Below are 72,089 nucleotides of genomic sequence, written 5' to 3'. Positions count from 1 at the left end.
AATCCCTATCAAACTACCAATGGCATTTTTCACAGAACTAGAACAAAAAATTTCACAATTTGTATGGAAACACAAAAGACCCTGAATATCCAAAGCAATCTTTGAGAAGAAAAATAAATGGAGCTGGAGGAATAAGACTCCTTGACTTCAGACTATACTACATAGCTACAGTAATCAAGACAGTATTGGGTTTCCCTGGTGGTGCAGTGGTTAAGAATCTGCCTGCCAATGCAGGGGATACGGGTTCGAGCCCTGGTCTGGGAAGATCCCACATGCCATGGAGCAACTAAGCCCATGTGCCACAACTACTGAGCCTGCACTCTAGAGCCATGAGCCACAATGACAGAGCCCGCGTGCCACAACTACTGAGCCCATGTGCCACAACTACTGAGACCACATGCCACAACTACTGAAGCCTGCGTGCCTAGAGCCCATGCTCCACAACAAGAGAAGCTGCCGCAATGAGAAGCCCACACACCGCAATGAAGAGTACCCCACGCTCGCCACAACTAGAGAAAGCCCGTGCAGCAACAAAGACCCAACATAGCCAAAAATAAATAAATAAAATAAATAAATTTATATATATAAAAACGACAGTATGGTACTGGCACAAAAACAGAAATAGATCAATGGAACAGGATAGAAAGCCCAGAGATAAGCCCACACACATATGGTCACCTTATCTTTGATAAAGGAGGCAAGAGTATACAATGGAGAAAAGACAGCCTCTTCAATAAGTGGTGCTGGGAAAACTGGACAGCTACATGTAAAAGAATGAAATTAGAACACTCCATAACACCATACACAAAAATAAGCTCAAAATGGATTAAAGACCTAACTGTAAGTCCAGACACTATAAAACTCTTAGAGGAAACATTAGGCAGAACACTCTATGACATAAATCACAGCAAGATCCTTTTTGACCCACCTCCTAAAGAAATGGAAATAAAAACAAAAATAAACAAATGGGACCTAATGCAACTTAAAAGCTTTTGCACAGCAATGGAAACCATAAACAAGATGAAAAGACAACCCTCAGAATGGAAGAAAGTATTTGCAAATGAAGCAACTGACAAAGGATTAATCTCCAAAATTTACAAGCAGCTCGTGCAGCTCAATATCAAAAAAACAAGCAACCCAATCCAAAAATGGGCAGAAGACCTAAACAGACATTCCTCCAAAGAAGATATACAGATTGCCAACAAACACATGAAAGAATGCTCAACATCATTTATCATTAGAGAAATGCAAATCAAAACTACAATGAGGTATCACCTCACACCGGTCAGAATGACCATCATCAAAAACTCTAGAAACAATAAATGCTGGAGAGGGTGTGGAGAAGAGGGAATCCTCTTGCACTGTTGATGGGAATTTAAATTGATACAGCCACTATGGAGAACAGTATGGAGGTTCCTTAAAAAACTACAAATAGAGCTACCATACAACCCAGCAATCCCACTACTGGCCATATACCCTGAGAAAACCGTATTTCAAAAAGAGTCATGTACCAAAATGTTCATTGCAGCTCTATTTCTAATAGACAGGACATGGAAGCAACCTAAGTGTCCATCAACAGATGAATGGATAAAGAAGATGTGGCACATATATACAATGGAATATTACTCAGCCATGAAAAGAAATGCAATTGAGTTATTTGTATTGAGGTGGATGGACCTAGAGTCTGTCATACAGAGTGAAGTAAGGCAGAAAGAGAAAAGTAAATACCATATGCTAACACATATATATGGAATGTTAAAAAAAAAAAGTCATGAAGAACCTAGGGGCAGGATGGGAATAAAGATGCAGACCTACTAGAGAATGGACTTGAGGACACAGGGAGGGGGAAGTGTAAGCTGGGACAAAGTGAGAGAGTGGCATAGACATATATACACTACCAAACGTAAAATAGCCAGCTAGTGCAAAGCAACCGCATAGCATAGGGAGATCAGCTCGGTGCTTTGTGACCAGCTAGAGGGGTGGGGTAGGGAGGGTGGGAGGGAGGGAGACGCAAGAGGGAAGAGATATGGGGATATGTGTATATGTATAGCTGATTCACTTTGTTATACAGCAGAAACTAACACACCATTGTAAAGCAATTATACTCCAATAAAGATGTTAAAAAAAATACTTAAGTGACTAATTCCTTGCTAAAGGAGAACTAACTCAAAATTAAGCATAATGTTGTACTGATTTATTTTCAAAAAGCAAAAAGCTACAGAGGTATAATTTTTAGCAAAATTACATTATAAGTATATATTCAGCACAAAATATTGTTTCAGGATCTAATAGGTTGAATTTATAAAATACAATTTATTTCATCTTAAATTTCAAATTAATGCTATGAAAGTAGAAACTTAAGGAACTTTTGTATGGTAGCATAACAGCTGTACAAAACTGATTTTAAATATTGATACTATGTAAGAAAGCAGACAAGTCTATTTGAGCTGGAGGAATTAGGTGGGTGGGTACAAAGAGTACCAGTATTAAATAATACTACTGTTTGCTCAATTTGAAAATTGGAAATTTTTGTAAAACTGCTTGTCACTGACATCTCTGCTTATAAGAATTAGTCATTTATGCTTCAGCTCCTTCCTGATGCAACTTTACACTCCATCTAAGGGATATCATGTCTCAGCAACTTTTGGTCCAAGACAATGAGTCCAAAAATACTGACTAAACTAAAAGCATATTTGCATATTAAGTTTCTCTGTATTCATGGAGCCAAGTAAAGTTAACTAGAATGTACTTTTTCAGACACAAATATGATGGTGACACACTGCTTAAAAATCTTTCAGGAAAGTCCATCATCTGGCCCCAGCCCACACTCTATTCTTACTCCTTATATCCTCCTATGTGTATCTTATTTAGCTTCTCCTTTTATCCCAGCATACCATGTTTAATCATGCCACTTTGCCATAATTCTACTACTCTTTTTGCCCCGAATACTTTTCCCTTTCTCAACACAATAAGCTAGTTTTCATTCTTCAATACATGGCTCAAATGTTAACGCCTATAAGGAGTCTTCTTGACCCCCCAGTTAATCAACTTCATCTTTTTCTTCCCAAAGCAGTGTTTACATATGTCTCTCCCACTGGACCATGGGTCTTTCCCAGCAGACTGTGAGCTTCCTGAAAGTAATGGCAATGTCTTATTCATGTTTATATTCCTGTCCCTTTCACTGTTCACACATACTACTGCCTAGCACAAGATCTGGCGTGACATATCTCTAATGGACGAGTGAATGCTAAATCAATATGATCTCTGTTGCTCCAAAGTGCAACTAAAGAAGATGATGTTTGTGTAATTAGGCAAGAAGCAAAAACAGAAAAAAAACCTGTACAATTTAAACAATAAAAACTATACATAATTTATACAATTTAAGCCAAAAATTTTACTCAGACAATAAAAATTGGAAAACTAAGTATTTATGGTAAATACAGAAATGAAATGTAAATCATTGTGAATTCGTATAGGACACAGTGCTTAGAGGTAGATACAACATCTAAGTCCTGTTTTATATGTGCTGAGTCTACGAAGAGAGTGAACTAAATGACCAAAATAGCTCATTTTGACATTCATATGGCTTTGTTTCACCAGTGGCTTTTCTATGTGTATGGATTGTTTCAGTGGCCCAATTTTTTACATATATAATCACAATACTTTGTTTAAAAAAGTCTTTTTTTTTTTTTTGCCACACTGCACTGCTTGTGGGATCTTAGTTCTCTTGAACTCAGGTCCACAGCAGTGAAAGCCCCAAGTCCTAACCACTGGACCGCCAGGGAATTCCCTGTTTAAAGAAAATCTTCATCCCAACAGGGGTTGATCCAGATTTTGGGGGTCCTGAAGCTTATACAATATGGTGGAGAAATCCTTTTTAAGAAAAATACAAAATCACAAATCTAAAATTATATATGAAAGCAACTATTTATTTAAAACAAGATAAATCATAAGAAATTACAATTTTTAAAAGGTGACAAATACCACAAATATCACAAAACTCAAAAAAACAGCAACATTATTTTTATTAATTACCTCTATAACTTTTTCCCTACATTTTTGGCTGTATGCCCATTGATTGTTTCTTTATCTGACAATAGTTTTGTTCTATCACTTTGTGTAGAAAAAAGTAGAAAAATAATAATTCAGTCTTATTTTGGCATGTTTTTCCTAATTTACCCACATCCTTCCGGTGCTGGTCACTTAGGGACATGTTCTTATTGTGAGAGACCTCTGGCTTTGTGCCTTTTTATGGTGCTGATAAGTCAGGATAATGGGCAATTAGAGTACTTCTGGAAGCCATTTCTACACCAGAAATGCTAGCCATGGTTTCCCTATACACGGAAGTGATGAGAATTACAAAAACATGTCCCAAACTCCATGTATTACTACCTGTACTTTCCTTACTACCTGTACTTTCCTTATCGTAGTAACCTGCAGTCACTACGATAAACCGATTAGACATGAGGGAAAGTGACAAGAGGAGAAGTTGGAACGGAAAGAGAAAATGGTCTTAGCCAATTTGGTGAAAATATCTTTTACAAATTTTGTAAAGTCCATTTGACCATGTGAATACATCAGAAGGGTCCCTCCCAGTGCCTTGGAAGGGGATATTCAGGAGATGGGCCCCAAGACTAAAACCTGCCTCTTACCTAATGCAAGTGAAAGAGAAAAATCACTTATTCTCCAATCCTCCAATGGAAATGAGAATAACAAAGGCTGCTGGTAAAGAATGTAGTTAAAACTCCAAGGTCTATCTTGTATTATTAAGAAAATAGCCCTGTCTAATTGCCAGTAGATGTGAAGAGGAAGGGAGTGAGTAATGGAAAGAACATTGCTTTGCACAAAAATGTGACTTCCAAAACTTACGGATTCTGGAGAAAAAGGTGACTTGTAAATTAGGAAATGGTTGGAAAAATATTTTCTCCTTCCTACAGGTTTATATGACTTTAATCTAGGAGTCATAAACTGGTAAAATATAGGTCATATTTAACCTGAAAGCAGGTTTTATTTGCTCCACAAAGTGTCTTTGAGCCAACACAAACAAATCTGACTTCAAGATACAGCATTCTGGCCACACTGACTTTCATCTCTGTCTGTGGCAACATTCAGCCAGGCTGGACAAGGATTTTGCCCCTTTTAGCTATAATGCCTGATCCCCAGCTTGCATAGTTCTCACTACTTACACAAGCACACAAAGGCTTTTATTTCAGCCCACTTTAGTTCTTGCTTAGGCCTGACTGTTCTGTCTTTATCCTTCAGGATGTTTGTGTTTGATCCTACACTTCACACTTGTAGGAGATCAGGAAGGGCCCAATTTTATTTGGAGTGACTGGGCATGTCAGAGATGGTATCACAAGACTAGGAGAGACCCTTCCGTGGGAGGGGGACCCCAGTAGACCACACTGTGCTGGTAATGGGCTACCTCCCAGGACACTGTCCCAGACTGCATGAGTCAGACTCAGGAAAACTGATGGCTGACAAGAGAGTGGGGAGATCCTGTTGAGGATGGGCACGTGCAGTGCCAATAACTGGAGTATGGAGTATTTTAAAGGCAGGGGGAGATTCGTACAGGGAAACCTAGAAAGAGGAAAAGCTTTGGGAGAAAGATGAAAATTTGAAGACAAAAGAAGCAATTTAGAACAGTGGGGAAATCCAAACAGGATCAGGGGAACTTCTTTTTTTCATTTTGATTTTGTTTTTTATTTTTTAAATTAATTTTTATTGGCGTATAGTTGCATTATAATGTTGTGTTAGTTTCTACTGTACAGTAAAATGAATCAGCTATACATACATATATTCCCTCTCTTTTTGGATTTCCTTCCCATTTAGGTCACCAAAGAGCATTGAGTAGAGTTCCCTGTGATACACAGTATGTTCTCATTAGCTATATACAGGTGAACATTTTAAATGATCAGATCAGAATGATAAAATTTCACATGATTTTAATTCTTAATTTATCTATATTTTCTAATTTTTTGAAATGCACATGTATCATTTAATTTTTATAAATACAGGAAAATTTTAAAAGATGAAGATTTTTTAATTGAGAAGATGACTATTTAAAAAAATAAATGAAGAGACTTCCCTGGTGGTCCAGTGGCTAAGACTCCACGCTCCCAATGCAGGGGTCCCAGGTTCGATCCCTGGTCAGGGAACTAGATCCCACATGCTGCAACAAAGAGTTCGCATGCTGCAACTAAAAATCCTCACATGCTGCAACTAAAGAGCCTGTGTGCTGCAACTAAGACCTGGCACAGGTAAATATATAAATAAATACACTAATATTTTTTTAAATAAATAAATAAAAATAAATAAATAAATGAAGATCCAAATTGGCTATCACAATGGTACTGGAAAAATGTACGGGAGTAAAAAGTTTTCTTACTCTTGGAAAAACAAATTAAAGAATGAAAGACCTCAGACTAAAAAAATTGATAAAGAAAAAATATTACAAAGGACAATTAGATACAGTTTAATAATATCATCAAGTGAAAAGTCATGTAAAGAATCTGTTTATGATAATAATCACATTGTTTAAAATTATTTACACTTATAAAAATTTCTTTTTAAATTTTTACAACTTACAAGGAAATTGTCACAGATGATAAATTAATGAATAAACACACAAACTCATAAATTAAAAATAGAAGTTATTATGGACTCTGGATCCGTATATTTTGCAAAGAAATATATCCCGACTTTTCAACATCAGCCTGTCTTTCAATCATTGTAGTTTCGTTAAAGAGAGAAAAAGGAAATTATTACTCAGAGATGAATAATTGTTCAGGGAAATGAATCCCTCTGAAGGAATGTTTAGAAGGTATTTGAATCGTATCAGAATTTTAAGTTGCTAAAAGTCCGCCATGCTGGGAGGAAAAGGCGGCCACTGGCCAGGCATTGTTTCATCTCTTCATGCAGTCACCTTAAATCCATGATACAACAAATCTTGTAATAAGCATCCACTCGAAGATGCAGAGTGCAGCATTAATAAACAAATGAGTAGAATTGAAATCACCTTATTATGTCTTTAAACAAGTTTTGAGCATCTGCTGCTGCACTATGCTGATCACTAAGAAAGAAAAAAAAAATGTGAGGCCCAAGAGGAGCTCTCAGATCCAGGGGGAGATGGGGCAGGCAGGTGAAAACAATAGTTAACAATATCTGTGGTATCATCTGAGGGACAAAGGAATGGGCCAGGTAATTAAGACTCAGGACAGAAGGATCTGGAAGCTGGTTTTATGGTGATATGGACTTACTTGGGCCTTGAAGGAAGAGTTGTCAACAGAGTCACAGACTAAGAGAGAAAAATTGTTGAAGCCATACCCAGCATGAGTAAAAGTGAGAGTAGACAGCACTGGGAAGGCTCAGGTGTAAGTGCAAGAGCACTTTGTAATAGCAAATCCAGTCACACAAGTTAAGTAACTTTATGATCACATTTATGTCCACCCAAAAACATTAGACTGCAATTCAAAAGACTGTAATCTGACCTAGCCTGGGGTTTTGGATAAATTTCTTTTTCCTTTCTATATTTTGTAAAAACTCTTTGCACTATTTTTGTTTATACAAACAATATATGCTCAACATGAAAGACAAAACCAAAAAAAAGCAAAAATAAGAAAATAAAAATTAGAGAAAATTTCAACTCTGAAGTTATCACTACTAATATTTTCATAGATGGTATTGCTAGATTGCTCTCCAAAAAAGTTATATCAGTGTACACTCTCACCATGGATATTATTTTTATGGAAAAATATATACAATTAAAATTTTTTATTTTAATTTTTTAAAAAAATAAAATGATTTGTCACAGTCATTTGGTTAATTCCAAGTTAGGTGTGGTTAAAATCATAGTCTTCTGAATTGCCATATAGTGTTATTATGCAAATATAGTAGAAGCAGTGAGCTCTAGACTAGATAGAGGAGGAAATATAACTCATGGTGATATATTCTTATTCCTTCCTAGGGTCATGATGGGGAGAAATGCCCTTTACAAACAAAATGCTGATGGATATGGCTACTACAAAAGTTAACTTTGCCAAAATCTTTACTTTAAAATTATGACCAGGGAGGGGAGTAGAAAACAGAAAAATAATGTAACTGATTCAAGCAATTTTATATTTTGGAATCAGTGTTAAATGTAAATTAGTCCATGATGCATAGACCTTGAAGCATCTTCAGGAGATGTTTGAGGGGCTGGGATTTCCAGGAACTTAACAACAACAACAAAATTTATCTTAACAAAAAGAAAATTGGGGGATGAGAAAGACGGGAAGGCTGTCGATGAAAGGAGAACTGCATCTGGATAGGTTAGGTTTCTTTTGGAGAAAAAGGGGCATCTATTTGTCTATTCGTTTTTAGCTGAGGGACCAGGAGGACAATGAAAAGAGATGGCATAACAATTGTCCTTGTTTGTGTTTGAGTCTCTGGGTTGAAAGAAAAGAAAACCAAAACCTGATGAAAGTGATTCCTTGATACTCAGAGAGATTATGGGCAAGAACTGAGGGCCTAGAACTGGTGGAACTAATGCTTCTCAACACTCTGAGGCTCTGGCCTAAAAGGAACTGCTTTCATTCCTGATGGCAGTGTAGCATGAAGTTAGAGAGGAGACCACTCAAACTGATGGAAACCAGAGAGTTTGGTTGGAATTTCCGGATAGAAATCAGCACTCCTCGATGCCTGGATGACCAGTGGAGACCACACCAGACCCTGACCTTGGTGTTCTCACCACTAACACTGTCAGAAGGGCCAGTGGTGAGGCTTCTCTGAGTGGTATCGGGGGGAGGTGGAGAAGAAGAAAGGGCAGGTGCTGTGCTGTGACCACAACTGACTGATCCCTTTGGAGATTCCCAGAAATATCTGGGGGATACTTTGAGAGGGAGCTGATTTCCTTCTGGGTAAGGTGGACAGGGGTATAGGCAGGGAGGGCAGGTGGTTGAATAAGGGCTCAGGCTGCTGAATCAGCAAAAAAGGCAAGTGTGACCAAATTTTGTCGTCAGGCCAGTGAGGTCTGCTTGTCTGAGCTGCATGTAAATATGCCTGAATTCCCTTGCTTTGTCCTCAGTGACTTTGGGGGAGTTTCTTCCTATAAAATACTGTTTTCCCTCCCATTTAAAACCACTAATCTTGTTTCCTTCAACACAATCATTTTCAATGACTGTGTACTTTTGTAACAGATGGTTCTAGCACATTTGATTCTATGATCTGCATTATTGTTGGACACTTAAGCCATTTTGTTTTCTGCTGTAATAATTGATGATGCAGTGAGCACTCTTCTTGATACAGTTTTGAGTACGGCTCTTATTATTTCCTTAGAATAAAATCTCAGAAGGGAGATTTCTGGGTCAAAGAATACAGATTTTTAGGTTTTTAATAACACTACAAATTATCCTCCAGAGAGTTGTGCGCATTTATGCGCTCACTGGGAGGGCATAGGTGTTTGCCCACATCCATTTTAACAATTGGGTATGAATATGTTAAAAACTTTTTACACAGTGAAAGAATATTGATGAATGAATATTTCATATTGGTGAATATTGATGTCTTGATTTTTAGCATATGTTTGATTATTATTAGTGAGGTTGGATATGCTTTGCCTTATTGGCCATTTGTATTGCTTTCTAAAAAACATTTTTTAAAAATTTCATAGACTTTTTGTTTTGTTTTGTTTTGTTTTTTTGTGGTATGCGGGCCTCTCACTGTTGTGGCCTCTCCCGTTGCGGGGCACAGGCTCCGGATGCGCAGGCTCAGCGGCCATGGCTCACGGGCCCAGCCGCTCCGCGGCATGTGGGATCTTCCCGGACCGGGGCACGAACCCGTATCCCCTGCATCGGCAGGCGGATTCTCAACCACTGCACCACCAGGGAAGCCCCAAAAATTTCATAGACTTTTAATGTGTGAAGGACAAAAAGAGGTAATAAGCCTTAAATTAGAAGAGAATATTCAACATAAATTTTGGTGTGCCTTTTTTAGGTAGAAAAAAAGAAAGGAAGGAAGGAAGTAAAGGAGGAAGGGAGGAAAACTTATGGCCCAAGAACTGTCCTTCCATTGCAAAAATTATATTTCTTTAAGGATTTCTGCTTTCTCCTGAAACCATACCCTGGCGTATGTGTGTGTGTGTGTGTACACATGTGTATACACACACACACACACACATACACACACACACATATATATCCTTTTGCCCTGGGTTTTGGTTAGTAATGCCCAGAACTGGCCTTCAGACCAGTCACCCTGTGACACAGTGCCCCAAAATATACTCTTTGGTAACAAGAAAGTACTGTATTGATACTTAAATTCTCTGCCTGTCATGTTTGCAAATGTAATATGTTGGGCTACAAATATAGCCTCTGTTGGTGTGTATACAAAAGTATCTAGTGATTTGAATAATCCCTGCCTACAGTTTGTTGTCTTGAGGCTAGGCAGTGGTGTTGCCTGAGGAGAGAGTGTTTGTCTGCCTTTCTCATATATCAGTAAGGGAAGGAAAGGGGCTAACCATTAACTGAGCACCTATTATTTATTCCTTACAATTGCCTTGAGAGGTTTGTGTTTCTCATCCAAACATTTTGTAGTTGAGGATCATGAGGTTCAGAGAAAATAAGTAAAAATCACTGAAGGTTCCCTGGGGCAGTACTGGAGTACTGGAGTGACTTTGAAACCAGTGCTCTTTTCCAAGCAAATAGCTCCTAAATGTCAGCCATTCAGGCATCAATTTCAGAAACTGCTATAGCTGAACACTGTAGTAATAAGCATTTTAACTTAAATCAATTCACTTTAAAGATTTTAATGTTTATTTAAAAGGAAAATAATATTACTACTGTAAATGGAATCTAGTATCAATGGTCATAAACAGAGAAGGCATAAAAATCTCCATGGGCAAAAACGCTTGGTTTTCAGCTCATCCTGAACCTATTTCCACCTCATTGTGGTTTTAAAATTTCTTTCTGTCTTGTGGCCCTGTGAGGTCTTGGTCAACGCCTATTTACCACCCTGCCCCAGTCCTTCTCTCCAAGAACTGAAGGCTGCATAGCAAATAAATGTGAAGGCCGTCTGTCTCCGAGCTTGGCCCCAGAGGCCCTCCCTGTCCCACCTCCAGGACGATAATGCTCATCCTCTTATGTACAGTCAATAAGCATACATACTTTGGGAAACTCTGAAACAAACAGCTTCCTATCCTTCCCTTCTAAGAAAAAATACTAAATGCAAATACTGCTGAAGGATCAAAATACAAATAAAGACCGCAGTTCTGGGCATATGAATTGCCCTAGTCATTCAGTAATGACTTTGGAAAAACACAAAGGACTAATGTATCCTTTTTAGTAGATAACATTTCTCTTCTAAAGCTCTCTCCTTGGTGATATTTATTTATTTTGAGTCTTGTGGGTAGCAAACTAGACTGGAGTACGACTGATCTATTCATTTATGCTGTCTTTAATGTTGAAGGCAATTGTTACCATTTAATCAATTCTGTCATGAACCAAGCTAGTAGTTATGGCCACCAACACAAATGGCCCAGTGGTGCCTTGGGCTTCTATTTTGTAGGCAGTCATCATCTCTCTCTGATTCATTCAGAATCTGAAAGGAAACATTCTTTGTAGCAGCAATGAATTTTCTTTGGAACATAAATGGTTAAATGTTGATTTTCTGAAAGCTTCTTCAGGTGATGACATTTTGGTTGCTAGGTATAGCCTATTCTGTTTGGATATGCAGGTCCCTAATTCCTGTTCTATGTGCACACATGTGCCCTTATTAAGGAGTTACTAGATTGTATCCCAGTGGAATCTACCCTTCAGGACAGCCAAGATTCCAAGTTTCTTGTGCTTTGCATATCATCTTTTCTCTGTTTTCCTTAGGTGGAATCTTGTTAGGTTAAATAAAAAGATCCTTTGCAATTAAAAACAAAAAACAGGAAGCAACGAGAACAAGACTCTAAGTAAAAAAAGCCCCCTATGTATAAGGAGCCCCCAACCTACATATGTAATCCATTCCCAAAGTATAGACATTGATCGTTTGGAAAACTGTAGGGGAGGGGAAAAAAAATCTCTTTCCCTCTACCCTCCTAGGTTCTCTGGTTAGAGCCCTGTAAATTAGACTGACAAAAAAAAAAAAAAACAGATTAACAAGAGGAAAGCTGGGACTTCCCTTGTGGTCCAGTGGTTAAGAATCTAACTTGCAATACAGGGAACGAGGGTTTGATCCCTGGTCAGGGAACTAAGATCTCACATGTCTCAGGATACCTGCACGCCACAACTAGAGAGAACAACGCACCACAACAAAAGATCCCACGTGCTGCAACTAAGACCCAACACAGCCAATAAATAAGTAAAGTAAATATTTTTAAAAAAGAGGTAAGCTTACAAATTTATTTAATATAAGTTTTGCATGACATAGTAGCCTTCATAAGGAAATGAAGACCTGGGAAACAGTTAAGTCTGAGTGTTTTTAAACTAGGTTTGATGAAGAGTGGAAAGTCATGGAAAAATGTGATAGAACAAAAGGGTATGAGCTAAGGGTAGTAAACTGGGGAAATTTATCAAGACCTGTTCACCAGATTCCTCTGTCCATCTTAGAGACAGGGATGCTCCTTTCTTCTGGCTGTAGGAAGGCATCTCTCACAGGAGGGTCTTATGACCTGCTTCAGAGGAAGGTCAGAGAGTCCTTCCTGTACCTGATGTTTCTCAGATTCCTTTAGCGTACAATATTCAAATTGCCAAGGTGCCATATTGTGGGGTAGCGTGTTCTGAACCTCATCACTACTAAACACTTTTTTGCTTAAACAAAGGTTCATTGAGAGCCTACTGTCCTCTCAACACCTTTTCCATTGAAACAATAGAATGAATACTGCTTGGGTTCCAGGGCTGGCTCACTAAAGCCTTTTTACCTACTTGGAATGAAACTGTACCAGGAGCTGTGCAAGTCATATCTCTGAGCCCTGGGAACAGCAGGCCATGTGAAAAGACGGGAGGAAGGGAGGAGGAGAGAGAATGGCACTTTCTGTTGTGGGAAGTGACTAGCCCTAGGACCAATGATTAGTAAATACTTATTATTTTCATATCATTTGGGGCTAGCACTATTCTAAATGCTTTGTGTAAAATAACTCATTTAAGCAGATATGTTTTGGTTTGTGCTGTCACCCACTTTCCTCCTGTACCCCTTCTCCACTCCGAGAGCACCTCTTTCCACATGACCAGGGCACACGTTGCTGTCCTGTGCTCTCTGCTCTGGCTCTTGCCCTGGCCAGATGGACACTCCACGGTGCTCCATGCTCTAAAATCCTCTCTCCTTCAACCCCTACTCATCAAAATTACCATTATTTCAGTGCAGCTGATCTTAGGTGCTAAGAAGAATCTTTCCAGAGGTGCTTTTATTTGCAAAGAGGATACCTCAGAAGTCAAAGGCATTTCTGGTGGTGCTTCAGGCAAGTGGGTCTGGCAGTGAGGAGGAGACACGTATGGGTTCCAGGTTACTGAGTGGAAGGGTTTGTGCTTCTGAAGAGACAGTTGGTGGAGACCACACCTCAGAGCTGTTTCTGTTTTTACAGTATCTTCCTTCCTCCACTTCTGAACACGAGAAAAGCACAGGGGTAAAGTACCAGCGGAGATAAACTGGCACACTCAGCTTCTCTTAAATTCTACAGAACATACCAAGGCAGGGGAAGCAAAGGCAGTGCTGTGAAAAGAATAGGAGTCTTCTTTGGCTTCAGCTTTTCTATCATTGCTGTTAACGTGCTAACACCTGTTACCTAGGGATCATTGGCTGACCTATGTGAAAATTAATTCACACCCCTTTTCAGCCAAGCTCTGAGTGGAAAAGAAAGTCTTAAAATTAACTTCGAGAACTCTTAGCCCATGATGCTATTTTGTTTGTTTGTTCGTTTTTAAATATTTATTTATTTGGTTGTGCAGGGGTCTTAGTTGTGGCACGCGAGATCTTCGTTGCTGCATGCAGGATCTTTAGTTGTGGCATGTGGGATCTAGTTCCCTGACCAGGGATTGAACCTGGGCCCCCTGCATTGGGAATGCAGAGTCTTAGCCCCTGGACCACCAGGGAAGTCCCCCGTGATGGTGTTTTTTTATCTCCATTCTTCTTCTTTTTTTTTTTTTTTTTGCGGTACGTGGGCCTCTCACTGTTGTGGCCTCTCCCGTCGCAGAGCACAGGCCCAGCGGCCATGGCTCACGGGCCCAGCCGCTCCGCGGCATGTGGGATCTTCCCAGACCGGGGCATGAACCCGTGTCCCCTGCATTGGCAGGTGGACTCTCAACCACTGCGCCACCAGGGAAGCCCTATCTCCATTCTTAATGATGATGGTGGACTAAAGCCTTCAAAGGCAGGAGATGCTGGTTTTCCTTAGTCATCTTTTGGGTATAACTTTCTGAAGTAAGAATTAACTATTTCACAAAGAATTAATTATTTCATGATCTTTGCTTGTTTCTAAGGCATGATCTTTGCTTCTAAACAGAAGTTTAGGAGTCTATTAGTCTCTGTCTTCTCCAAATTAATAATGCAGAGGTTAAAAGCAATGACATCATTTCAACTCAATTTCCATTTTTATTATAGTAAAATTGTTTTATATACTTTCCAAAAGAATTTTAAAAACTGGAGTTCTACTGAAAGAAAAATAAATGTGAGAATAATTATAAGGTACTTCCTGATAAGTAAAAGGGACATTTATGCCTCTTACTTATTTTTTCTAATGAATTGATGATCAAATTATGTACAATGAAATATCAGTGTATAATAGAATTGCTGACTAATGATCACAAAGTTTAATGGCAGGGACTTTTCTTATTAACTGGCCCATGAAGCCAGGACTATTGCCTTGCCAGGTTATGCCATCATTTATTTACATTTGTGGCTCTAGTCACAATTATTAATTAATTATCTGTGTTATTCTTTACATAATCTCTTTTTTCCCTATTCAACTGTGGGCTGCCTGAGGAAATTTCTGTCATGTTCACCACCATATTTTGCATCCCAGCTGTGAACATAGCCCCCAGTACATAATAGGCCTCATAAATACTTTATATTTATATAAATATAAATAATCATATGTTGAGTAAACAAATAATAACACTAAGCACGTGAGGTAGATTCATTTTGACAGTTCAGCAATGAGTTTGGCCAAGTTTCTTGGCAGTTAAGACCCAAGTCAAAACATATTGGGCTTTTGTTCTAACGGAAAATAACATGTACATGAAGAGACACTTTTCTTTGAACTGAACTCAGAGGCACCAAGTAACAGAAATGACCACATCTGCGGTTTTGCAGAACAATCAAATGCTATTCTAATGTATTATCTTACTGATGCTCCCTAAACATTTACATTTTACTAATAAGAATATTTTTGTAGATAACAGATTATGTGGCCCAGGTACATTGATACCAGTTAATCAAGGCAGAATATAGTTTGGTGTTTAATTGCTCAAACTTTGGAGTCAGAAGGATCTGGGTATGCACTCTGGCTGTACCCCATATAAGCTGTGTGATCTGGGCAATATATTCCCTCTGAGCCTTGGTTTCCATATTGTATTAAAATGTAACACTAATCCCTACTCATAAATCTGTTGTGTGAATTAAATGAGATAACTTATGTAATCCTTCTGATAAAAGAGTAAATGCTCAATAAACAAGAGCAAGTATTATTAGCTAACAGTACTGAAGCAAAACTAGGGGAATCTAAAAAAATTTATAGCAATCATAACGATAAAAGTTTCTTCCAATCTCAGGGGCTTAAGTAAGTATTATGAATTGCATATTGCAATCAATTATTGAGTGAATTTTTCTAGTAAGTGTAGGAAATGAAGGTATTTTATATGGACGGTTAAAGGGAGTCATCTTTTAGATACCAGGTTGTAGAGAGCAAATTTGTTCTGCTGAGAATGAAAAGATCCCAAGCCTGGTATTCTGAGTCAGACAGAATTTCCACTCAGTTGATCAGAAGTGCAGATGGGGGCTTCCCTGGTGGCGCAGTGGTTGAGAGTCCGCCTGCCGATGCAGGAGACACGGGTTCGTGCCCTGGTCCGGGAAGATCCCACATGCCGCGGAGCAACTGAGCCCGTGAGCCATGGCCGCTGGGCCTGCGCGTCCGGAGCCTGTGCTCCGCAACGGGAGAGGCCGCAACAGTGAGAGGCCCGCATACCGCAAAAAAAAAAAAAAAAAAAAAAAAAAAAGAAGTGCAGATGGGAAGGGTGCTTGTAAATATAATCAAACTCTTTTATCAAAAATTTAATTAAGCACTTGATTGAGGTTCCCAAGTTCTATACCACATAAAAAGAAAGGGCAGCAGAACACTATGTGATCCTGGACTGCAGGGTGAGTCAGGTAAAAGTGGCACCTCCCATGCAGCTGAATGAATTGATGTACCTTTGGTGTCTGCCTACGGGTTCTGTTAAAATGTTGCAAACTGCCACATTTTTATAGGTATACCTCTGAGTTTGGGGGTAAAAGCCACCAAGACCTTTAACACCAGCTACCCAATCAGTCTGATCGAGTCTTAGCACAAATTTTTCTGCATGAAACATAGGAATGTGAACAACACAGAGGAGTCCTCACCCTCCTGTTTTCTATAGCAGGAAAGCATTTATTCCAATCACCTATTAATCATCAGAATGAAATGGGTCTATGACATAGTTTTTATTCCTAGCTGTATTCCCAATATGGTAGAATAAAGCATTATAGTGATACTACAAGAATAAATGTTTCTGAAATTTGTAAACAGATTGTGCAAGAAAGCTGACAGAGTTCAAAACACTAACTGATCCACGATTTAGGGATGAGAACAGATTGCACCGTCATTCCATCTAGACTGTTCCTGTATGGCTCATTAGAGTAAATAGTTAAGCAATTTTATTTCCTATCCGGCATTTAGGACAGGAAATTTAAAAATTATAATGCCTAGAGATTTTTTCTGGGGTGTTTTCTTCAGATGTAAGTAATTGATTAGATCATCTAGAGCAGCGGTCTCCAACCTTTTTGGCACCAGGGACCGGTTTCATGGAAGACAGTTTTTCCTCGGCAAGGGCGCGTGTGGCTGGGTGTGAGGGAGAATGGTTCAGGCAATAATGCGATTGATGGCAAGTGGCAGATGAAACTTCACTCGCTCCCCGCCGCTCACCTCCTGTTGTGCGGCCCGGTTCCTAACAGGCCCAGGGCCGGTGGGGGACCTCAGAGCTCTAGAGCTCTGCTGTCTAATTCGGTAGTCACCAGCCACATGTGGCTATCTAAATTAAAATTAATTAAAATTTAATACAATTAAAATATCAGTTCCTCAATCACAGCAGCCACATTTCAGGTGTTCAAGAGCCGTAATGTGGCTAGTGGCTACCCTATTAAACAGTGCAGATACTGAATGCTTCAATCATTGCAGAAAGTTTTATTGGACAGTTCTGTTCTAGAATGACTAAAACCACTGGCTGCCAATTTGGGATGGTTCCTAGGACCTTACAAAATACCAAGAGCATTCTAAGCTGAATTGAGGGAAGGAATTTGTCCAACTATCAATGGAAATCTATACTTTTGTAATTCCTCTTGTAAATGTCATGCCCTATGTAATTCTGTCCTGACAGCTGAGAACAGTTTCTCATTCCAACAATAATGCTGTGTTACCAGGTCTCTACTAAGCACAGGTTTTTTCATTAAATCTACACAATATTTCTATGAGGAAGGTATCGTTATTTTCAAAATGCAGATGAGGAAAGTAAAGTTCAGAGTGATAAATTTACTTGTCCCAAATCATTCAGCTGGTAAAGGGACAATAGGAATTTAAACCCTATACTGTCTTAAGTCCAGAGCCCTATGTACTATTCACCACACTCTCCAGTCTCTCTATCAGAGAAAATTGTAATAGTGCTGCCTGCATATGAGCCCCTTTAGATCTTTAGATTCTTGAGTCAGATTCTCACACTTAATAGTTGTGTTACCTTGAGCAAACAATTTAACTACTCCGTGCCTCAGTTTCCTCATCTGGAAAATGGGAATGATAACAGTAGCTACTTCAGAGGGTTGTGAAAGTTAGGTAGGCATATGTGAAGCATTTGGAACAGTGCCTGGCACTGGGAAGAGCTCAATAAGTGCTATTATTATCTCATTCAGTGTTTTCTTTCTTTTTTTTTTAACATAAATATCTTTATTAAAAGTAACTATTTTTCAAAACAAAAAATTAGAAGAGTGGCACTGTTTTACATTTTTGCAAATCTCTTTTATATCCGACTTAGTAGAAGACAGCCGGATCCTCACCTCTGCTTCTTCATTCAATAGGTTGCTTTGGTTGAAGGATATAAAGAAAAGCTGGCCTCGTACAGTCATGCAGTTGGAAAAGGAATTTTGTGAACCTCCTGAAAGGGTTTCTGGTACCCTCGGAAGTCCTCAGCCCATACTTTGAGAACCACTGCAGTAAACTAACCTGCCTCTCAGTTAAAGACTATATAGCCATTGAATTAGTATTAGACCTGGCAGTTGTTTCCATGGCCAAGGCATTTTAAACAAATTGCAAAGGGTGGTGGTGGGGAAGGAAACTTGAATTCTCCTGTTAACTCAATTTTAAATAACATCGATTTCCAACTTGAGTTCATAGATTACTCCTTTGGCAGCCAAGATTACTTATCAGATTTCTTCAAGTTTACTTTTCTAAACTAAGAAGAGAAAGCAACATGTCATACACAAAGTTAACATTTGTATAGTGTTCTTAACAGTTCACAAAGCCTCTTTCTGTGCCCACATGACGCCATTTAGTCCTCAGCAGCCACTTTACAGAAGAAGAGCTCGGAGCAGAGAGGCGACTTGCCCAAGACTGCCATCGGTAGCTGGGCTGTGGACCAGGCTTGCTCATGACCAAGAGACGTTCTCTCAGGACAGCTCTGCTCTGGCTCTAACGAGCAAACATCTCACTTTCAAAAGCTGGCTTTCCAACCTAGAAAGAGGGGTCCCTTTGTGTTCACTTTTTTCACATACACAAGAGGCGGCATCTCTTCTAGAATCCAACTGGATTTTATTTGACACAGAATACAATATAGGTACAGGAATAGCAAACTGAAAAGACAAAGCAGAAAAAAAACACAGTTCTATATAATTTATAATTAAGTAACAGGAGGGCAAGTCATTAAATGGCTAATGAAACAGTTGAGCTTGATGGAAGAATTCTCTTTTTCTAGTGCCCATACTTTTGAAATTCCCACTCTCTGTTGTCCAACGGACACACCTGCCGTGTTTTGAGCCAGCGGGAGATGCAGTGGAAGTGAAAAGCATGGTTACAGACTCCCCACGGAACGGTGCACTCTTCAGAAGTAGCAGACGCCTGGTTGGCTTGACACTCTATGCAAAGATCCATAATGTGGTTCCGGCAGATGGCACAGTTATCAACCACAATATCCCAGGCCCAGAGAGCTACCGCATTCCACTTTTTCACTTCAAAGCGCTTCTTGCCCGCGCTGCTGTTCGTGCTGCTCGGGGTATCCACATCCATCGCTGCCGCCATTTTGGAAACACACGCCCAGTGTTTTCTTTTTAAAAGGAGATTGAGAAAGAGCTTTTGATACTTTCAAGTGCTAATTATTTATAGGTCTGAAAAACTCTTTTCAAGCAGTATGTTTTTCAAGATATCAAACAAAGAGATTGGAAGACACACCTTTCCTCATCTCCACCCCCAAAAGTTGGCTGATTTCGGCCAATCTACTAAGGTATCAAGAAAAAGAAACTTCTCCAAAAAGCCTGAGCGCTACAGCAGAAAATCCTCAGAGTGCAGAAGTTTTAACCAAAGCCTAAACAGAGTCTATTTTCACTCAACTTTTTTTTTTTTTTTTTGAGAATGTAAGAAAGGGACATAGGATTTGGAACTTTGGGTGGAAAGAATATTATCAGAAAGGAGCCATGTAAGGATTGCCATCAAATGCAGACCTTACTTAGGACCTTTCATTTTGCAGTTCTGCATCTAGAAGACTCTAGGAGAGCCTTTCTTACTGGCACCTGGGAGGTAGGATTCATAGTTCATAAACATAGAAAACCTGATGGGTTTCTGGGGCAATATTTTTCATGAACCGGGGCAGAAAAACAGAATGTCAAAGCTGAGCAGCCCTTTACTATCCGGGGCAGAAGACTCTGCATTTTATGCCTAGAAAGAAGGTTGGAAGAAACTATGCCTGCTAGCGTAAGGTTAGAATAGCGATGGCCATCCACTCCACATACACAGGCAATAGCAATAGCCCCAGCCTCAGGGAAGAGGGTTCTGAACCATTTCACTAGAAATAGGAAAGAAATCAAGTTCCCATAGCAGGAAAGCAAACACCAAAAAACCCCAAAATACACACAACAAAATAAATATCCAGGTCTCTTCCTTTCCTTCTCCTTAGAAGTTGTGTGGTCGTAACTTTCTGGAGTCAATTACATTCTCCAACTCTTAGGATAATTCTAGGGAAAAGGGGTGGTGGTGGATTTCAGGCCCCTGTAGAAATGAAATAGCCCCTCACAGTAGGCCAGAGAAGGAGAAGGAGAATTTCAGAAAGGGGGAATCTTTTGGCAAATCTAAAGCAGCATTTCATTTTCAAGTAGGGTTAGTTCTCATCATGTCATCCTTTCTGCAGACTTAGGCATTGCAGGCAGGAGGACAGGAAGACGAATCAAAAGCACCAGCCAAAGGAACCAAAACCACAGCCTCATTTAACAGATTGTCAGACACAATTTAGAAACAAAAAAATTAGAATACATTTCCTCCTTATTGCTTTTCCAGTTTTCTCCAAAACGCCCATTATTTTACACTTTTTTTTTTTTTTCTTTGCGTTACGCGGGCCTCTCACTGTTGTGGCCTCTCCCCGTTGCGGGAGAGGCTCCGGACGCGCAGGCTCAGCGGCCATGGCTCACGGGCCCAGCCGCTCCGCGGCATGTGGGATCTTCCCGGACCGGGGCACGAACCCGCGTCCCCTGCATCGGCAGGCGGACTCTCAACCACTGCGCCACCAGGGAAGCCCACGCCCATTATTTTAAAAAATTAAGATCATTTCTACTTCTTTCTCCCTAAAACAGTCAGTATTTTATAAAAGAAAACAATAATAAGCTTCTAAATGCCTGATATGTGTCAGGCACTGTGCAAGCCACTGAAGCATGATTTCATCTCATCATCACAAACCTTGAGCAGGATTGCTAGAAAGTGGCAGAACAAGGATCACGAACCCACACCTCTGCACCCTTTAACCAGGACACTGTTCTGTCCTATGTAGAATGTAGGACACCTCACAAATATATTGGCGAAGAGTGCATCTGCCACCCCGCCTTCTTCATCCCATTACCAGCCACGTGATGCCCTCGATTCTAAAGAATAGAAAGTTTGCTTTTGAAGGTTTTCCTTTTGAACTGTTTGTCAGCGTGGGGTCCCTCCCTATCATTTTCAGTTCAAAGGGGACTCACGCCACTGTCTCACACACACACACACTTTGATGTTGGTCTCCATCTAAAATTCCTTGAAAGGGTACAGCTGCTCCTACATAAATGCCAGCAGAAAGATGAATGGGGGTGTGGGTGGGGCTGGTCTCACATTCTCTATTTTCCTCACTTTGTTTTCCCCTACATCCCACTGAAGCCTATATAGTTGTTTCAGGCTTTCCCTAAAGCTGGGGTTACTAAAAGAAATGATAGGGTTCACAGGAAAATAATTTTAAACTGAATGCTAAATATCACTTCTCCCATAGTCTAGACCAGAGGTTAGCAAACTTTTGCGGTAAATGGTCATACAGTAAATAGTTCAGGCTTTGAATAGTTTGCCTCTTTTGCAACAGGCTTTGAATAGTTTGTCTCTTTTGCAACAGTTCAACTCTGCCGTTATAGGGAAAACAGCCATAGACAATATGCAAACAAATACACTTGGCCGTGTTCCAATAAAATTTTGTTTACAAAAATAGGCATTGGGCTGGGTATGGCCCGTGGGTTAAAGTTTTCTGACCCCTGGTCTAGTCCAGTGATGTCAAAAGATATGTAGTGCAATCCACAAATGTGATTTAAAAATTTTTTATAGCCACATTTTAAAGAAGTAAAAAGGAATGGGTGAAGTTGATTTTAGTGATATATTTTATTTAACCCAATATATCCAAAATATTATCATTTCAACATGTAATTAATATTAAAAATCATTAATGGGACTTCCCTGGTGGTCCAGTGGTTAAGAATCCGCCTTCCAATGCAAGGGACACGGGTTTGATCCCTGGTTGGGGAACTAAGATCCCACATGCCGCGGGGCAACTAAGACCGCGTGCTGCAACTAAAGAGCCTGCGTGCCTCAACGAAAGATCCCACACGCGGCAATGAAGATCCTGCATGCTGCAACTAAGACCAGACACAGCCAAATAAATAAATAAATATTTTTAAAAAATCATTAATGAAATATCTTAAATTCTTTCTTTGTTCTGTCTTTGGAATCTGATGTGTATTTTACGCTTAGAGCACGTCTTAATTCAGACCAGCCACATTTCAGCACTCAATAGCTACACATGGGTAGTGGCTATTGCATTGGGTGGGACCACTCTAGACTTTTGCAGGTATCTCTAGTTCCTCATCTGGTTCCCCTCTTCTTAGGTGTATCTGTCTGCTTACTCATTCTCTACACACAGAGCCTGTACCAGGATCCTCATTCTTCCCCCTGAGTTTGAGTTGTTCAGCATAGAATAGCATTCTGGGATGCTGCCAATAGTCACTCCAAGTCCCATAGAACAGTGTGTATGTCTGCAGAGTGGGGTTGGTGATATCTTAGTTCATTCAGGCTGATCTAACAAAAATACTATATACTGTGTGGATTAAACAGCAAACATTTATTTCTGACAGTTCTGGAGACTAAGGAGCCCAAGATAAGGGGTCAGAAGATTCAGTGTCTGGTGAGAACCGGCTTCCTGATTCATGGATGGCCATCTTCTTGCTGTGTCCTCACATGGCACAAGGGTTGAAGGAGCTCTCCAGGGTCTCCTTCATAAGGGCACTAATCCCATTCATGAGGGATCCACCCTCATGACCTAATCACCTCACAAAGGCCCCACCTCCAAATACCATCACACTGGGGTTAGGTTTCAGCATATGAATTTTGGGGGGACATAAACATTCAGTCTATGGTGGTGTCCCAGGAGAATCACCCAGCAATCCAAGTTCTGCAGGGCAGCCAAAATATGTGTGCATACCCCTGTGTGATACGTTTTGAGGTTTCTCCACCAGAATGAGTTTTAGACCCTCCTTTTATTTTTTTGTCCCATTATCCAGAGAGTAACTATTGGATCTGGAATCTCGCTGACTCTCCTGTCCCTCTCTCTCTCTCTATTTCTCTCTCTCTATCCTGGTCTCACAGTATCTCTGCCTCTGTGTCTCTTTCTCTCTCTGTCTCACACACACATAAATACTGCTAGCTTCCACCTCACCCTACACACACACATGTGAAGGGAAAATATTAGTTTTTGAAGAATATACCATGTAGTAAATTTGCAAGGCAGAAGAGAAACACATTTTTTTCCCCTACTTGTCCCATAATTAGCAATGCTGCCTCACTTAGTTTGGACTCAATGCTTCACCACAGCTTAAAAGAATAGTATTCATTCTTCTCCTTCATCTTTTTACCTCCCGGTTTCCAGTTTTATCTGTTTAGGGCTGCCAGAAATAAGAAGCCAACTCATCACTGAGCCACTTACTTCTTATGGCCATACTCCTAGTTACACTAAGACACATCTGAAAGATTTAAGCCCAGCTGAATCCTTCGACCACAGCTGTATTGGGTTGGATGAGACCAAACCACTATAATAGAGGCACAACACTACAGAAGCTTAAAGAGTATAGAGTTTATTTCTCTGTCATGTAATTATTATGAAGAGGGTGATCCAGATCAGAGGTAGGTGTTAGGCTTCTCCATCACCTCCTGGGGCATGTCCTCATCTGCATTGCTGAAGACACTTAGCCACCAAGCCAGGCTCTATAGCTAGAAAGTCAATGAGAATATGGAGAAGGCAAATCAAATGTCTTAAAATCCAAGCCTAGAAGCAGCACATGCCATGTCTGCTCATGTTCTATTGGCAAGAACTTGGTAACACAGTCATAACTCAATGTGCAGGCGGCTGAGGAACTTAGTCTAGGACAGTAGCCATGTTCCCTGGAAGGAAACAAGACTGGATTTTCTTGGGTAAGGAAAAGTCTGCACTAAGGGGTATTCTCCTCCCCAGGCTTACTGGGCTGTGAGTGTGGAAATCATTCTTCTAATTTCAACTTCATTATTTTATATAATGATTATTACAGTCCTATGGGATCAAAATTATCTCCATTTTACAGATAAGGAAATTGAGACATTGGGCTATGTAATTTTCGTAGAATTTTATTCCTTATTATAGTACATTTTCCTTTTATTATGTTTATTTGGGATATGTCTGCAACTAGATCATAAAGTCGTATCCCCAGTGTTACAAAATTCAACGTCTAAACATAGCAATTGCTTGGTAGAACTTTGTTAATTGAATGACTGAATTAATGATTAACATATATTTATGTGCTGATGCTTGAAACTGAGAGAAGCAGACTTCTTACTATATAGGTAAATTATTTTGACATTTAAAAAAAAAATTATTTTTTTGGTGGAGCCACACAGCATGTGGGATCTTATTTCCCTGACCAGGAATCAAACCCTCACCCCAATCCCCAGTCAGGGAAATAAGGTTGCACAAGCTGTGCGGCACAGTCCAAAGAAAAAACAGACAAACAAAAAAACAAATGACAGATTAACAAGAACAAAAAAGACAGAATTTTTATTATATTTGCATGCACAGGAGTTTACAGAAAATAAGTGAAACTCAAAGAAGCAATTATACTCCGGACCTTTTATACTCTTCTTAACTAAGGAAAGAGAACTTGAGATTAAAGGGATGATAAATTGTGGGGAAGTGACTAAGTAATATATGGGGGAAACTAATAGAAGATAAGGGCTATTTTAGTAAATTCTGTCTATGCAAACTCATCTTGGTGCTGACTCTCCATCTTTGATGACAGGAGTCACTCTTCTCTCCCTGGATGCATAGGGGAGGCACCTTCCTCAAAGGGAAATTTATATCCTGCTTTCAGGCAGTGAGGGGAGGGCAGAGAGCTCTGCCTGCGTCTGTTGGCTTTCAGTTGCCTCAGCTCAAAATAATCCTTTTGCCAAACCGGCATATTTTGGGTGGCATAGTGTTCCGATCCTCTTCAATGTTCAGAGAGATTAAATTACTTGTCCAGGTTTACTCTGGTAGTGAGTGGAGGATTCTGGCATTTAAATCCACCTCTGTCAGCCTCGATAGCATCTGCTTTTATAATGTAAACATTCAGAAAAAGTCTGCTTTTCCAATTTTATTTAAGATTATTTAAATAATAGTTTCGTTGCAAATAATTTGTCTCTTTTACTGTAGCATGATGCTGGTTCAAAGTGCTTTTATGAAATATCTCATTTGATGGTCTAGACGGTAGGATGGCAGAACTTGATAAACTAGTCTCACAGATCAGAAAACTAAGTAACAAAGAATTTAGTGACTTGACCATGGCCAAGCAACCGTTTGGGAACATTGTTGCAACCATGATCTAGGTCTTCTGAGTCTCATTACAGTGCCTTTTTTGGGCTGTGTCATTACTGCCTCTTCCCTAACTGCCCACTCAATGAATTTAAATGGGATTATTCCATTTAACCACAGACCTCTGGGGCATAGCCTTCAGGGTAGTATGAAGGTCAGTGTTCTAAAATCACACAACCTGGGACTGAGTCCAGGTTTAGTCATTTACTGTTCTGTGGGGATAATGGAACCCTCCTTGTGGGATGAGCTTGAAGGAGATAAGGCAGTAGGGAGTATTACAAAGGGGGTCCATTTCCCTGGCCTCAGGTTTCCTTGTAGAAGAACCTCCACCGGAGAAACCTGCTTTATTCTTTCTGACTGGATCATTTATCCCCAGGGCAGAAGGCGTGATGTACCCGGCTGGGGAGTTTGGCAGAAGGAACTGGGCAAACAAAGCCCAGTCCCTTCTTGGGTTCCCTTTAATTCAGAATTCATCGTCCAGGTCTGTCTTCTGCCTTGCTGGGGGTACAGGAGGGCCTGTGCCTGCAGGGAGGCGGGGGGCCTGTGTTAGAGGTGAGGTCTGAGGAAATCCACTGCAAGTACAAAGCCATGTTCTCCAATTTACCCTAACCGTGCTTTTTTTTTTTTTTTTTTTTTTTTTTTTTTGTGGTACGCGGGCCTCTCACTGTTGTGGCCTCTCCCGTCGCGGAGCACAGGCTCCGGACGCGCAGGCTCAGTGGCCACGGCTCACGGGCCCAGCCGCTCCGTGGCATGTGGGATCTTCCCGGAGAGGGGCACGAACCTGCACCCCCTGCATCGGCAGGCGGACCCTCAACCACTGTGCCACCAGGGAAGCCCCTACCCGTGCTATTTTGATCTCCCTTTGCTTGCCTCTTGCATCTGTCTTTCAGTTGGTTCTAAACTCAGGCAGGGAAAATGGGTTTTATTTACTGGCTCCCTGGAACTCAACTTGATTTCCTTGTTATATGAGCAGGTGTCCTAAATTCATTGGGAAAAAATGTGTCTGAGCAAAGTTATACATAATTTTTGATGTGTGGACCAACTTTTAACTTGTAGGTGTGAAATGTTTTTATGTAATTATAAATCTAAATGGGTATTGCTTTTCCACTAAAATCACAGTTTTTATTATTGGTGGTTCTGGTGCTAAGTATTTCAGAACTTTCAATAGGTCATAAGAGCAAACTGGTTACTAGAAAAGAACACCTGAAGAAATGAAATAATAATTATAATACTAATAAAATATCACTAAAGTTGGAGAAATGGAAGTGAAATCCTTCTACCTTTTAAGTTAGAGCCATCAAAGTGATTATTAGTAGGAATGTTCTGGGATCCTCTTCTGGTGCGAATTTTGACACCAGAAAATCATAGCCCACTTGGGCTTTAAATAATGATTCTTTGAACTTGTCATATTTCTTACTGAGGTCTGGGATCTCTTTCACCGAAGGGAGTCAGTAGTACATCAACTCTGAACAAGATTACGCTGGTAGATACTGCCTGATTCACCTTCCTCCTTTGACATCTCAGGTTCTGCTCTCCTCCCCCTTTCCTCCTGCTCTAGGTCTTCCTTGCTGGCTCTTCCTCTTCTGCCAACTCTTCAAATGATGGGGTTCCTGGTCCTCTTATTTTCTTCTTACCTTGTCTATGGGCATCCTCATCTACACTCCTTGCGTTGAGGGTTTCTAAATCTGCACTTCCCACTCAGGAGTTATTCTCCTGAGTTATTCTCCTGAACTGCGTGCACATTTTCAGATTTCTAACTTCTGGAGGCATCACAGCTGTCTGAAACACTGCATGTCCAGAACTGAACTCATTTTGTGCACTTGTTCTCCTAATATTGGACAATTTCATATAAAAGTCAGCTTCTCTTGAAAAATTGGAAAATCTTATAATACTGAGTCCATGTGACTACAGCTGGCTGGAGCTGAGGAGTTGTTCACAATCCCTACCTCCCCCTTTGTCCGATACCTGGCTGACTTCACACAATATGTTCTTGGCCTGGTGACTGTAGATGTTTGAGTTTGTGACCATGGTCTAGGCCATACTATACCATGTGCTGAATTAAGAAAAAAATAGAAGAACCAAATAGCGTCACTCTTTTCTATTCAGGCTGGAATTACCCGATTTTATTAAATCCTGGTTCCCCCAGGTACTAAATTAATTGCATCTTTGCATAAGTTACTCAATCAACCTCTCTGTACCTTGGTGACCTCATCTATAAAATAGTGATATTTATAGTAGCTACCTCACAGGGTTGCTGTGCGGGTTAAATGAGATAAAATATGTAGGTAACTTAGAACAACGCCCAACACATAGTAAGCCACAATGTTTGCTTCTCAGCCCCTGTTCTTTGTTACCTTTTCTGGATTTCTGTGACATATTTTTCAAAACTATTTGTAAAATTGATGGTTTCATAAGATTTCAGAAAATAGATTTAATTTGGTTCATGACCTGTAAAGACTCCAACCTTAACTGTGTGGAAATATGTAAATGCATTTTCTATTACTAAGATATCACGTTTCTGGAGTTAAGTAGAGATTCAGTCTGACAACTGAAAGTTGGCCCAAATGGAACTGACAAATACCCGAAACAAACATATTTCATGACTACGTGAGTTTTTCTGTTTGCGAAATCCATGCCTGGCCAAAGGCAGAAGTTCTTGTTTGAGCAGTTTTGTATCCATGCCATATTTCCTGTATGACCTTGAACAACTAGACCCAAACTTCTTCCATATGGCTGTTCTCTTGCCAGGAGTGATGTCCTGCTTTCATCACACAGCAAGTACTTCGCCTTCAAGATTGTTTTCAGTGTCACTTCTGATACTCTTTTCTCTTTTCTCTTACACTGAGTTGCAACTACTTGTTTACGTGTCTATTTCTCTTAGAGTGAATTGCTTGAATTCTGAGACATCTTACGGGCTTCACTAGAAAGGACATGATGACTGGCTCAGGTTTTGGTGCCAGGCTGCCTGGATTCAAATCCTGGCTCTGCCACTTATGGGCTTTGTAGCCCAGGGACAGGTCCTGGATCCCTATGAACCTCAATTTCCTCATCTACAGTAACTCACAGGGTTGTTGTGAGGATTAAATGAGCTAACATTTGTAAAACTCTGTAGAACAGTATCTGGCACATGGAAGACATTTAATAAATGTTAGTGATTATTATTGTTGTTGCCGTCAACTTGATTTTTCTTTATTTCCATCTTTTGTCTCTATTTTCCTCCAATTGCTCAAATTTACTCTGCTACAACTGATACAAATCTAATTTTACTGCTCTTTGCTTCTTCTAGTTTAAGAAATAAGCTTTCAAAATATGAATCACAATTTGATCCTGCAGAGACAGAATATTGAGAAATGAAAAATAGTGAATGTCTAGTTTTGGCAAAAGGTGCATAGCCACATTCCACTCCTTTAAAAAACGAAAAAACTTATCCTGTAACTCGTCCCTGCTCCCTGGTAAGACCTTTCTAGATTAATAAATTGATTCCTTTTTATTTCTGTACTACACTCTCCTTCCCTTCTACCCCCTTTGTAATGTGTTTAATATATATCTGTTTGCATTTAATTAGTACAGTGTACTAATTAAATGGATGTACTAATTCCTGCCCCATCACATCAGGGAGTACTTGACAGTAACATGACTTATAACTGATGGTGTTAACCTTGATCCGAAACCTGGTGCTGTTTGCCAGTTTTCTCCACTATAAAGTTAACTTTTTTCCCTTTCCATACTCTTTGGAAGTGAGTCATTAAGTCCAGTCCACAACCAAGGGGTGGTGTGGGGACAGAATTAATCTTTACCTCCTGGAAGGAGGAGTATCTACATCTATTCTTTGGAATTCTTCTATAAAGAAAAGTTGTCACTTCTCCAGTATTTATTATTATTATTTGTTTATTTATTATTATCATTTATTATTAAATAATTTTTGTATCATTACGGGCTCATGATATTTATTTTATTCTTTGGGTTATAATCCAATACCATAATTATTTTCTTGCTGAAATTTTTTCAGCTTTGGCCATTGGGAACTCTTTCAGATTGGCTCCTGTGTCCTTTTGACATGCTTCCATCACTTTTATTTTATCTTTTTTCAAACTTTCTTCCTTTTTGGCATTATAAGATATTCCAGACTCATATTTTCCCTCCCCAGTCCTAGAGTCAGCCGTTTCTCCTTTTCTAGGAAAATGGTCTTTAGAAATCAAAATCAGGTTTCTGGGCATGCTTATTGCTGCTGGAATGTCACTGCTTCTAGGACCTCTCAATGGACACAGCTAGGAAATATATGTATGTATAGTAACCTATGAATACACCTATCTATCTATTCTCTATCTTCTATTTATCTATCTATCTATAAACATGAATTTCTACTGATGTCTCTGGCCTTAATCCAGCACCCCAGGGCTCATTTTAGCCTTCTTTTCTTGCTTATTTATGACATTTTCTCTAATAATGAGAGAACTGGCTCCCATTATCTACAATTATTTACGTATTTGTTTGAGCCTACTATTATGAGTTAAGCTGTGTTCTCCCAAAGTTTATATGTTGAAGTCCTAGCCCCCAGTACCTCATCATGTGACCTTATTTGGAGAGAGTCTTCACAGAGGTAAGAGGTAAGCAAGTTAAAATGAGATCATTAGGGTGGCCTCTAATCCAATATGACTACTGTCCTTAAAAATAGGGGAAATTTGGACACAGACACATGCATAGAGGGAGGAAGATGTGAAGACAGGGAGAAGATGAACATCTACAAGCCAAAGAGAAAGGCCTGGACCAGATCCTTTCCTCACAGCCCTCAGCAGGGACCAACTCTGTCAACACCTAGATTTCAAACTGTGAGACAATACATTTCTGTTGCTTAAGCCACCCAATTTGGTACTTTGTTATGGTAGCCTTATCAAACTAATATAGATTTTCTGGTGTACAGGTAAATTAGTTTTGAAATTCCTAATACTTAGCTCTATGAGAAACAGAATTACCAAACAGAGTACAAAGTTTTTGCCTTTAGCCTTATAATATCTAGTCAAAACACTGTTTTCCAAAGTCAGTTCCTTTTCTACCTACCCCTTCAATGAGGTTATATTATATATTTATAATGTAGTTAGATTAATTTGTCACAGCCTGCATTCCATCCCAGGATTCCTCATCATCTTGGTTGATTTTTTTAAAATTTGAATACAGCGAATGGATTTTGACAAATGCATCAAGTCTATAGGTATCCACTACCTGTAGAGTACAGAAGAGTTCCTACCCTAAAACATCCCCTCCCTCTGCGATGCCTTTGGAGTCAACCCTTCACTCCTCCTGAATCCCTGGCAACCACTGATATGTTTTCCATACCTATAATTTTACCTTTTCCGTATGTCATATACATGGAATTACATAATATATAGCCTTTTGAATCTGGCTCCTTTCACTTTAGCAAAAATGCATTTGAAATTCATACATGTTGTTGAGAATTAGTAACTGCTTCCTTTTTATTTCTTAGCAGTATTCAATTGTACCACTATTTATCTGTTCACTTGTGGAAAAATATCTTTGTTGCTTCTGGTTTTTGGCAATTACAAATAAAGTTTCTATAAATATTCCCCTCTAGGTTTGTGTGTGTTTCAATTCACTTGGGTAAATACCCAGATGTGAGATAGCTGGTTCTTTATGGTAAGTGTATATTTAACTTTATAAGAAACTGCTAAACTGACTTAATCACTGTACCATCATGAATTCATACCAGCAATGAATGAAGGTTCCTATTGTTCCACATATACACCAGCATTTTGTACCATCAGTTATTTTTTTAAAAAATTTGAGCAGTTGTAATAGGTGTGTAATGATATCTAATTGTGGTTTTATTTATTTAATCTTATTTTATTTTATTTTTGGCCACGAAGTGCAGCTTGTGGGATTTTAGTTCCCCAACCAGGGATTGAACCCAGGCCCTCGGCAGTGAGGGCGTGGAGTCCTAACCACTGGACTGCCAGGGAATTCCCTGATTGTGGTTTTATTTTGCAAGCACTACATTTTACAGATTCATCCTTGTTGCCATATTACATCCCATGTTCTGCTGCATAATTCTCTATGATGTGCATCTACCACATTTCACTATCAATTCTCCCAATAACAGACACTCCCACTGTCTCCAAATAATACCATGACATTTATTTTCTTTATTCATTATGATCTCAGAGATTTCAGTATTCTTTAGTTTCTTTTCATCGTCAAGTTATTTCATACAAGAGGGAAAATAATATCCAAACAAACAAACAATATCCAAACCATATCTAAAAAACTTCTTGCATAGACTAGATTCTCAAATTTTCTCACAAAGACTTTATGACAAATATAGAATTGATGCAATTATCTTCAAAAAAGGATTATTTAATAAAGCAGTATGACTTCTGGTTTGTTTTCAATAACATTTCTTTCCTTTCTCCCTCCCTCTCTTGCTTTCCTCCTTGCTTCTTTCCTTTCATTTCATCCCTCAAAAAAAATATTATTGAAGGTCTTTGCCTGTAGTAGTCATTGTTCAAGCCAGGGATATACACAAACAAGGACCCGACCCTGTAGTAGCTGACAATCTGATGTAGTGTGTGTTGGGGAAGAAGGAAACATGGGAACATACATACAGACATACAGGAAAGAGTTGTTTAAAAACAGGCAAGAGAGTGCAGCCAGCTCTGCCCTGGTGAGATAGGGAAGGTTCCCCAGAGGAGATAAAGATTTGAACTAGTTGTTGAAGGATTAATAGAAGGGGAGAGGGGCTTCCCTGGTGGCGCAGTGGTTAAGAATCTGCCTGCCAATGCAGGGGACACAGGTTCGAGCCCTGGTCCGGGAAGATCCCACATGCCGCAGAGCAGCTGAGCCCGTGCGCCACAACTGCTGAGCCTGCACTCTAGAGCCTGCAAGCCACAACCACTGAGCCCGCATGCCACAACTAGTGAAGCCCGAGCACCCTAGAGCCCACACTCTGCAACAAGAGAAGCCACCACAATGAGAAGCCCACACACCACAATGAAGGGTAGCCCCCGCTCACTGCAACTAGAGAAAGCCCACGCCCAGCAACAAAGACCCAATGCAGCCTAAATAAATAAATAAATAATTTAAAAAACAAAACAAAACGAAAAACAAACAAACAGAAAAACCCAGCCATCAAAGAGCAACATAAGGGATCCTTGCAGTGAAGGAACTGTTCTGTATCCTGCCTGACATGATACAGAAACTTACACGTGATAACATTGTAGAAAACTAAACACACAAACACACACAAGAGGATTGAAGTAAAGGGGAAATCTGAATAAGATTGTGGATTGTTGTTATCATTGTGGTAAACTGGGTAAAGTTTATGCGGATCTCTGCATTACTTTATACAATTGTGTGTGAATCTACAATCATTTTAATAAAAATTTCAACTCAAAATGATAGCAAAATTAAGATATTTTCAAACCAAATATATATATATATATATTAATCTCCTTTTGGATGTAGAGGAAGAGATTTAAGGCAACTTTTCCACAATTCCTCAATGGAATTTTGATTGATTTTATGGTACAGTTATATAATAATTTGGAAAAAAGATGGAAAAAAAGAAAACCAACCAGATTCAAAACTAAGATAAGGTATTTAAATGTATAGTTTTTTAGATGATAATTATGATTGGTGTCATATTTTACATATTGATTAATTGTGAGGGGAGAAAATAAACATTTATTGGGTACTTAAATGCAATCACTGCTCTGGGGGCTTACATTTATTTTTCTATTTCATGCTGCTGAAGAGGCAAATTTTATTAGAATTATTAATTCACTTTTCAGATGGGGAAGCCTAAGTATCAGAATGTGTAAGTACTTTTGCAAGGTCACAGTGTTAGGACTAAGCTAAGCCTGTCTGACTTTCAAGCCTATGTACTTTCCTACCACTTAGGGACAGTTACAGACACAAGCATATTTAAGACAGCAACTCTGTCCCTGACTTCTCTGGTTGAGCTCTACAGTGTCTGTACCCAATACTGAGAAATGTGGACTATAGTACTTTTGTGGTTATCAGTGTGGATTATTTCAGCTCTGGAAAATATGTTTTCAAATTTGTGACAAGATAGCTTTGATAAAATATTTCACAAAAAATAGAGTCAGATATGATTAGACTTCAGGGCAGTCCCTTCAACCTTTAAACAAAACAAAAACAAAAACAAAACCTCAGTAAGAGGGTTATAACGTTTAACTATTATGGAGTGTTTACTATCTGTCAGGTGCCAGGTTAAGCAACTTACCTGCTATTTAACATTGCACAATGAAATAGGGATGAAACTTGGGCTATTTGACTTCAGAGCCACACTGCTAAACCACTGCGCTATAATGCTGTAAGCATCTACCAAGTGAAATTAATGGGGAATGAAGAAAAACGGAACTCTAATGAAAAGTTTAGCATGATCCACGATCAGTGACCAGAGCCACCATTTACTGTAAATTAATTACATGAGTTAACTACATTGTGTGATTTGGGGGCCTAAGGGGGTCTAAGCCATGAGAAAATCTCAAGGGTATGCTCAGATCGGTCACCTTCTACCCCTTTATGTGATTTTATTTTCTCCACAGCTCTCTCACTTACTAATACCTAAGATTATTTCATTACTTGTCTATCACTTGCCCCACATCACCAGAACACAAGTTCAATAAAATTAAGAACCATGTCTTTCTTGTTCAATGCTGTATTTCCAGTGTGTCAAGCTGTTCCTGACATATAAATATTTGTTGAATTAATGCATAAATGATTGCCCTTCCTGGGTCTTAAATGGTAGAGGTTTAGATTTACAAACTGTGGTTCAAAAGATCACACTAAAAGGCATGCCTTATTAGCAATTTGTTCGTGTTTCATTCCTTAGATTGGCTAGGATAATTGAAAGAAAGGGAGGAGGAAGCCGGAGGAAGGAGCTGGAGTAAAGGAAAGGGAGAATATAAACTAGTAATGATAAAGCCTTTAAATATGGCAGTGGGGGTTGAAGAAATTTGGAGCTTCGGATCAGTGCCTGAAATTGGTGGGGCACCCTGGAGTGGGATGGAAACCATCATGAAGGATAACTTCTCAATTTGGTCTCAGATGTTCAAACCACCAAAATGTATGGAAAGGAGGCGAAAGTTATTTATCTTTGATTAGACTGCGGTGCTCTTGAGGACTCCATTGAAATTAGTGCCAAGTGTACTGACATTTTGGGCACTGGTCTACCTAGTTTGTGTATTGTAGATTCTTCAGGAGGAGTCATTATTGATGTGCTTATAATCCTTATTAGCCTTACATCATTGTCAAGTAGGATGTATATGAAGACAGAAGGTTGAGAAAAACAAAATAATCACATAAGAAAACCCAAAATGAATGGATAAACTCAGTCATCTGTAGCACAGAGTGGGAAATGCAACTAATTTCAATGAGGTTGGGGAGTGCCGAGGAAAAAAACCATATCCTCTAAAGTGGAATACGGGTTGTTGCTAAACATGAGAATTACAATAGATGACTCTAAGCAGTTAGAAGTTTCAAGGAATACAAGAGAGAATAGTTCTCAAACTTTTTAATCTCAGAACCCCTTTACATTCTTAAAAACTGAGGGCTCCGGGCTTCCCTGGTGGCGCAGTGGTTGAGAATCCGCCTGCCGATGCAGGGGACGCGGGTTCGTGCCCCTCTCCGGGAAGATCCCACATGCCGCGGAGCGGCTGGGACCGTGAGCCATGGCCGCTGAGCCTGCGCGTCCGGAGCCTGTGCTCCGCAACGGGAGAGGCCACAACAGTGAGAGGCCCGCGTACCAAAAAAAAAAAAAAAAAAAAACACTAAGGACTCCAAGAACTTTTATGTGTATTAGATATACCTTTATCATATTTGAAATTAAAATTAAGAAATTTTAAGAGTAGTTATTCGTTATTTCATTTTAAACATTCGTTATTTCATTTCTTTTTTTTTCCTTTTTTTTGCAATACCCGGGCCTCTCACTGTTGTGGCCTCTCCCGTTGCGGAGCACAGGCTCCGGACGCACAGGCTCAGCGGCCATGGCTCACGGGCCCAGCCGCTCTGCGGCATGTGGGATCTTCCCAGACCTGGGCACGAACCCGTATCCCGTGCATCGGCAGGTGGACTCTCAACCACTGGGCCACCAGGGAAGCCCTCATTTCATTTTAACAGAAAATAATCTGTTATATGAAAAGTAACTACTTTTCAAAACCAAAAAAAATGAGTGGCATCGTTTCATGTTTTTGCAAATCTCTTTAACGTCTGCGTCTGGTTGAACAGCAGGTGACTGGATTCTAATATTTGCTTCTGTTTTCACTCCACACTTATGAGAGAATGAGAGTGCCAAGGCAAATAACATTTTAGTATTATTATGGAAATACTTTTGACTTTCCCCTTTAAAGAGTCTGGGGACCCTCGGACCACACTTCGAGAACCACCGTTTTAAGAGATAATATTGGTCAATCCAGCTTCAACTGAAAAATAGCCGTAAGGTTTCACAGGCCCTGAGGCTTTACACGGGATTTACTTTTTCAAAAAGATGAAACAACACTGTCCTCATTATAAAGCATCCAAACAATACACAAACATGCTATTTTCATCCATCGAGAAAGTCCTAAAGGATCGCAAGTCTGGTAGAAGGATGGAGAGGTAGCAATGAAGAGCATCTCCGGAAGCCACGGATACCCACTGAGTTAGGAGAAGCAAAACCAGCAGAAGACGCCGTCGAGGTGGTCAGAAGGAAAGAACTGTTGTTCTGAGGGGGAAAAATGGGCGGGGAGAGAAAATGGTTACCCGGGACGCGAGAGTTGCAGGAATTAGGCCGTGACAGCGTCGGGAACTAAGGAGCGCTCGCCGTCAGGATGCGGCAAGCCGGGACCCGGTGGCTGGCCCCCTGCCCTCACCCTTCCCAGCACCACGCAAGGAGGACGACGTGAGCGGGGGGCGAGGCTGGCGGATCTGGGCCCTTCCCGGGAACAGAAGGAGTTGCGAGTTCCTTTCCAGCGAAGCGGGTAGAAAAGAGAAGGCTGGAGGCGTAGTAAGGGGCGGAGGCGGGAACCCGAGGAACCCAAGCTTGGCGCGGGAGGTTTGGAGGTCGCCGGGGAAAGAAGGACGGTTTCTGTTGCTAGGCAACCCGTCCTGGACCCGCCTCCCGCCCGCGTTGCTAGGAGACGGCGAGGCCAGGGGGAGGGCGGCGGAGGGGCCCTACGTGCTGACGCTAATTGTATATGAGCGCGAGCGGCGGGCTCTTGGGTCTTTTTTAGCGCCATCTGCTCGCCGCGCCGCCTTCTGCTCCTCCCGCCGCCGCCCTGAGTCACTGCCTGCGCAGCTCCGGCCGCCTGGCTCCCTGTGCTAGCCACCGGTAACGGACGGGAACTCGAAGGGGAAGGGGGGACGTAGAGGCGGCCTGCGCGGAGGGAAGGGGTGAAGGGACGGGGAACCGCGAGCGGAGGCCGCTGGCCGCCCGGGCCTCCGGGGCCGTCCTGTGAGGCCAGAGCCCGAGCCGTTTGCGGAGTCTCGACCCCGAAGCTGGAGAGGGCCCGCGGGATCGGCCGGCGCTTCTCTGGGGAACCGATCAGGACACGCGCGGGGGTCGGTGCGGCCCGCGTGCTAGTCTGCGAAGAGGTTCTGAGCTCCACCAGCTTCTCAGCGCGGACGGGAGCGAGGCCGCGGCGACGCCCGGGCGCCCGGAGGAGGCGGCGGCCGCGCCGCTAGGGACCGGCAGGCGCCTGGGGTGCGGCCCGGGCCCAGGTCTGTAGCCCACCACCGCCTCGACGACCCCGCTCACGCAAAAATAATACTCGGAGGGAGGCCGCTGGGGGATGGAAAGAACCGCGGAGCCTGCGAATTCCGATGGGAGGGAGGGGCTGTGGGGGGACGAGGCCCCTGGGCGGGGAGGGGGCGGGGAGGCAGCGAGGCTCCTGGGCTCCCCGCCCACTGTAGGCGGCTATGGGTCTGGTAGGGGAAACCCCCAGCGGCTTCCCTCAGCACGTGGCCGGCGGCGGGACCTGATTGGAGACCCCTGTCTGGTTGTCCCTACTTTACTGAAAGTTGTGGAGATGGTGGGACGTGAAAATGAATAGTGAGCCAATAAGTCCAGCCCTTGGGTTTCCAACTCTTCCCTGCTTCTCTTTGGTCTTAATCTTTTTATTGGTACCGGAGGAAAGTGTGAACGTTAGGTGCTGAATGATGAAGCAGGGCCTCCACTGCTAGGATTTTAAAGAATTAACACGTGTAAAGCGCTTACGTTAGCTGTTATTAACAAGAGATTCTTTTGTGTATCTCAAGTACAAATTAGAATTAGGATGGGTATCTTGACCAGGGTTTTTTATTTGGGGAGAATTGATCCTAATCAGTCTAAGCCTGAACAGTTCTAAGGTGGAAGTAAAGGATTTGGCCTGCAATATTTTTAATTTTTCTAGGACTTCTATTGCTTTCTTATAGGTTAGTTCCTTTGTTCACGTTCCCACTCTAAGATAGTTAACCAGTTAGTTGTTTTGTTTTTAAGGTGAGTGGGGTTATGGTGGAGGAGGTATTACTGGGTGGTGGAATGCGGCGTAAATGTACTGAGCGAAGTGTGTAGTTTGCTGCCTTGTCAGTGCGCCCGCTTTGCCCTCAAAAAAAGAGGCAGGGCAGGGAGACGGGTAATGAGCTCCTATAGGGGAGGGCTGGGTTTTCCGAGTACAAGAACAGGGCACAGGATGTCCTCAAGGAGCCCCAATTTTATTCTCTCACTGTCTGATTATTCTGTAAGGACTGCGCTTTAAAAGCTCACAACTTAAAACTGCTTGCCTGATTTCAGGAGAGCTGAGCTGGAAAACGAAATTTGCCATTTTGAAAATACGTAGCATCAAAATACCTTTGCAGAGTAGTATTTAGTTCCTAATTTCTTGTCGGCTTTAATTAATACTACTTTTATACGCACTTAGGAAGTAATACACCTTTGGATAAAGGAAAAACCTTATATTTAGAATAACTTATTTAAAGCTGATGGGAGGTAATTGAGGTTTACAGTGATCTTCTGGGGCTAAAGTCTCATGCTTCTTTTGAAGTTTTCTGAGATCAAATTAATGGCACAAATCTAAAATTGCTATTTACTTTTTAAGAAGACTGGTCCTTTCATACCAGTCTGAAAACTTTCATAAAATGTATATGTTGCAAAGTACCTATTTTTGATATAGGACCTATTGACAGGGAAAATTACTAAGCTAATACTAAATGTGACAGCCTTGTCCTCTAGAGATTAAAAATAAAACACCCAACACTTGTACCAGAACTAATATAATCCAGGTGCTATTTTTTTTTATTACTTAGTCAACTTGCCCATATTGCCTCGAGATGACTGACTGATTCTGAACTCCCCAAAATGTATTCAGTACAGCGTCCTTTTGCAGGAAAAGGGGCTAAAAAAGGTAGAATCTGATTGACTTAAAGGTATGAAGATGTCAACATACTGCTTTGCTTTATTTTCTGCTTGATTGTAAATTTGAAATATTATTGAAGGGATGAATCCTGATGAATTTAGAAAACTAATGATCAATCTATTCATATCCTTAAGTCTAATCAAACCTGTAATTACTTGTGTTCTTAGTTGATTCTTTGAGTAAGTATTTTAGCTCCTGTTTGGACATACACCTCATTTCATGAGCCAAACAGGCAGATTGGTTGTCTGGATATAAAGTGTTGAGTTGTGATGAGTGCCCTGAAGAAAAAGGAAGTGGGGGAAGTGGGAGATAGTGTAGTATCTATAACCTTCTTTACATGAAGGAATTTGTTAAAACGGTAACATTGAGACCCATTTCATACTAATTTCATCTGAGTAAGTTCTCTCCCTGTTGGGCAGAGTAGGGGTTAGAAGGTGATGAGCATGGTTGCTTTCACTCATCCTTGTAAGTAAGTTGCTTAGTACTCTGACTGCAGATCACTAGATCACATTACTTGGCTTGCCATGGAAAGTGGCCTCTACACTTCTGGTTATCAACTCTGCCTTTTACTGCTACATAGTTTGATGTATTTTTACTTGCTCAGAAGTTTTGTACATTGTGATTTTTATTGGGAAAGGAGGCTATAATTTTGAAGAGTTTATTAATTTGAATTATTTTCTCAGGTAAAGAGGGTACATAAGAAGAGCACAACAGGCAGAAAATATTCTTGCATAATTATTCAGGCAGTGTTTTACTCTGCATGTATATTAACACATTTAATGCTCCTGGAGATAGCTAGTATCAACATTTTGATGAGGAAGCTGAGGTACAGAGCAGTTAAAGAACTTATCCAAGGTTACATAACTGAGCAGTGATGATTTATACTAAGGATTTTATATTGGTTTAAAGGGAGTTCCCTTGACTTAAACTGTTACACTGTATGCATCTGCTTGAAATTTAAAAGCACCCTGCTTGGGTTCCACTGGGCTTCAAGGGAAAGTTCAAGCACTTACAATCCTGAAGATTTCTTCCATCATATGTCTGATAATGTGAATAAATTGTTTTAGATTGTTAATGCTGAGTGAATTTTCACGAAATATCAGTATGTTTCTCTGCTGTTGGGTCAGATGATACCTTGATCCCTTGAACAGAAGATAGTGTTCTCAAATAGGAGTTCATTTGGCTTGGGACTGTAATACAAAAGTTAGTTCTAGGTTGACTTTTGATATCCCTGAAATGAAAAAAGTGAGCATAAAGAATGAGATGTTCTGTGAGGTTGTGCTGGAATCAAGTAAAGTACTGAGCCCCTGGACCACCGAAATTGTTAATAGAACAGCAATGTCCAAAATACAGATTTGTTTAAAATGCATTTAGAGTGAGATAATGCGTTCTGAGGTAAAGGGAAATTTTTTCCTTGGGATGTTACTGGCTCCCTTGAACTCTTTTGCTTTAAAACATTTGTAGTTCTTTTTAAAAAAATATTCTTTAAAAATTTTTATTTTTTAATTCTTATTTTCTTTTTAATTTTTGGCTGTTCCGCGTGGCTTGTGGGATCTTAGTTCCCCAGCCAGGGATTGAACCCACACCCTGGGCAGTAAAAGTGCAGAGTCGTATCCAACCACTGGACCGCCAGGGAATTCCTAAAACATTTGTAGTTTTTAATGATTGGCTGTTTCACCATGAAGTAGTCATTTTCTGTAAAGGAATATAACTATAGGTTACTATATAATCTATGTAGCAGTAGGCTGATAGGGCTTTTGGAATAGTGGAATTGGCATGGGTATTGGAAGTCAGATTTTAATTCCTAGTTTTTTCACTTGTGTGTTGCTGAGCAAGTTTCTTCCTAATCTGCAAATAAGAGGAAGGCATGTAATCTTCTACAGAGTAAGCTCCATGAATATTAGCTTTCTTTCCTTCTCATTGAAAGTAAGGAGAACAGAATCAGGTATACTGGAATGGTAGGTCATTTGATGTCTGGCCATCTAGCTATAGACCACAGAATAATCAGATGATGGTCTGATTGAATCACTTGTTTCCCCCTCTTTCTCCAATGGAAGATTTTCTTCTTGTTAAGTTCTTGGGTTAAGATTTGCCTTCAGTCATGTTATGAACTCTGTCTTTCCATTGAGATCTTCTGTAACATATTGATTGGGTAGTGGGTTGAACCTTTTGTCCTCAACTTTAATCTCTTTAAACTTTAAAACAGTGATACCACCTTTTGGTTAAGGATTGTATTCTACTTTGAAGCTTTTTGTATCCTTATGTTGTAGATGTGTTTCTTATAAGTGGGATGTAATTGGATTTTGTTAAATCTAGTCTGACCGTTTTAAAAGGGAGCCTTTAGTTGATTTATGTAATCACTATGATTAGGTTTAAATCTGATTTTTGTGTGTGTGTATTTTTATTTGTCCAAAACCTGTTTTTCTTTTAGGTTGATGTAAAAATAGGTATAATTTACTTGGTGTTCCTTGTACTTTGGAAGCTACATGTTCTCTTTCTGAAATTTTGGAGTCACCCTAGAAATTATAACATGCTTACTTAAGAACATTAGAATAATCCATTTCCTCCCCCCTTATTCTCACCGCTGACAATGTTATGGTAGTTTAAATTTAACACTACACAGTGGTGATGTTATGTCTTTTAAAATATTAGTTTAGGTATACTCTGATATCCTTATTTCCTTTCATTTCTTCTTGTATCTTTAGATCTTCTGTTTGGGATCACTTGCCTTCTGCCTGAAGAATATACTTAATAGCATTTATTAGTGAGAGTGCTGGAGATGTTTTTGCCTGAAAGTATGTTTCACCTGCATTCTTTTTTTTTAATTGAAGGAAACTTACTTTTATTCTTATTTTAAAATTTATTTGTTTTTGGCTGCATTGGGTCTTCGTTGCTGTGCGCAGGCTTTCTCTAGTTACGTTGAGCGGGGGCTACACTTCATTGTGGTGTGTGGGCTTCTCATTGCAGTGGCTTCCCGTTGCAGAGCACGGGCTCTAGGCGCGTGGGCTTCAGTAGTTGTGGCACACGGGCTCAGTAGCTGTGGCTTGTGGGCTCTAGAGCGCAGGTTCAGTAATTTTGGCACACGGTCTTAGTTGCTTCTCAGCATGTGGGATCTTCCCGGATCAGGGCTTGAACCTGTGTCTCCTGAAATGTCAGGCAGATTCTGAACCCTTATGCCACCAGGGAAGTCCCTCACCTTCATTCTTTTTTTTGTTTCTTGTGGTATGCGGGCCTCTCACTGTTGTGGCCTCTCCCGTTGTGGAGCACAGGCTCCGGACGCACAGGCCTAGCGGCCATGGCTCACGGGCTTAGTTGCTCCGCGGCATGTGGGATCTTCCCGGCCCAGGGCACGAACCCGTGTCTCCTGCATCGGCAGGCGGATTCTCAACCACTGCGCCACCAGGGAAGCCCACCTTCATTCTTAAAGGGTGCTTTGGTTGGGTATAATATTCTAAGATCCTTAATTATTTTCAGCACATTGAGCACATATTTTCAGCACATTGAGCACACAGTACGTTCTGTTGTTTTTTGGTGTCTATTGAAGAGAAGATAGTCGTCAGTCTTTTGTGGCTTTGAAGTTAATCTAAGTCTTTTCTCTGTGTGCTTTTGAGGTGACTTCTGTCTCTGTTGTCTTACATTTTCACTCATATATCTAAGTGTGGGTTTTTTATTTATCCTGATTGGAATTTGTAGGGCTTGTCTTTCATTAGTTATGGAAAATTCTTAGCTATTTATTTCTTCAAATATTCTGCCCATTCTGTCATCTACTCCTAGAACTTGTATTAAATCTTTTTTAGACATTATTGTGTCCTAAAATGCTTTTTCAGTATTTTTTATCCTCTAGTCTCTGCCATACAAGATTTCTTCTAAGCTTGCTTCCATCTCACTTAATTCTCTCTCCAGCTGTGTTTGGTTTACGGTTAAACCTGCCCATTTAATTTGATTTCTGTTATTTTTATTTCTAGAAGTTCTGTTTAGTTCTTTGCCAGATTTGCTCTATCACCTTTAGTAAATGACTTTCTTGTAGGTACTGCTACAGACACTGTATTTTCAAACTTAATAAGCATGATTGTTTTTTCTGTGTGGTCTTTTTGACAATATTTAAGTGCATTAATAGGATGGACTTCCGTTGTATTCTTTTCTGTTGCCCCTATTGTTCTCGAAAATTACTTTATGGATTATTTAAGGTCTAGGATGAAGGCACCTTTCATTACATTTGGATATGCAGGTGCCTAGGAATGCTGAGATGGCTTTAAGCTCATAGCTTAAGGTTTGGGGTGCAACGCAGATGAGGTGAATTTGGGCTTTTGAACAGGACTTATTATCTCTGAGAATATAGCACTTTGAGGTTCCTGCTTAATTTGGGAGGTTTGCTATAAAGATTTCCTACCTTGAATAAGTCCAGGGCTTTTGGTTTCACCAGACAGTAGTTCAAATTTGAGATTGGCAGTTGCCCTCAGGGCAAAAGCGCCTTCCTTCTACTTATCCTTTTGCTTCCTGTTTTGCCTTCCGTTTGGGGTTAGTAATTTCTTACTGTCTTATTAACATTTTTCCATGCTTCTAAGATTTTAACAAATATTTTATTCTGTACTTTTAATTAGTTTTCCTTGGTAGAGTTGGTCTGCATAATCTAGCTTGTCACTACCAGGAGTGGAAATTCTTCAGAACTCTTAGAAAGCAGTTTCATATCTGATAAATAAAATTCTCGTTGATTTTACTTAATGTTGTTGACTGTGATTTAAAAAAAAGTCAGTGTAGGTGTTAACCTAAACTTGTGTGTGATCTGAATGTCTGAGACCACCTGCCTCAGAAGCTGGGTTTCTTATTTCAAATGCAGATTTTTGCGTCTACTCCTTGGTTTTGAATCTGGGTATGGGAAATAGCTCCTTTATTTTTAGTTTTTTTTGATTTATTTGTAATTCTAGATTTACAGAAAAGTTGTAGTTCAGAGTTCCCATATGCCCGTTACCCAGTTTCCCCTAATGTTAACATCTTATACTACCGTGGTGCATTTACTGGTCAGTCGGTGCGTTTGTCAAAACTGAAAGAAGCTGTTTTTAGCCATCATCCTAGCTAATTATTTTGCAGAAACACTGACCCCATGTAAAGGATAATTCAAAATGGACAGAATGAAAAACATTGTGTGTGTTTACTGAGTGTTAACTAGGTGTCAAACACAAATCTTTTACATGAATTTGCTTCTTAATAAGAGAATCCAATGAGGGAAAAATTTTCTCCTGCTTTTTGAAGATGATGAAATAAGGCCAGAAGTTGTTCACCTGGCTAGATTGCTACAAAGCTGGTGTCAACCCAAATGATCTGACTGCAAAATTAGGCATACTTTTCTTTAAAAAACAAAAGTGTATACAACCAAGAAACCTAATTTAGCCAGAATGCGCAGATTGGAGAAGGCATCTCTGAAGAAGTGAATGCCATCCTGTTCTATCTTGAATCCTCTGTAATAAAGAATCAAAAGAATTTCATTATAAGAGTTTGAATTCTAAATGTAATGCCACACGGTGGACACTGAGGGTAGAAGTGTAACCATTTTTCTGTGAACATGTTAAAATGTTATAAAAATTTGAATTTAGAAGTTTTGGGCATTTTTCGTTTCATACTTCTGATAATTGCTGGATTTACTACACTGTATATTCAACCCAGCAAATTCTAAAATGTTATTAAAACTAGTATCTGTATAGGAAAACCAAATAATGCAGAATGAAATGTAAGTTCTCATTTACTTCCAATCGTTTCTCTCTTATAGGTAGCTCCTGTTAGGTTTCTGGTGTATCTTTCCAGAAATGTTTTATTCATAAGAAAGTATGTACATGTATGAGTATGCACATTCATATATCCAGATTGGATTTTGCCATACATCCTTTACCCCTGCTTTGGTGCTCTTCCCATATCAACTCAGATCTGCTTCATTTTTTTATTGCGAAGCATTCCATTGTATGCACATTAATACTAAGGGGGTTTTTTTTGTACACTACTTTGTATACTTTGTATATTCCTCTGAAGGATATGATGCAGTGATTGGAAAAAGCAGATATAATTCCTGTAATCATGAATTTTATGGCCTGGTCAGTTGGGGGAGACAGACATTAGTCAGATAATCACAATAATTTATAATTACAAACTTGAGACATCCTATGATGGAAAGAAATGGAGCTTTATAGGAGTGTGTACAACCAAGAAGTCTTTCTTAGCCAGGATGTACAAGTTGGAGAAGGCATCTCTGAAGAAGTAAATGCCAGCCTGTTCTGTCTTGAAGAAGTAAATCTTTGAGCTGAGAGCCAAAGAATGTATAGGACTGGGAAGAACCTATTAGGCGAGCATGAAACATTTACAGACCCTTAGATCTTTTAATTTTTTACAAAGTAGGTTCTCATAAGTGAATAACCAAGGCTGGAGATGGACATATTTAAGGCTTTTGTTCCTATGGCCAAAGTGCTCTCCAGAAAGGTAATGGTTTATAGGAACACTAGCCATATTTAAGAATGCATTTTCACCATAATTTTCCCTGCATTAAAAGAAAATCCTTTCTCTGATTTCATAGACAAACTTGAATCCCGCTTGTATTTCTTCGACTGATTGAATGTTTTTCTTATTTTTGAATTAGTATCTTCATAATTTTTTGCTAAATGTTTTGTTAATGCTAGCTAATTAACCAGCATCACTAGAGAAATTTATCAATGCTGTTAGAAATTATTTACAGCAAACAAAGTGTATAAAATAGAGTAGGATACATTAGGAAGAAATATTTCTAAATTGTCTGAAGGGTGGATGTTGGATCAGCAATACTATTCCAAATAATAGCACTTCACTGCTAAAATCAGTAACTCTTAATTCTTTAAGTGAAAAGCATATTAAGCATGTTGGTATGAGGAATCACATCTTGTAGCGTCTTGTGAGTTAAACTAAGGTTTTAATTTTTAAAAGATTAAAAATTGATCTTAATGTGGGATTCTAACCTTAATTTTTTAGAAAGTAATCTGTGCATTACCTAGGGCATTCAGCCATTTTTCTGGCTCAGTGTACCACAATTTGCCTTAAGTTTTGGCTTTCCTTTTTTTTTTTAATTTAATATAATTTACTTTTTGTACAGCAGGTTCTTATTATCTATTTTATAAGGTTTTGGTTTTCTAAAAGCAGTATTCTCTAAATTAATACTAATCTTATAGTGCGAAAGAACTTAGGATATGCTCTGATCAATCTTAACAGTATTCAGGTCTGGTAACCAAGAACATTAGGGACAATGTGCCAGCATATCTGGGGTAGGCTGGGGGTGTGGTGGTATTCAGTGATGTGACATGAGGTACATTCGCGGAGATGAGGAAGGTTTACTTGACATAGATTGGGACCAGAGCTTTTTATAACTGCCATTCAATAGTTTAAAGGGCTGACATTTGATAATAAGAATTATTAAACTAAAAGAAAAAAAAGATCTCCAGGGGGAGCATAATGAGTACAGTACAGCATGTGGTAGATTTTCACTTGTTAACATGAATTTGATAAAAATTAATACTGTTAAAAATCAAGTGGGTTTGAGAGAGGTAAAGCAGTTGTCCACACAAAGACTTATACACAAATGCTCATAGCAGCTCTGTTTATAATAGCCCCCTGCCAAAAGAAAACCCAAATGTCCATCAACAGCTGAATATTTAAACGTACAATAGAATATATATTTTCAATGGAATACCACTATACAATAAAAAGTAATGAACTATTTGATAAATACTATAACATAGATGAATCTCAGAATAATTTTTCTGAATGAAAGAAGCCGGACTGGGGGAGAAAAAGTACATACTGTATGATGGCATTTCTATAAAATTCTAGAAAGTATGAACTAGAGTGACAGCAGAGCAACAGTTGCCTGGGGTGGGAAGTAGGAAGGGGAGAAGGGAGGTGTTCTAACAGGGCAGGGGAAAAACTTGGGAGAGTGGTGGATATTTTCATTATCTTGACTTTGATGATGGTTTCATGGGTGTATATATACGTGAAAACTTGTCAAAGTAAAAAAAAAAAAATCAAGTGGGTTTGATCTGTGAGGTACTAAAGCAGTCCAGAAATTTAAGCAAAAATTGACCATGGTGGTTAAAGGTATTTGAATAAAGACTCTTTGTTTGTTCCTTTCCTGTGATTCTAGCATGCGTTAGATTTTCACCAGCAGTGCTATTGTAAAAATCCTTGCCCAGTAGATTCTGAATGCCAAGTAGTAACTTGTAAGCAGCATCCTCTGAAAAATTACTTCAGTGACTAGTGTCTGTGTTCCATGTTTTTTCTTGGAATAGTTTTAACGTGGTATTCATTTAAAGGGTTTTGGTTTCAAATGTTTTTATTGGTTATAAATAAGTTGTATGCTCTTTTTTTATTTTAACATTGATGTTTCTCTCCATAGATATTTGGCGTTCATACAACATGGCAGACATCGACAAGTAAGTGGCAGATAGTTGGTTCCTTTTTCAGATTTGGCATCACTTTGTACCGTGTGATGTATTTAACAGCGGTACAAATTATGTACTATGAAAATGTACGGTAATGACATGCTTTAGTGCCTGCTATTTTAAAAGTTGGGTACAATGTATTCAAGACAAAATATAGTATACATAATCACTGTCATAAATATAGTAAACCGTTTGTCAGTATTTATTCTTAGGGAAGTGCTGAGTACAATAATGAGTCATAAATATTTGGAGAATTCATTTTTACCATTTCTCAAAGATTTTACTACTTGCATTGTAAAGTATCATACATACAAGATAAAAAATGTGTGAAACGTATGTGTAGAGTTTAAAGAATAACAGTACATTTGTGTACAAGTTTTTAAAAATGGATCATTACTTTTAGAAGCCTTGTGTGCCCCTTCTCAATTGCATCCTCCTTTTCTCTCCAGAGGTGTCAGTACTATCTTGGCTTTTGTCTAATTCACTTCTTTGTTTTTCTTTAGAGTTTTACCACCTACAAATTCTTAATCAGTGTTTACTTTTGAAAATCTGAATAGCAGTTACAAACTTAGCTGTGTAAAGAAAAAAGCAGTGTTAGTTGAAGGGTCCAAGGTAGGAAAATAAAAAGTAAAAGAGACTATCTGGGTCATGGACTGGCTTCAGCTTTCCTGAGTCTTTACAAGGTCTTATTTTGGAGAAGTCATTGGGCAAGGTCATACATCCTGGAAACGTAGGTTTATTGAAGTTGGTATCTGTCAGGGTTCTAGTGTGGATGGATGTCTTGCAGAAGCATGGTGAAGGAAAATGAGGTTACCTCCACTGTTTGTTGCTATTTGTAATCTCACAATAGTCTGCCAACTCAGGAATAGGTAAAACAGAACATTTCAGGATGAAAAATGTGATTATCCACAGCTGTTGTAGGCAGCAGAACATGGAGGTGGGAGGGCAGGAAACTTTTATCATAAGGGCAACACATTCAAGTACTTATAAGAATTTGGCCAATCCTCCCATGTATATTGTCTTCAGCCTAAAAAGAAGAGTGGCAGCAGACATCTTAGTGACAATGGCTGTCAAAGTGATTGTCTTCTGAATCACACTGCTCCAGTGTGGATTGCTCCACCTTGGTTGCACAGTTGTCATTGTGGATTTATTTTATCTTCCTGGGGTTTCCTTTTATCTCTCCTCTCTTGGGTTTGCTGTTTTCTGTATCCCATGTTTTCTTTTTTTGGTTCTTTGGTTTAGTACCTTCTTGGAGGAGTTACAAGGGAAGTAAATTTATTTTGAGATGGCATGACTGAAGATGACTATTTTACCCTTCTGCTTGATATTTGGGGTGTAGAATTGTAATTTGGGAATCACTTTTCTTTAGAATTTTGAAGACATTGCTCCATTGTCACCTTGCTTCTAACGTTGCTGTGTTGAAGTTCAAAGTCGTCATAATTCTTGATCATTTGTATGTAACACTTTTTTAAAAACTTACACATATATATATCTATTTCTGGAAGCTACTCTGGCTTTGGAGTTCAGAAATTTTTACATTGTTAGGTCCTTTTTTAAAATCTCTTGTTAGGCATTCAGTGGTGGACCCTCTCAGTCTGGCAACTTGATAGCTGTCAGTTCTAGGGAATATTCTTGACTTATTTTGTTGATTGTCTTGTTCCCATTTTCTATTTCTGGAGCTTCTGTTATGTGTTGGACTGGTTCTTGTGATTACCTTTTGTCCTAGTTTCCATCTTTGTCTCTTTGCTCTTCTTTCTGGGCAAAGCTGAAGAAACTTTATCTTTTAACTCTTGTATTGAGTTTCTAAATTTCTGTTGTTTTAGTTTTCAAGCGTTCCTTTGCTCTCTTCCTATTTTTAAAGCATCTTGTTCTTATTTCACTGATTGTAATATCTTTTCTCTGGATGTTCTTTCCCCTGTATAGTCTGTTTGGTCTTAAATTTTTCTTTCCTGTTTTGGTCTCCATGTAGGAGGCTTTCCTCAAATAGGAGGTAATACTTGTTTGCTCAGTTAAGACTGGGTGGGGGAAATGCATAGCTGAAGGATGTTTTTCAAAAGTTAATTGGAGAATTTGAGTGTTGGGAGTGGGAGAGTACTTTCAATTTAGGATTTTAATGTGGGCTCACCAGGGCAGGCATTTGTTGTGAGACTCCCCACTGTCAGAATGACATTTTTTTCTGGGCTGGTCACATACCCCAGTAAAGAGTGTTTGGGTAAAGATATGGCTTCCATACATTTGGGAACTAAATTGGGAGAAGGCAGCTGGGGAGGGGTCTCTGCATTCAGCATTCTATCAATAGTATGTATATATTTGTGATCCTCTAGTCTGAGCTTCCAGCTCCCTTTGCAGAGAAGAAACTGTTCTGCTAGAGTGAGAAAGAGAATCTAAGGATTTAACTGTTTATTAGTTTTTGCTTAGTTCTCCCTATTTTATCCACCTTCACCCCCAAGCCCTAGTTCTAGAAGTGTCCTTTTTAAGATTCTGTGTTTAGGCAGGTCCTCAGCTCTACCACTGCTGACTTAGATTTCAGTTCTCAGTGAATTTGCTGCTTTTTGTCTCCTTGTCCTTCAGTATTTGTTTAAAAACCCCTTTGTCATAATTTTAGTGGAGATTTTGGAAGGATTAAGATCAGATGAGTATGCAGTTGGTCATCTAACCTTCATTTTGTCTTAAACTGAAAAAAAGAGTAAATTGGTTGTGATAGCTTGATTCTGCCCTACCCTTCCCACCCCATTATTTACTGTTGGATGCCTGTGAGCTTTTAGGAGGGTAGGAGGAAGAGGAAGATCCTTGTTCTTTAAAGCAGGAGTCTGCAGACTTTTTCTTTAAAGGACCTGATCGTAAGTATTTTAGGCATTTTGGGCCTTGAGGTTTCTGTTGCAGCTCTTCAGCTCTGCCGATGTAGTGTGAAAGAAGCCAGAGACAATACATAAATTAATGTGGCTGTGTTCCAATAAAACTTTATTTACAAAAGTAGGACTGGGCTGGATTTGGACGTATGACACAGTTTGTGGACTTCTGTTTTAAAGCTTTAAGTTTTAGATGTTCAATAAATGATTGAATGAGATGGCACTGGAGGAAGAGCTGTTCCATGTTGTCTTTATGCTTAACTTTACAGTGAGTAAAAGATATTCCCAAAATAATCTGTATTGTTTCTGATGGGAAGGCTGTTTTTTTTTCCCTTTGTTGACAGAAACAGATTTTTCTAGCAGAATACAGTTGACCTTTTCTATAGTTGTTCCTATATGAAAATTAATTTTTCAAATGCTATTTCTAGACATGAAAGCAACTAATTTTCTAAACCAAATACTGTACTAAAATGTAAAATAACACAAGGAATTGTATGATGATCTGTATGTTGAGTTAGATATCCTAATTCCCCATTTTAATGCTGATTGTAATCTCATGTTCAAAAACTAGATTTTTAAGATGAAATGGGAAGAATGTTATTACCTTTTACCTTCTCTTTCAATGGTCCATCCTCCTGGCTTTACTCTAAGCATGAAGTAGACTCAGATCTTCTTAACTTTTACTGTTCTTCCCCATCTCCCCTATGAAGTGAAGAAAAAGGAAGGTCCAAAGATAGTAAGTACAGGCTGATGCGGTTGTTCCACAGCCACCAGGGATCCAGGATCCTTCTGTTTTTCCAGACTCCTTAATTTATTCTTAGCTGGTGAGTTCCATTCTCTAGGATGCCTCATGGTCCAGCATAGCTGCTGGAGCTGTAGCCATCATATCCCTGTTCTAGGGAGGGAGCAATATCGAAAAGGCTTTCAGCTGTTTACCATTCTATTAAGGAGGCTTTATATATATATAAAATTTTACATTCCTCTTTTTTTTACCTTACCGCCAAAATATGGTTATATAACCACATCTGGCTGAAAGGTAGGCTGGGATATGTAGACTTTTTAGCTTTGTGTATTACCATCTCATATAAAATCAGAGTGCTGTTACTAGGAAGAATGAAACCAATAGATTTGGGTAGAAAAGCACATGCTTTCTGACATTACATCCTCTGAGTCACAACCTATCAAACCACATTTTTAAAGCTTAAAGTATAAACTTTATATTAGACCATATGCTTTTAAATGAAATTTTAAGTATTTCCAATTTGTCCTTGTTTACATATGAAGTTAGAAAACTGAATCACCCTTTGGATTTCCTACTTCATATTTTTGAAATAGGAATATTAACCTAGAAAATGAACTGAAGTTTTCTATAATTTTTTTTTTTTTGGGGTAATTGGTACATTTGAACCTTGGTGTGATACTATAATATTATAGCAAAGAACAGTCTGAACTTGATCAAGATTTGGATGATGTTGAAGAAGTAGAAGAAGAAGAAACTGGTGAAGAAACAAAAATCAAAGGTATTATTTTAAATTCCTTCAGGAGCCAGTGATTGCTGGTGTGTGTCTTCTAGGGGGTAGTAGTAAATACCATTCTCCTTTTGGATACTTGTCCACTTTACTGACTAGCCAAACCTGCAGAAACAGTTTTGTGTGTAAATGTGTGTTTGGGGTGGGGAGGGGGAGGGGGGGAGCGGGGAGGGGGGGAGCTGGAGATGGAGAGGAGTGGCAGTAAGGGAGGAGGGAGTGGATGTAGGGACCCAGCAGAAGTCATGTGTGTACCCTCTACTGCTGGAGTGATGTCATAGCTTGTCAAACCGTTGCCTGTGAGATTTGTCTCAATTTAGGTATGTTATAGGTGGTGGTAGGAGTTGTTTCTAGGGGTGCTTCTAAATAACACTAGCTTAGACTTATTTGAAAATGTTTAATATTTAATATGTAGAAAATATGTAGTGTGTATGTCTGTGTTTTTTAATCCATTCCAACCAATCAAAAAGAGGCATTTATTAAATGTAGACAAAATCATTCAAAATTTTCTTTAGCAAATTATTTTTAAAGGGGGTAATAATGGTAGTGGGGAATTATACTGCTTTAGGATATGCCCTGTAGCTTAGGAGTCAAGAATATCAACGTACCAGATGACTCAACTTCTCATTTTTAAGCCAGAATGAGGTTTATTCTGAAAAGACTGCTGAACTTCTAGCTTCAGCTTTCATTGTGCAGTGTTTTTTTAAAAGGTACAGGACTGTATCTTTAGTGGCCAATATTGGTATTTCTGAAAGCATGTTGGTTATCACAACTGTACATCATCCAATAATAAAATCAGTATTAGAAGTAAATTGATGTTTAAAAACATAAATTGGGAAAATTAATGGTAATTTTTTGGTAAAGTCTTTATTGATGGAGAAAATAAGATAGCAAAATAATTTGTTTTGCATAAATCTAGGTTATTTTTGGATTTAATATAATTTTTAGATGCCATTAATAACCAAATTTTGTTCGGCTTTAGTTACAACTTTTGACTATTTCAGTTGTTAATTTTCTCTGTTCAGATACCCACAAGCACATTATATAAGCATCAATGAAACGTTCAGATTCATTTGACCATCGTTGTCCCAGGCTTGAAACTGTCACTATATTTGCAGTTTTCTTGTATGTGTTGTTTGACTTCAAAGGGTTATCAAGGATCATAGATAGGCATGTGGATGAATCTTTGAGCTTCCCAAAACACAAGGTGGGTAAAACACAAGATAGTAGGAGAAGAAAGGATAATGTTCATAGTAGTTGTGGCAGTGGCCTTGAGAAATGGTGTACGTTAGACATCATTAGAATCTGAACTTTTCCTGTACACTGGGTTTTCCTAGAGTGAATTTTCTTTAGCTTGCTGCTCTTCTCTACTCATACCAATGATTTATGAGCTAGTCAGGAAAGTTTCATGATTGGATTGTCCTATTCAAATAGCATGATACATTTTTATAAAATCCTTCTTTCAATGCCCTTTTTTTTTTTTTTTTTTTTTTTTAAAGCGCGTCAGCTGACTGTTCAGATGATGCAAAATCCTCAGATTCTTGCAGCCCTTCAAGAAAGACTTGATGGTCTGGTAGAAACACCAACAGGATACATTGAAAGGTACAAGTTCTTCTTTTTCATAGTCCTTATTTATCTTTATATATTCAGCGTTGCAGATGTATATTTTTAAGGCCATCTGGGACTTATGTATGTCACAGTGGAAAACTAATGTTCATTAGTATCTAGTATAGGATTATTGGGAGTTTAAAATTTTGCTGAGTACAGATTTAGAGTTGTTCTTTTAAAGTTTATTTTGGTTCATCTCCGTAGGAAGTATACTGATCTTAAATCATTTCTGAGATTTGTTAGAAATGCACAGAATTAGAAGAAATATAGATTTCTTATTTATTTCATTGGCAATATAAATCCACTAATAATAGCCCAAATATCTTATTCTGCTTATAATTTTTTACATAACTATAATTCTGAGATCTATCCACATTGCTGTCTATATGTATCTCTCGTCATTAGTTTCTAGCTTCTAAATGTTTCCTGGTTCTCTGTGATGTGTGTCCACCATGCTTTATTATATGCTTTTTCCTTGATGGTCATCCAGTTTGTCTCCAAGCTTCATCAACATGAATTCAGTTGTGATGTTGTTCACGCTTGTGTATATCCTCTTAAGGAGCTGTGTAGGAATTTCTTTGGGATATGTACTTATCAGTGGAATTGTTAATTATGGGATATGCAGACATTCAGTACTTCCAGGTGCTTTCTGCAATGCCTATATCCAGTATGTGAAGGTCGCTTTACCCTTGTGTCCTTGCCAACAATTGACATCATTCAGCTTTATAGTTTTTCGGTTTTTACCAATCTAAGAGGTACAGGCTCATTTTGTTTTACTTGTATTTTCTGATTTCTAATGAGTTGAGCTTCCTTTCATAATGATTGCGAGTGAGCCTTTTAGGTTGCTCATTTTGTACCCTTTTGCCCATTCACATGTTGGGGTTTACTGTCTTTTTAAAAAAAATTTATTTATTTTTGGCTGCTTTGGGTCTTTGTTGCTGCACGTGGGCTTACTTTAGTTGCAGTGAATGGGGGCTACACTTTGTTGCGGTGCGCGGACTTCTTATTGTGGTGGCTTCTCTTGTTGCAGAGCACAGGCTCTAGGCCCACGGGCTTCAGCAGTTGTGGCACTCATGCTCAGTACTTCTGACTCACGTGCTCAGTACTTGTGGCTCGTGGGCTCTAGAGTGCAGTCTCAGTAGTTATGATGCATGGGCTTAAGTTGCTCCGCGGCATGTGGGATCTTCCTGGACCAGGGTTGGAACCTGTGCCCCTGCATTGGCAGGTGGATTCTTAACCACTGTGCCACCAGGGAAGCCCTAGTTTACTGTCTTTTTCTTGTTTTGTAGGAGTTCTTATGTATTCTAGGTTTTAATCCCTTATCAGTTTTAGACTTTGTAAATAATCTATTGTCATTTTTATTAATTTTGTCCATGGTGTCCTCTATTAAACAAATGCTTAATTTTTATGTTTGTTAAATTTTTTGACCTACGGCTTGTTCTTTTGAAGATAAGTCTTAACTCCTTCTACATTTCCTATTGACTAGTTTTACCTTTTACCTTTAGGTCTTTAATCCCTTTAGAGATCACCTTTGTATTTCATATTAAATAGGCATCTTTCTTTCCTTTCTTTTTTGGTGAGCTAGTTTTTATAATGCTTCACTAAACAGTTCAATCTTCTCCCATTTATTTGTGTTACCACCTTTATTATATATCAAATTCTTATAAACACCTTTGTTTGTCTCTGAGCAGCACTCTTCATTGTTTTTTTGCCTGTTCTTTTAATAAAGTTCTTTAATAAAGCCACTTAATTACTCTGGCTTTATAGTATGTCTTAATATCTGGCAGGGTGAGTTGCTTTCTTCTACCACCCCTCATCCAGCATGGAACACACTTTTGAGGTTTGGTCTTACCATCTGTAGCCCTTTATCCCATGTATGGTTGAGAGTAAGTTTATCAGGGTTCTCTTAAAAAAACAAAAACAAAAACCCTCAAAATAACAAAAAACTAGAATTTTCATAAGAATTCCAATATCTTTTTAGTATTAAATTGTCTCATCCATATCCTTGTATTTATTCAGATCATATTCTGTATCTTTTATTACAAAGTTTTCTTCTTGGTTAATTCCTCTATATTTGTGTTGCTGTTGTGCATAGTATTTTTTATTGTATTTTCTGGTTGGCTGTTCTTGATAAAGGAGTACTATTGATTATTATTTTTTTAAAGTTGATCTTGTGTCCAGAAACCTTGCTACTCTTACTGTATAGTAATTTGTTCTGTTATTTCTTACATAGCCCAAAGGATCTTATCTGCAAGTGGCAGTTTTAACTCTCATCTTCCACATTACACCATACTGCATGCTTATTTTTCTTTCTTTGTAACATTATCCAGGACTTTCAATACTGTGTTAAACATTAGCATTAAAAATGGGCATCCTTGTCTTATTTCTTATCTTAACCATGAATGAGTATGTAATCTCTTCATTAATGTGTCTATTTGTGATTTATTTTGACCTTTTTTCCTTTATCAATTCAGATGGTCTTTTGACTTTTTCTTTGAATCTAATTGTATATTAAATATGTTTTTGGAAATCTGAGTTGGGTAGTTAATATTTTATTTAGGGTTCTTATTAGTGAAAAGAGCTTGTGTGTGCCTGTACACACACACACACACACACACACACACACACACACAGACACACACACACACACACACACTCTATCCCTGGTTTTAGAGTCAAGATTTCAACTGCCTAGAAATGAATAAGATTGCAATTTACTTTTTCCTTTGTTTTCTGGAACAACTTGTATAAGATAGGAATTCCTTGAACAATTGGTAGAACTCTTCTAAAAATTGACTTGGGCCTTTGGGATTTGGGAACTAGAGGTCCTGGGGAATTTATCCTTTTTTAAATTTGTTTTTTCTTTTTTTATAACATACTAACTGACCTCTTCAATTTCGGTTGTGCCAGTTGTGGAGTTTTATGTTCTTCTAAAACTGTATGCGTTTTATCTAGCTTTCAAATTGATTAGTGTATATATATATATATATATATTTTTGCGGTACCCGGGCCTCTCACTGTTGTGGCCTCTCCCATTGCGGGAGCACAGGCTCTGGACGTGCAGGCTCAGCGGCCATGGCTCACGGGCCTAGCTGCTCCACGGCACCCATGTCCCCTGCATCGGCAGGTGGACTCTCAACCACTGCACCACCAGGGAAGCCCTATAATTCATATTTTTAAAAATCTGATTTTTCCCTTTCATCTTCTGTATTTTGTATCTGCATTAGTTTTGCCAGTTGTCTCAATCTTAATGTTTTGATTTTCCATTTGCATATTTTTTTGTTATTGCTTTTTTTTTTTTTCTGGCTTTAATGTTATTTCCTTATGTGGGTTTGCTCTATTCCCTTCCCAGTTTCTTAATTGCCTGCTTAGTTCATTTAATTAAAAAAAATTAATGTGTCTCTTTTACAGCCATAAAACTTTTCATAAGTGTTATGTGAATAAGTATGAAAATTTATATGCCGAAATCAATAGCTTAGGCATATTAGTTGTATTGTTCAGATTCTCTTTATTTTTGCATTGATTGACTGCTTGATCTAACCGTTTTGGGGATGAACGTATAAAAAATCTTATCTTTCTCCTATAATTCTGTCAGTTGTGGATTGTATCATATCTGCGGCATGTGGGATCTTCCCGGACCGGGACACGAACCTGTGTCCCCTGCATCGGCAGGTGGACTCTCAACTACTGCGCCACCAGGGAAGCCCCTATCAAGATATTTTTTATTCACCCATATGTTATATAGCATCTCCTGGGTTTTTTTTTTTTTTCACTTCCTCAAAATTATTTTTCATGAATATAATATCTGTGGCATACTTCCTAAAGCCTCATATACCTTATACAGTTTTTATTTTGCCTTCATATCTGAAAATTTTAAGTTAAAAGTTCTTAAATATCTTAAAAATTCACTTCAGTTTTTCTTGTCTACAGTGTTCTCTTTGAAACCCGATATCTCTCTGATTCCTTTTCCTTTGTAGGTTGTTTGCTTTTTTCATTGGATATCTTTAGAATTTTCTTTTTTCTTTGATAGTCATCAGTCTCATTAACGTGTCTAGTGGTTCCAATAAGGGCTTTCACGTTTCTGTAACTGAGAAATTCATTACCCTCATTTCCTCAGATATCCACCTCCCTTCTCTTTTTCAGCTATTGTTTCATTTGGCACCAGTGCCTCCATGTCTCATAGCTTTTCTGTCTGTCTTTCCTGCTGCCTTTCTGAAGAGGTTTTAAACCTCATGGATTTTTTTCTTCAGTTGAACACATCTTGTTTGTCCTATTTGTTGGTTATTTTAGTTAACTGTATTTTTCATACTTAATATTCCCACCTTGTTTTAGCTTTCTTGGTCTTGTTTCAGAGTTAAGATCTATCTTTCTTCAACTCTTTAAATATATTTACATTCTTGTTTAAATCCTTTGTTTAATAATGCTTCAGATGCTAAATATTTCATTCTTTCATAGTACTCTTCAAGTGTCTAGTTATTTTGGCCTTATAGCTCCAGCACGCTGGGCGATATCAGTTACTCTAGTAATGAGTATTGAGGGAGGAATGAAGATTAGACTTCGGTTTGTGACAGTCTTATGGAGAAAGAAAGAGAAAGGGGACTGGGTGAGCCTAAGGAGAGCTCCAATCACCTCAGACTCAGAGTTGGCTGACAATTACAGGCAGTTTTCTTGGCTGCTTTGGGAGGAGCCAGTCTCCTTTGGTTGTAATCCATTGTTCCTGGATTGGAGGGGTTGGAAGAGTGAGTGCTTATGGGCTCTGAGCCAGTCCAGTTTTTATCAACTCTTCATGTTATCCTACGAGCAATGGCACTGGGCTCTATGAAGGGTGAAGGGGGCAGGCAGTGAGTGTTGAAGGCAAGTGTAGAACTTTAAAGCTTTTCTGCAAAAAGCTTTCTTCCACCTTGTCCTCACTGCTACCCACTCTGGTCACCATGACCCACCTACCCCCATCCCTGCCTTCCAAGTTGCAACTCACCTTGTCTGTACCAGTTAAAGACAACCTTCAGTCTTACTCAGAAATTGCTCACGGTGTGATGGTGTGTGTGGGGTGTGTGTGTAAGTGAGTGTGTGAGAAATAGTTGTTTGCTTCATGGTTCTAAAGTTCCCAGGGTTGATTTTTTTTTGAGATGTGGAGTTGCAGGGAGGCTAGCTGACCAAGCTATTTCACCACCTTGACAGAACATTTTAATTTTAATTGTAAGGAATAAAAGTTTGTATTTTAGTTTTTTGTTTTTGTTGTTTGTTTTTACTTCTGATTACCTTAACTAAAGTGGTTAAGTAGAGAATTAATTTGCTTTACACCAATCTGTGTATGGCAGGAAATTCTAACCTGGATTATGGATCTGTCGCACAGATTCCCTGAACTTATGGAACTTTTGAGTGTGAACATTTTTTGGGTGGTAGAGGGATTCATAATTTTAATCATTTTTCGAGGGGCTCATAAACAAGGTGTGTATAACCTTTAAAAAAATCTATGCCCTATAATGAATTGTATATGAATTATATCTTAGAAAAGCTGTTATTTAAAAAATCTACCTCCCCTCTTCATAAAATGTTACATACTTATTTAATCTAATTTCAAATTCCAAATTAAGTACTGAGACTAAAAAGAAAATAACGGTGTAGGATACCATTCTTTTTCCAAAAACACATATGCTCCCCTTCGTTCCCCTAATAATTGATACAGGTGAGATATGCAGTTGACCCTTGAATAACACAGGAGTTAATCAGTAGTCATCACCAGTCATCCCCCTGTGTCTGCGATTGCTCCATCCATGGATTCAGCCAAGCACAGACTGTAGTACTCTAGTATTTACTATTGAAAAATACCTGCATATAAGTGGACCCATGCCGTTCAAATTTGTGTTAAAGTGTCAGCTGTACATATTTTATTTAATTAATTAATTAATTTAGTTTGGCTGTGCTACACTACTTGTGGGATTTTAGTTCTCTGACCAGGGATTGAAGCTGTGCCCCTTGTAGTGGGAACTCGGAGCCATAACAGCTGACCCTCCAGGTAATTCCCTCAATTGTACATATTTTAAAAAAATAATTCAGGTTATCATTGTTAGGATGGTTAGTCCACTTTTTAACTTTTAGACTGCATTTTACACCTGAGATGCCAGCACTGACAAGCCCAGTGCTGAACTTGATTACAGTGAAAGATTTAGGGTTGGTGATACGATTTACATTTTCTTATCAATTTACTGTACCTGGTTACATTTCCTCTTTTGAAATGTTTTATGGTCAAGAGGTCTGTGTATTTATATCTCTTGAATTTTAATTACTTTGAATGTACCTTTTGCTTCATTTCAAATAGGAAACCTGTTATTCACTAACTTTCATGTTTCAATTTCAGTTGAAATTCACAACACTAAAAGAAGTGTTATTGGGTTTTACTGTGATGCTATATAACTGGTGCTTTCTAACCTTTCAGCTTGCCTAGGGTAGTTAAAAGACGTGTGAATGCTCTCAAAAACCTTCAAGTTAAATGTGCACAGATAGAAGCCAAGTTCTATGAGGAAGTTCATGATCTTGAAAGAAAGTATGCTGTTCTCTATCAACCTCTATTTGATAAGGTAATGCTTTCTAATACTTTGTTTTTTTAATGTAAAATTCAAGAAGATAATAAAGCTCTGGAAATATAAACAAACTTTTGTTAGAACTGTCAGCAAAATGGTTATTAGAGGAATTTGGGAGAACTATCAATAATAGCAATTCAAGTTGTATGAATTAATTAAATCTTTAAGCATTCTTAATGAGGGACATCTAGTTTTTAGCTTCGATGCCAGTGTTTTTATGCAAGTTTTTTTTTTAAATCATTTTAGCGATTTGAGATCATTAATGCCATTTATGAACCTACAGAAGAAGAATGTGAATGGAAACCAGATGAGGAAGATGAAATTTCGGTTGGTATTAATTTTAATTTAGTGTGTTTTTATACCTTGGAAATAATTATCTTTATTGTGAGATGGATAGTGAGTGCAGATGAGCCACTGTTAGTGCAGCTCCATCTGTACCCAAATTCACCTTTTCCTTGCATTTTTATAGCATTTAAAGTTTATAGATTCATACTAACTTTTCGTTTGAACTTCATGATGACATACAAAGGGATTGTTCCCATTTTTAAAGTGCAAATGGAGGTCTCTAAATGTCCTGCCACAACTTATAGATGGCAGAGCTGTGATACAAATCCAGTGCTCTGTTACATGACCCTGTTTCTCCAGCATTGATGTTTTAATGTTGGTGATTAAGAGAATATATTTTGATTAAGAACACCAATGGGTGACACAGTGGATGACAAGGTTTATATTTCTTTTGCTTTTCCTCTTTACTGTGCTTAAGTCTTATTTTTTTTTTTCCTCTTCTCTCCCCTGAAGCTGAAATTTTTTTCCTACAGCTCATGGTCCTAGTGGCTTTCTTTTTGGAAGGGGTATGGTAGTAGAAATATTATGGAAGTAAGGTCTGGTATGGGTAACAGCAGTGTTTACACAATTAGACTAGAACTTCTTTGGGTAAACATTAGTCATTGAGGGTTTGTTGGGTTCTCTGCCACTGCATGTAAGTTAAGGGGATGTAAAAAATTTTATCAAGATGTCTAATCTAGGTATCCAGTTATGGTGAATGCTGTCTTTTATTAAGGAGGAGCTAAAAGAAAAGGCCAAGATTGAAGATGAGAAAAAGGATGAAGAAAAAGAAGATCCCAAAGGAATTCCTGAATTTTGGTTGACCGTTTTTAAGAATGTTGACTTGCTCAGTGATATGGTTCAGGTAATTTTATTCATAAAAACACCAGTTTACCTCAAAGGGATGACTAGTCTCTTTATTTTTGATTTTTATAGAATAATTGCTTTTTTTTTTTTTGGAGGGGACCTATACTGCACCATGTGGCTTGTGGGATCTTAGTTCCCCAATCAGGGATCGAACCCGGGCCCTTGGTAGTGAAAGTGAGGAGTCCTAACCACTGGACCACAAGGGAATTTCCATGATTGCTTTGTTTTGAAAGAGCTGTTATTGGTAGAAGGAAAATTGCAGCGTTGATTAATGTAATCAAATAAATTATAATTTGTTCTCAAAAATTACATAATGAAATAGTCCCTTTGGTAATTGCTCATCTCACTGTCTGATGCTTTCTCATATATCCCTATGCCTTCTGTTTTTAGATGTGGAGTGTGGTGGTAGGATGGGGGAATTTCAGTTGTCTAACCCCAGAGACCTTTTCAGTCTGAAACAACTATTCCAAGGGACATTTGCATTTTAAAAGAATACTGTAAAAATATGTACCTATTTTAACAATTGTCATTTTCCCTGGGAAACTGACACAGATGACACCTTCTCTGGGAAACTTTGCTTCTCCTAATCGGAATCATTTCTTGAGCCTCTATCATCTGCATTGTAGTACTTGTTACCTTGTATTGTGATTGTTGGACGTTAATGTCAAGAAAAAGAAACTGTCTCAGAACAATGACTGCATACTGCATTTCTACTTTTTAGCAAAGTAGAAAAGGAACAAGCAGCTGGAAAAGGCAGCAATTATGATCGGGGAAACCTTTTTTTTTTTTTTTAATATGTTTGGCTGCACCACACGACATGCGTGGTATGTGCATCTTTAGTTTCCCGACCAGGGATGGAACCCGTGCCTCCTCCAGTGGAAGAGCAGGGTCTTAGCCACTGGACTGCCAGGGAAGTCCAGATCTGGAAACATTTTTAAAGCAAACATGAATTATTTAGACTTGGTTTTGAACTTTTCAGCCCATTCAGTCTATATAATGATGTAGTTCTCTATTTAGTCACCTTTTGTCAGCCAATAGTGATAGAAGGTAGAACTAAGTAAACTAGCTTCAGTATAAGGCATAACCTGGAGAATTAAGTCTTTATGGTTCAGAATCGTACATAAAACTGAACAATAAAATGTCTGTCAGTTAAGTGCTTATTGTCCAATAACAGAACACTAGTCTTAATGGCATTCAGATACTCATTTTAATTTTTCTTTTAATTTGAAGGAACATGATGAACCTATTCTGAAGCACTTGAAAGATATTAAAGTGAAGTTCTCAGATGCTGGTCAGCCTATGGTAAAAGAATTATGAAATATTTTCAATTTTGTAGTATTAGCTGTTTACAAGTAGGTAAATGGAACTTTCTAAAGAAGGGTGACATTCAAGGGTTAGACATGGGAGTGGGAAGAAATTAAAACTGATACTTAATTGATGGTAGGAAATGTTTGGACGTTGACAGTTGTGAAGCAACATTTATTCCTTTTCCTCCCTCTGAATGTAAACTATTTTTAAAATATAATCAATTTTTGATCCTAGACTAAAAATGTATATAAAAATAATAGCAAAGGAACATGAATAAGAAAATGCTTATTCTGTATTAAAAGACATGTGTCTGGGAATTAAATAAAACAAAAATGTAAGAGGGCTCCCACTTCCCCATTATGAAAGATAAGCCAACGACTTCTCTCCAGAACCATCAGTATTATGTAAACCATGGGCAAAGGCTCTAGGCTATTAGTTCTTATATTACATATGATAAGGTTGGGCTTTTTCTCTGTCAAGCTAGGTTTTAGTCTAAGGTTTAAAGCCCTCTCTGGAGATGGAGGGGTGGGGGGTTGGTCAGTTTATTCAGCTGTACCTAACTTATGTCATAAAAATGTTACTAAATAGTAGTGTTAGCTGACCTAAGTTTTATTCAGTTTATTTTGTGCCACATTTTGCTTTTAAGATACTTTGGGATTTATCTGACCCCTTCTTTCCCAGAGTAGGACGTTGTTACTTAAGATTTTATATGTTTATAAAAATCATAGATTAAGCTTTATTTACTGAAGCATTGAAATTTGTCATGTAGGAATTTAATTACTTTTTATGCTTTTTTTTTTTAAGAGTTTTGTCTTAGAGTTTCACTTTGAATCCAATGAATATTTCACAAATGAAGTGTTGACAAAGACATATAGGATGAGGTCAGAACCAGATGATTCTGATCCTTTTTCTTTTGATGGACCAGAAATTATGGGTTGTACAGGGTAAGTTTAATTTTATTATTTTAACAGAATGTTGTATCTGTTTTTGCTTTACTTAGGATTTGTGATATTTGGTATTTTCTAGTGTGTCTGCTTAGTACATACATACATATTTATCTCTAAACATTTCAGTAAAATGTTTTCTGAGAGGGGCTTATTTATTTTCCTAGAATTCTCCATAGACTATTACAGATATTTTTCCAAAGGAGTGTACATTTAAATTTATTATATTGTGAGTTTGTGGTAATTGTAAATATATTTATTGAAAAAGTTTGTTTAGAAGTAAAAATTTTCTCTTTGTACTACTACAAAAAGCAGCGCAAATTTCCCCTCTAAATTTGAAATTAAATAGAACATTTGGGCTTCCCTGGTGGCGCAGTGGTTGAGAGTCCGCCTGCTGATGCAAGGGACACGGGTTTGTGCGCCGGTCCAGGAAGATCCCGCATGCCCCGGAGCGGCTGGGCCCGTGAGCCATGGCCACTGAGCCTGTGCGTCCGGAGCCTGTGCTCGGCAACGGGAGACGACCACAACAGTGAGAGGCCCACGTACCACAAGAAAATAAAATAAAAATAAAAATAAAATAAATAGAACATTTATTTAGAAAAATCTCAGCTTTCCTAGCAATTGAAAGTAATGTGTTAATTGTGATAGACCATCTCTCCCCTTTGTTTTGGAAGGTGCCAGATAGATTGGAAAAAAGGGAAGAATGTCACTTTGAAAACCATTAAGAAGAAGCAGAAACACAAGGGACGTGGGACAGTTCGTACTGTGACCAAAACAGTTTCTAATGACTCTTTCTTTAATTTTTTTGCCCCTCCTGAAGGTAAATAGTGTTTTACTTTGGGTATTTATGGTTGTTTTATTGTAAGCTTTGTTTACTTTTTATTCATTTGAATTTCTTTTCTCAATTTTGCAGTTCCTGAGAGTGGAGATCTGGTAAGCTGAATTGTTATTTATTTGTTGAATTGTTTACTAAATATGAAATTAAAGGACTGGTTCTTAAATGTAGGGAGTAGAATAGTTGCTACTAGTATTTTGTTTGAGGCTTGCAGTGCACAGAGGAAGACCTTTAGGCATGTGAAAAATTACTCCATTTAAAATGCTTTTGGTGCCTCTACTGAGAAATGGTGAAAGGCTAAAGATAGTCCTTTCTTCTGAGACTTGCAAATACTGCTGTGAGGGATTCAAGTTTTCAAGACTAGTTTTCTGCCTTATTGAAAATAGAATGTATTAAATCATTTATACTATTTACTAAACACTAACCACATTCTGCTTAGAGTTCTGTGTGTGGTTATTATTCCGATGGAAATTTGGTTTTATATATGTGGTCATATAGCTGCAAACTGTGAAATGTGCGTAGCACACAGCCAGGAATGAGGAACAGCCTTAAAGAAATCTACACAGGCAAGGTAGGCTAGGTCTGTTTCGATTTTGGCTTAAGTCTGTTACGAAATATTGATGGTAGCAAAACAATCTTGAGTTACAGATAGAACACTTCTGCCTGTGATTAGAATTCTTTCCTTCAAAGTCTTCCCCCACGACCCTTTGGTGTTTTATTGTTGTTGTTGTTAGAGTGGATTATGTTGATGAGTCAAAATAAACATTCAGGAATTCACAGAATAGTTACTCAGTGTTTAGTATCACAGAACTAGAACTTTAGTATCATGGAATGATTTTAATTTTGAATAATATCAACAGCATTTCTGTGCTGTACTTTGCCATTAAGTAGAAATCTTAGATTGACTTAGTCTTTATCAAGTAGGACATCTCATTTGGCATTACACAGACGCTTGGATACTGTCTTTTGGGAAGTGTGAAATGATCTTCTCTGGTCTTATGTGCCATATACATAATATTTAGAAAAGCCTCAGATTCTTTCTTACTGTTATTCCGGTTGGTGTTTTCAGTAATTAATATTTTAAAAAGAAAGTTGTAGTCGTATAGCAAAGTTGTTTTTGTAACTTTTAAGCTAGAGTAAACTTAAGCAATAACCAGTATGTATACTGGCCTGCTAACTTACTTTCTTTTTATTAAAAACCTGTAAACCTAGGGCATATGTAGAGACTATTTGATCATGCACATGTAAGATAATTATAAAGTTTAAAGTTAAAAGTGAAGTTGAGAGTTTCTGCATATGATTTAAATCCAGGTCTCACATATGCCAAATTAAATAAGTTATTAAATTTTGTGCTTTTATTTTTCTTTAACAGGATGATGATGCTGAAGCTATTCTGGCTGCGGACTTTGAAATTGGTCACTTTTTACGTGAGCGCATAATCCCAAGATCAGTGTTATACTTTACTGGAGAAGCTATTGAAGATGATGATGATGATGTGAGTGAATTTGAATCCAGCAGTGAAATCGTTTGGTGAGGGTGTGATAGTTGGAATTGGTGAGAGGTTTAATGAATAGATGGAATTGTTAAAAAGCAAGACAGAATAATTCAAAATTAGGCTGATTACTTATGTCCTTTTAGATAACTTCCTTGAATTAAGTAGGTCCTTTTAGGATCTTTGGGTTCATTTATTGTAGTTTTTATTTTCCTGCTATTAGGAAGGCTACTTTCTCTGAAGTAGTAAAACTTTACTGTGTTGGGGTAGTGTTGTAAATCCATTACACATCTTTGACCAAACAAAACGTAACCTTGTACATTTTCTACTACTGATAAAAATCGTTATTAGGAAGCATGGAATTTTTATCCATAGGAATATTAAGTAACGATTAAGGTAAAATTAGGCTGCTCTCAAATATTTTGGATATCTTTCTTGTTAAATGGCAATCATTCACATAGCCTTTAGGTCCTTTTTGTACAGGCAAGTAATATTTACAGTCATACTTCATCCATGATTGTACTGTGTTCTTTATTTTAATTTTTTAAAGTGTCAGGTTTAGATAATGGCACTGAGCTGGGTGATCCTGAAGCTATTGTCCTTGTTTTAATTTATAATCAGTCAGTGTAGGGAATGTATTTTTTCTTCTCTTTAGATATTAGGGGATAGAATGGTGGATATTAACTAAATGCTACTTTCAGATGTTTGTTAGCTTCATTCAAATGTCTCCTTTTTTCCCTTTTTTAGTATGATGAAGAAGGTGAAGAAGCGGATGAGGTAATGTTTACCAAATGAGCAAATAATTCTGTTTAACACATTGAGAAGCAAATTGAGTGACATGTATTCCTTTGCTATAAATCATTACTCTGTGATATGGGATAAAAATGTTTTTGGAAAAAAATATGGTTTTAGAATTCTACAGCCAAACAATGTATGTATGAGGTTTCAATAAATAAATTGCAAAACTCAGAACATTTTTTTTATTTCAAATAATTCTGTTCTGCTGCAGGGTTATCAGCTCTTTGAAGAAGTCAAAAGCTGCAGTAAACTTTTTCAACGTTGGCTGCAGTAAATCTTTTCAATAAAACCTGTCTGGATGTCTCAAGTTGTGTTGGGAAATCTTTCATATTAGAAGCTTTCAAATTAATTGCATTGTCACCAAACTCTGTAATCATGAAAATCTGTTGACTTATAGAGTAACTTGTATTAAATTCTCCCTTCATTATGAGCCGTTTCTTCCTATTATGTACCTACTTCATGGATGCATTTTGAACTTTAATATAGGAAGGGGAAGAAGAAGGAGATGAGGAAAATGATCCAGACTATGACCCAAAGGTGAGCAAAATTAGTGCTGCTTTCTGTTAAATTTAAGGCAGGTTAAATATGAGTTAGTGTTTCTGAATGTAAAGTTTATTTTAGTCTATTAAAGTCTTTAATAAATCTCTCCTCACTGGCATTTCAGTAGTACATGTAATTTCAATGCACCTTTCCTAAGAAATGTTTATTTTTGGTTCTGACCTTTATTTTTCCTAGTTTCAGGCTAAATAACCCTAGGTTCTATTTTAATGGCACATTATCTTGGGCATTTAAAAAAAAATTTTTTTTGGAAGCACTTAAAATTACTTATTGCTTGTGTTCTTTAGGTTGTTTTCTCCTCAAAGGAAAGCTTGTAAACATAGGTCAGTTTGTAAATCATCTGAATGCAGGAGTGCACAGGAATTAGGGGAGCAATACTCAGGTTCTCCCAGTCATCTCTTTGCTCCCAGTTTCTGAGAGAGTCCCAGTTTCTTATTCCTGGGAAGTTGTCATATCATGGTTAGTAAAGGACTTTATCTCCCACAGAATGCTTAGTATGGTATCAGAATTCATTTGGAACTTCTGGTTTCTCTTTAGTGTATTTATTCATTTGCTTATGCTATAAAAATATCCAGAAGATACTTTAACCTAGTGAGCAGGAAAGAGAGGGTAGTTAAAAAAATCAAATATTCTAAGAGGTATGAATTGGTGTTAACAGCTAAATATGAATGGAATTAGTATTTTAGAATAACTGATCTATTAAAAGGCAAAAATAATTGGTAATATGACTTAACAGATTGCTTGGCTATTTTAAGATTATAGCTTAATGTGTTTCACTTTATGGAGTTCATTCTATAATGTAAAATTGGGGCTTTTATTTTTTAGCATTTTTGTGACTTGGTAATATTTGAATAAATAATTTGCCATCATTTATTTTTTTAAATTTGGCAGAAATTTTGACAGAACAGTGAGATAATGTGATAATTAAGATAGTTAACTACTGTTGAAAAATAAACTGAAGCAGGTAGAAAAAGATAGATTGACTTGTTGTTTTCCTTTAACAGAAGGATCAAAACCCAGCAGAGTGCAAGCAGCAGTGAAGCAGGATGTATGTGGCCTTGAGGATAACCTGCACTGTAATAGCCTAAACACAACTATTATTTACTTACAGCCTTATGTTTTTGTATTTTCTTGCTAGACTCAAGGTTTTTTTTTCAAGGAAAGGAACTGATATTTTAAAGACCAAATTTGTTCTACTTAGCATTTTAACTAGTTTTTCTGCCAGATACATTGAATGCACAAATTCTCTCACGCATGTTTGTTCATTGCCACATATTTGGTTCTTCCTGGAGTATTTTTATCTTGTAACTATTAGATTACAGTTATGAAAATGAACAGAACTGTGAAATGAACCAAATTTTTTGTCTTGCTAATTTTTTTCCTGAAGAACCAAAGTATTTTTTCAGCAGGTAGTTGAATGGGTTTAAGTTCGCTTGCACTAGCTGTGCCTTTCATTACTTTGTTACAGAAATACGGTGACTTATACTAAGACAATTCATCATTTAGAAAACAACACTTGTCAAGACAAGTATATGGTTAAGAATTTCCAGTAACACCACACCTGAAAACTTAGATTGTTAATGGATTTTTGTATTTCAGGTGACAGTTACTATAAAGAAATCTTATTAACTAATAGTATGGTTATTGGTTACTACAGGGAGGTGAATAAAACCTAGTATTTTCAGAAGTTAAGTCTCATTATTTTTATTTTAACTGTACTTTTAAAATTTAACCTCCATTAACTAAGCATCTTTTCTTTGTGGTAGGGTCTACCTTCTGCTTCCCTGGAAAGGATGAATTTACATCATTTGACAAGCCTATTTCAAGTTTTTTGTTGTTTGCTCGTTTTTGTTTTTGCAGCCTAAAATAAAAATGTCAAATATAATTTTAGTTCTCCAGAGATAATGTCTTAATTTTGTACTAATTCAGGTAGAAGCAGAGGCCTAGCTTAAATTATATACCCAGTTTACTGCATTATTGAAGAAAAGGGTGCCAACTTTGGAAGAGGTACTACATCTACTAATGAGAGAGTATTTAAAAAAAAGAAAACAAAATCTTAAATGATTTAATGTTTTTAATGGAAAGATTAAAAGGGTAAATTTTATTTCCTTTGGTCAGAACTAGACAAAAGGCCCCAAGCCTCTACAGCTAATTCCAATTCTTATTCCTTAAAGTATGAGTGTGTCATTTACCCACGCCTTTTGTTTTACTATGTATTAAAATGGGTAGTACTGTTTACTTAACTACCTCACAGATGTGTTAAGGCATATTCAGTTAAATTTTATGAAATGTTTCTCAGTCTCATCAAAAGCTCAAAAGTTTGGACCTATTTGTACCACAAGTATGTGATATTCAGCATTTTATTTATACCAAGGTCTGATAGTTAAACTGGAAAACAAAGATTAAGGACCTTTATTCTGGATCCGGTCAGGCAACCCTTGCAAATCTTTTGTGTGGCTCCTATTTTAATAGAAGTGGATGGACGAGCAACAGTTTGAAAAGGTCCAAGAATTTTTTTTCCAGCTGTTTTAATTATGACCATATTGTAGTAAATACTGCAGATATCATGGGACTAAAGTAGAAATAAGACCATTTTTAGAGGGGGAAATGCCATTAAATTAGAGACTGTAGAGCCACGTTTAAAATACCTCAGGCTAATTACTGTTACTTTTGGGGATGAACTTTAAAGCTTTGACAGTGAGGATGGACTAATTGGGTTGTAATTATAGGAAGGCCTTAGAGTTCCTGCTATATTAATAAAATTACATTGTGTTCCTTTTTAGAGGTGATAGAGCTTCTGTTTTAAAAATTTAGTATTAAGGTCTTGGAATGTAAACACATTGTGTTCTTTGTATAGTACTATCTGTTCATCTCCTGAGATTTTAATTAACTACTGGAAATCCTTAACCAATTGCAGTAGCTTATGGGGGGAAAAGGGGAAAATGCCATGAAAACACCTGGTTTTCCTCTTTATTTTCAAAATGATTTTGGTTGTTTTGATTAGGCATTCTGTGACTTTTTTTTTCTTTTGTACCCATAGCTCACCTGAACACAGCTTTTTCTGAACTTAAAATTTTTAATCTAAAGATAGAATCCCATTTTTAATGAACTTAAAGAAGTAGCAAAATCACTTTTTTTTTCATTCCTTTAGGAAATAGCTGTTGCCAAAGTGAAGAGGTAGATACTATTTCGTCTTGTTATATAAGGGGGAATATGGTTTGCAGAGGAATTGTTTTTTAAATAAAGTTGGAGTTTCAAGGGATATCAGTGTTCATCTATGCCATCTCTCCAGTTTCAAAATGGTTCTATTCCATTCTAGAAATTTGACATATGTAATTTGAAATCCTTAATAAAATTGCATTTAATTTTATAAAATGTACTGGTGATATTTTGGGTGGTTTTTAAAATAGAATGAGTATTTACTTTTTTTTTTTTGGAAGAGTGGAGAGTAGAGATGTTTTGAGTAGGCTATTCAATGCTTAGGCCATAATGGCCTGTAAAATGTGTCATTTTAAGAGCAGCCTCCCAAGCCCTGCTAAATCATGTTTGTTATTGGAAGACTAGACAGAAAGGAATTCCCTAGTTCTACAGATTATACTCGAGTTAACTGTAGATGTTTTTGAGGCCCTTCGAATTTTGTCTTTACATTTTCAGTTTATAGTATTCTCTAGCCCAGGCAGTGACTACCAAGAAGTTCTCTGTTTCTCTCTAGAAATGGTAAAATCCCATATGATCACCTGTAAAGTAATGCTTAATTTTTTTCTTTTTATTCAAATATGGTTATAAGCAGAGAACAACAGTTCCATAAATTGATTGGTTTTTAGTTTAACATGGATCTCTGAACATTATTTTATCTAGTTCACTGAAGCTGTATTAGTATTTATGTGACATAAAAATGTCTTAATTGTGTGGAATTGGCTTACAGAGTAGTGCTTTAAAATGTGGGATTCTACCTCTTTCCTTTTTAACACATTTAATAACAACACATAAACCTTAAAAGGACACATTAACTTTGATAGAAACATTTTAATTATTCTGTGAACGGGTTAATGGTATTGATTGGTGTATGATAAGGCCCTTAAGATAACTGAATTAACTGTATATTACTGCTGCTTGTAGGACAGTATGAATGTGGGTTATCTGAGTTATAGGCCATTCCCATCATTGAAAATAAAAATAAAACTGAATCATTGTGAAAACCTCATTGTACCATGCAGAAATATTAAACTATTTAATATTCAAATATTCTTGGCTTGGTTTTAGGGCTTGGTTTAGAATTTGAGTCCTTTTTTATGAGTTAGTCTTATAAAAATTTTAGCCTTTATATTTTTGACTATTAAATCAAGCCAAATATTTAAATGTACAGAATTAATGGATAGTTTAGAAGAAGCATACATTCTTTATAGGAACCTTAGGAAAGAGAAATCATACGCTAACGTAGATTTTAATCTTCTGCACTGTATATATACTTGGTAATTGTGAACTGGATTTTGTTTTGAAAATCCGTGTTTATAATTTAGGTAGTTTGCTTCTTAAAGCACTAAGTCTCTAATAGCTAAAAAGTAAATGTAGGGGCTTCCCTGGTGGCGCAATGGTTGAGAGTCCGCCTGCCGATGCAGGGGACACGGGTTCGTGCCCCGGTCCGGGAAGATCCCACGTGCTGCAGAGCGGCTGGGCCCGTGAGCTATGGCCGCTGAGCCTGCGCGGTCCGGAGCCTGTGCTCCGCAATGGGAGAGGCCACAGCTGTGAGAGGCCCGCGTACTGCAAAAAAAAAAAAAAAAAGTAAATGTAAATGATAATAGTGAAATTAACTGAGATTTAACTTATATAGTGGTTAAGGATTCAGAGAAATGGGAACATCTTTGTTGGAGTGTAGAATTACTTTAAGGATAAATGTTTATTAGAAAACTTAAATTGTATTCAGTTAATTATATTTTCAAAAAATACAATATATGCGCTATCTTGTGTTTCTTCCATTTGACGTGGTATATACCATATTTTG

At 38.2% G+C, this 72,089-nt stretch overlaps 1 protein-coding gene and 1 pseudogene across 7 annotated transcripts; one reads left to right on the top strand and one right to left on the bottom strand.

Moving 5' to 3' along the window:
• Positions 1-19,056: 19,056 nt before the first annotated feature.
• On the bottom strand, positions 19,057-19,485 carry LOC131766922 (E3 ubiquitin-protein ligase RBX1 pseudogene; annotated as a pseudogene).
• Positions 19,486-36,563: 17,078 nt separating this feature from the next.
• On the top strand, positions 36,564-68,977 carry NAP1L1 (nucleosome assembly protein 1 like 1). Of its 7 annotated transcripts, none has more exons than XR_010835843.1 (16): positions 36,564-36,885; positions 47,352-47,388; positions 51,681-51,766; positions 53,272-53,374; positions 59,817-59,958; positions 60,208-60,288; positions 61,022-61,150; positions 62,383-62,454; positions 63,265-63,404; positions 64,079-64,224; positions 64,318-64,337; positions 65,612-65,734; positions 66,479-66,508; positions 66,741-67,066; positions 68,092-68,163; positions 68,854-68,977. XR_010835843.1 is itself a non-coding variant. In XM_059081719.2 (16 exons), the coding sequence occupies exons 2-15, from the start codon at positions 47,372-47,374 to the stop codon at positions 68,125-68,127; spliced, it is 1,176 nt and encodes a 391-aa protein (XP_058937702.1). In that variant the 5' UTR covers positions 36,687-36,885; positions 47,352-47,371; the 3' UTR covers positions 68,128-68,163; positions 68,854-68,977. The 7 variants fall into 7 exon arrangements, 6 of the variants coding, with proteins under 6 accessions (XP_066865872.1, XP_058937702.1, XP_058937705.1 ...); XM_059081719.2 differs by having other exon boundaries at positions 36,687-36,885; positions 67,016-67,066; XM_059081720.2 differs by lacking the exon at positions 36,564-36,885 and adding an exon at positions 37,015-37,274 and having other exon boundaries at positions 67,016-67,066.
• The last annotated feature ends 3,112 nt before the right edge of the window (positions 68,978-72,089 follow it).

This window comes from Kogia breviceps, chromosome 12 (genome assembly GCF_026419965.1).
Source record: "Kogia breviceps isolate mKogBre1 chromosome 12, mKogBre1 haplotype 1, whole genome shotgun sequence".
NCBI lineage: Eukaryota > Metazoa > Chordata > Mammalia > Artiodactyla > Physeteridae > Kogia > Kogia breviceps.
Note: the sequence above shows the minus strand (reverse complement) of the source record. Positions and strands in the feature narration are given on the sequence as shown.

Bases quoted from the DNA above. Each gene is read 5' to 3' on its own strand.
- NAP1L1 (XM_059081718.2), top strand. From the start codon at position 47,336: ATGTTTCTCTCCATAGATATTTGGCGTTCATACAACATGGCAGACATC. The intron at 53,375-59,816 runs GTACAAGTTCTT...CTAACCTTTCAG, and splicing joins CCAACAGGATACATTGAAAG to CTTGCCTAGGGTAGTTAAAA. The intron at 62,455-63,264 runs GTAAAAGAATTA...TTTTTTTTTAAG, and splicing joins CAGATGCTGGTCAGCCTATG to AGTTTTGTCTTAGAGTTTCA.